Below are 67501 nucleotides of genomic sequence, written 5' to 3' on the forward strand. Positions count from 1 at the left end.
GGTTGTGTCAAATCCTCCAAAAAATATTGAATATTTTGAGGATCCAAAACGAATGTAACAACAACATAACAATCAAGTGATTAATAAGATAATAACATATAAATTACTATAACACACATGAATTGATAACCTTAAAAAATGTTACTACTAACCTGATGGTATAAAAATTATTCTCACTGACGATATATATAAATGTTACTCTTTGAGTACTAAGAACCAACTAGCAAATTCTCCCAAATATTTATAGGTCTAGTTGGGTTTTCATGGAAATCATCAGACACAAGAACCTTCCTTCACTTTTGGACAAATAGCTCCTAAAAAAAGGAAAACTTTTTTATCCTTTTTTCTAAAATATCGTACACTAAATTGAATAGCATATTCCACTAAAATCCCAGAAATTATTTTATTGCGGGTTTCACAAAATTCCAAAAATAAAAATAAAAAATACATAGATTTCAAATGCTTATATTATAAGGAAACAAAATGACAAAAACAGAGAGATAATTAATAACAACAATAAACATACTCAATGTAGTTTCAGAAGTGTGGTGTGAAAGTGTAGTGTATATGCATGCAGTCGTAACTCCTATTTAGTGAAGGTAGAGATGTTGTTTATGATAATTAACGACTTAAATAACAACAATAAATATTTCAATTATTGAAGTGAAGAAAATAATAGTAATATTAAATTGAAGAATAAAATAATCTCACAAATGAAACGTGGGAAGATAAAGTGTATACATACCTTTCTCGTAGTTTGTGGGTAGCTCACGAGAAAAAAAGTTTTTGAAACAGAATTGCAAGAAAAATACAAAAGCGAAAATAAGAAAGATACAAAATATCATATATTACTAAAAGTGGGAAGCTCCTAACCTCAAAGTTGGATTACCATTTTTCCCTTCCACTTGACCTCCAAGTTGGATTACTGTTTTGCCCTTCCACTTAATTAAAATGATTAAATGTTCAATCAAAATAATAATATTTTAATTACATAATAACATAATTTGAATTCCAAAAGTTGTACTTTAATTCTTTAGTTATGACATTACAAATTTCTTTTGTTTTCTACTTCTCTTTAGCTTCCATATGTTAAAAAACTGTTCATATTCATTTACCTTCTATAAAATCAATAGTTTTAGCCTTTGGTCCATTGTCAATTTATTTTATTGCTTTGTTCTTTAAAATGCTCAAAAATTGGTGTATGCACAACACTCTCTGGATAAAAGTATATTCTTTTTTATATTAGTTTCTTCAATTAACTTTCCTTTAAGTTGTGAAGACCTCTATTTTGCTTTTAATAATTTTTGTTCTTTTTTGCTCTTTGTTGTTCATTGCTTGCATCTTAAATCTTCAAATTTTGTTTTATATTAATTATGTGACTTATTTTACTTGGTCTTCTTTTGAAATTTTTGAATCTGCTCAATTTTTTCCTTTTTTATTTTAAGAAATTTATACTAATTAACAGAAAATGCACGTGCAATGCACGTGTTCGAGAACTGGTATTACTAAAAGTGGGAAGCACCTATTTTCAAAGTTAGATTATTTTCTTCTTATCCCCACCACCAACCCCACTCCACCATGATAATATTACAAATTAAAAAATATGAACATGTAAGTTCACTTTAAATTCGAGTGTCTCATATCTTAATTAAGAATAAGGATTAAAAAAAAGAATAAAATGAGGGAATGAACAAGACAATTGGATAATTGATAGATAGACAATCACACAGTCCGAGTATTGATTTTAGTTGGCTAACAGACTAAGGGAGAAAAAAGTTGAAAAATAACGATGACATTTATATAGAAAATAATTAACTCAATAGAAGATGATTTAATTAAGCAATTATGTAGATAAACTACAATATTCTTTTGTGTGTACCAAAAATTTAAAATAAAAGAATGAAAATAACCTTTTCTTCTTATCCCCACCACCAACCCCACTCCACCATGATAATATTACAAATTAAAAGAATATGAACATGTAAGTTCACTTAAAATTCGAGTGTCTCATATCTTAATTATAAGAATAAGGATTAAAAAAAAGAATAAAATGAGGGAATGAACAAGACAATTGGATAATTGATAGATAGACAATCACACAGTCTGAGTATTGATTTTAGTTGGATCCCCAGTTATAAGTTGATTTATGATAAATTAGAGATTCATTTAAAATAGACTAATAAAAAGATATCGTGAAACTAATAATTTTTTAGATATTATTTTCAAGCGTATAGGTAAAACTATGAATCTTATGTGATTTTTATTATTTATTTCAAAAGAGTTTAAATTTGGACAAATAAGATTAGGAAACATAATAGACAAATATTTAATGACTTTACTTTAGGGGAGTTGTTAAATATAAGGGAAAATATGAGCTAAAGGGTTAATGTCGAGGGTTATTTTGAGTCAAAGGTTGACATCAGAGGTATTTGGAGGCTGAAAGGTGGATGGAGGATAGTATTGTACCAATTCAACTAGTTGAAGGACATTTTAGGCCCTTCTCCGATTAAAATTATCTTCATTCTAAGATACTTCATTATTGTGATTATTTTTTTGGCAACAATGCTTAGTTTTATGCATTTCCTTTTTATTAGAAATTACTGTCACACCCCTATTTTCGCAAATAATAGGGTTTTTTCAAATTAAGTGACGATATTGAATATGAATTATTTTATTTGTTTCAGAGTCGCCAGAGATGTCACACCCCTTTTTGCACGACAGAAAGGGGTTTTCCAATTTAAGTGACAATATTGATTAGGGATATTTTATTTTTCAGAGTTGCCTCTTGGAATTGATTTACGGTGTTCCAAGTCACTTTTTCTGTTTTATCTCTAACCAAAAGGAAATGACTCTTTATTTGGTCTGCGAACTAGAAATTTGGGTAAGGAATTATGTTGATCGAGGGGAGGTATTAGGCATCCCTCGAATCCCATCGTTCTAGAATGATCGTTTTTATCAACTTATACTTGACTTAAATTATTTGTTGGACATATTATTACAAGCTGTGATTTGCTCACATTTATATTTTTTGTTGAACTTTTATTTGGTCTCAACCTAGATGCGTAACTGCATTCTTGGTCTTGACATTTAGAGGCATAACTGCCTTCTTCGCATCGCACCTAATGATGTTGTCTATAAATCTCTACTTTAAATTAATGAAAATTAATTATATTATTGGACAAAGTGCGTCACTGCATCTTTGAGTTTATTTTTTAATATCACAAAAAAGATGTGTAACTACATTCTTAATTGAAACAAATATTTTTAACGTGTCTAAAACTCATCTAGTATTAAAAACTCTTACTCTTATTTTGTGAATTAAAGACAACTAATCTTATTGTTCAATTATTATATTAATTAATGATATTTTAAATTAAATTAGTCCCCATATCCAAGGGTTCAACCAACCTAAAATGGAGTAAAATTAAATTAAATAATTAAAATAGACAATTGACATCAATATTAAGTTACAATAATGCCATAAAAAGAGTGGCTTAGGCACAACAATTTTTTTCTTATTTTTTTTTTCAAACACCAATCAGTTACATGTTAAATACAAAGGAAGAAACTAAAAAGGAGAGTAATGAAGCTGTAAAAAAACAATATGAAAGAGCTAAAAGAACAGCCTTCGAGTAGGTGTCCGTGAGGTTGTTGAAGGTGTGTTTGATGATCTCAGGGTAACAAGTGATGCCATGCTTTCTTTGATTCCAGAGCCCTTCTCAAATAGCTTAGCTCCTCGTGGGTCAGATAGAAGTGTCTTCTGAAACGACTGGGTGAAACCAGTTGCAATTATCGTCATTGTAGCGCTCATCAACAACAACACCAAATATGATGTTAGCAGAGGGATCAGTCAGACTGGTAACAACCTGGGACACCCTATTCACTTCTTGCAAAGTTATGTCTTTTCCTCCTGTAATGTTATATACTACCCCAGTTGCAGATTGAATTGGCACAACAAAATTGAATAACAACAAAAAATAAAATTCTTACATAATAATAAGATTTTATTCATCTCGTAGAGATTTGCACTAAGAAATAATATAAATATAACTCAAGATGACTTATTATGTAAGCAGTTTATTTAATCTCTCAAAATAAACTCAAGATGTCAATATTCATTTCAATCAAACTATGAATGAAACAAAACTATAAGAAAACTTATCATAAAATCACGTCAAATTCCATAAATAAATTAAACAGATAAGGTAAAGTTGAATACAACATAATCTTGACCGAAGCTCGATTAGAACACCCATAAATTTTTTGTAGGTATATTTATTGTGTTTATATAAAAATAGTAACGAGAAAGGACAAAAAAAATGTGAATGTGTTGGTGATTTTTTTATTTTTTAAATAAAATATAATGAGAGTGTAATTTTTGTTTCTCGTGTGTTGTTGCTGCTTGTTGTTCAGATTATTTTTTCTTGCGTTTTGTGTGCAGATGTGTGTAGGTGGTGAGAGATGTGAGGTTGTTAGTGGGGTTATGGGGTATGGGAAGGAAGTGGGGGTAGTGTAATGAGTGGAAAGTTTAGGTTATTTTCTTTTTTTTTTAAATAAAATAAATTATTGTTAACAAATAAAATATAATAATAATAATATTAATTACTTATTTTGAATTAATAAAAATATAGAAAAGTGAAATAGCTAATATAAAAATATAATTAAGAAACATTAACTTATTCATTAAATCTAAATTAAAAAACATATATTTTTTTGTAAATTTTCTTTTTCTTTGGAACATGACTCTATTTTTATTTTTATTTTTAAATTCTTTTACAATAAACCTAATAAAATAAGATAAACGTTAAAATATTTAATTTAGATTTATAAAATATTTAAGCTCTAAAAATGGAGTAAAAATTTAGGTTCGGTAAAAATTATGTGTCTACAATTACGTTTTCATTTGATTTGATATCAAAGAATTACCCTTGAAACGTTTCTTCTCATGAAATCTGCAAGAAGTGGTGTCGACATGAGATTTTTAATTTTAATAATGGAGAATGAAACTCGAATGTCAAATATGAAAATCAAAATCACCTTCATTATTAGATTACCCAAAAAATTGTTGATCTAGTTACATTATGATTTTGTAGAAGGTGAAGACGGTGTGAAATTAACCTCTAGCTTCGTTCATTTGCTAGAGGAGAAGAATAACAAATCATATCTCTTTGTAGGTTGACACCGTCCTAATTTTATTTTATTTTATTTTAACAAATAAGGGTCTCAAAGAATTTTTATTTTTTTGGAGAGTTCTTTCCGATGGGTAATAAAATTATGGAGGAAAACTTATGCTAAGAGTAGTTTAGAAGACAGAATAAATGTACAAATTGCTATATAGAAGGATGTCTCATGTGCATCAATAAAATATTTAACATTAAAGTTATAGACCAGACCATAAACATAAAAGAAAAAACATTAATGTCCCTAGAAAAAGGATTGATAGTTTAGAAGACAGAATAAACAAATTAGAAAAAGGAAAAGAAAAAGTAGAAGAAAAAGAAGAAATTGAGCTCTTAAATGAAAAAGAGGAATACAAATCGTTTGAAGGATTAATTTGTAATGAAGACAAAAAGATAAATTTTTTATTTTTTTTTATTTTTACTGTTCATCTCTTTACCTTACTCCTTTCATCTCTTTTCTTTACCCATTTTCTTAGCACCTGCTTCTTTAACCACACCCTGAGATTCACAGTCCTTTTGGTTTTCTGACCATGGCGGACTTTCAACATCCCTAGGTATTTACAGGTTAATCCATCGGGGTTACTAAGAGGGTAGAGAACTAACCATTTACTAAGAATAAATTAAAGAGTATATGAACATCATAATAACATATCATAATAATATGAACATTATATCATATATACACACATAATAACATACACATAATAACATAGTATATACATTTTAGGGAGAAAATTACTAGGATCTAGAAAACAGATAACTACTTACATGATAATGGTCGGAATGAGGTTTCCCTTTCGGGAGTCCCCGAGTGACTTTGCAGCTACTTGAAAATTAAAACACACACTTTGTACACGAACACTTACTCACTCTCTTTTTTTTTTTTTTTTTTTTTTTGAAAGGGAAGGGGAATATGTAAACTTGAAAGGGAAAGGGAATATGTAAACTATTACAAACTTCAAACTTCTTTACTATGCTCTTCTTACACTTTGCTCCATCTTTCTTCTTGCAACATGACTCTTATTTATAGTAGAAGTCCCTCCGGATTTGAAATTCGGATTTCAATTCTTTAAAGCTTTCTTCACCTGCCGGGTGCTCTTTGGGCCCCATCGTCACATGGCTTTGTGAAACCTTTTTTAAATTGAGTGTCCTTCTTTTGTCTTCTTGCGATAATGGAGTTGTCTTTATTAGTAGTGGATATGTAGTGGAGTAGTTGGTGGAGTCTTCTTTATTATAATGGCTCGTGATGTCACTGCTTACCTATTTGTTTGTCTTCTTGTGATGATGTCATTGCTTATGTATTTTCTATGTATCCAGGTTGTGTAGTGTTACGGAATCAAAACTCATCCCCGAATCATTGTCTTCATTTGGGTCGTAATGTTAATTAAATTGGTCTGATAGATTATTTTCGTCACTGCTACTCTCTATGTCTTCATGGTTTGAAATTGCTGGATCTGACTTTGGATTTTCTCGTATAATTTTTTCTTGTACCTCTTTAGTCTTTTCCGTGAGTATTTTGTAAAGAGAACTTTTTATTATTTTTTCTATCCTTTTATTATTATTATTTTTTTTTTCTTTTTTGGAGGAGGAATCCTTTTGTCCTTTTACTTGTTTCTGCCATTGTATTGAAACTTGCCGGCAGAATTCTTACACTTTTTGGTAAAGTGTCAACCATTAACGGATTTGATGAGTCTTTACCCGCTACCGTTTGAACGGGACTAGCTGTACCCTTAGCTGGTACAATAGCTTTTTCTACATTCGTCGGGGAATGTACACCCGTCTTATCCATTTTGTAGTGAGATGGAGAACTCTTATCTTGATCGGTATTTCCAAGTAAAAATCTTATCCTCTCTTGTAATGAGTGGATATGTTGTGTCATTTTTTCTTTTTCTGTTTCTAGTCTTTCGATCGTCTGATTTAGTCTTTTGAATCCTTCCGTCATTGAGGAACAATGATCGCAGAAAATAATTCTGTCCGTGTCTTTCTGAATATTGTATTGCAAGAATGGTCTTGAAATTTGTCTCAAAGCTGGGCTTATGAAATAGTTAGGCCCAAGTGTTCCTCTGGCATAGTCTAGTGCTTCATTCAAATTAGTGAATCCCTTAAAAAGTGGGGTTGGAAAGTCTTTAATTGAATCTACTACTTCTATCCATGTCTGAAATACTCCTTGTAATTTTCCTTGGACTACTACATAAAATCTGAATTTTTTGTCTTCATTTTTGTCCGTAAAGTAATGGCTTAATGAGTTTACTACTGACACGAAATAACTGTTGTCTCGAGGAATCTTGTTATATGTTATCCATAGGTTGTCTATTAAGCATCTTTGAGGTCTATCTATCTTCGTTTCTGGTTTCACCCTGAAACTTAGATTAGATGGAGGATAGAAAATTAAATTTTGTTTTCCAAAATATATTCTTTCCATGCTCGTATTTTGTCTTGTTTGTGGCTGAAATGAAGTATTTCCTAAGAGAGTCTGCAACAAGTCTTTGTCTTTCTGTCCACTTGAGCTTGAACTGGATGCTCTGTCTTTATCTGTACTCATGCTGAAAACAAATAGTTAGTTTTCATAAGTCTGCTTAGTTGATCTGCTAAAGAATTATCTTTTCCTTTTATATGTTCTAAAGATATATTGTATATTGACGTAGCGTCTAAGAAATTTAACCATCTTCTTTTACTACTATTTTTTCCCTCTATTTTTTGGTGGAATTTTACAATAGCCTCACAATCTGCTCTTACCAAAATTTCTTGTTTATTAATAATGTATAGTTTAAAACTATTTAATCCATATATAACTGCTAAAATTTCTGCATCTATGCTACTCATATTTCCTTTTTCTTTGTATTTTCCACTGTGATAAGCGCAAATTTTTTCGTCCTTTTTATCGCCATATTTATTGTTTTTTGTTTTCAAAACTGCCCCCCACCCTTCGAGGCTTCCATCTGTTTCTACTATTGGGTAATCCGTTTCTAGTGGGAGGGCTAAATCTGGTATATCTTTAACCATTTGTTTGAGTTTTTGCACTAGTTTTATGTCTTCTATATTAAAGGTCTTTTGTCCACGACTTCCTGTTTTAGAGTATAGGGGTCCTGCTACCTTTCCTAGATCTTTGATGAAACTTCGTGCATAATTCAGTATTCCTAGAAATTTTTGTAAGTCTTTAGTATTGTCTAATTTATCAGGCATATCTAGAACCTTTTTTGCTATATGGGGTTGTAATTTTATCTTTCCATTTCCAATTTCTACTCCTAAGAATTTTATAAGAGTCTTACATAATTCCATTTTCTTCTTACTAATTATAATTCCATTGTCTACGAATAGTTTGAATACCGTTTGTAAGTGTCCTAGATGTTCATTGGTATTATTACTAAAAACTAAAATATCGTCTACGTAAACTAAAATAAAGTTTTTATAGTCTCTAAATATATTATCCATCTTTCTTTGAAAGATTGGAGGGGCTGTTTTTAAACCGAAAGGCATTACCAACCATTCGAAATGTCCTTCTGGGCAGGTAAAAGTTGTCCACTCTATGCTATCTTCATGCATTTTGACTTGCCAATATCCGGACTTACAGTCAAACTTACTAAAAAATTTTCTTCCTTGTATTCGATTTATTAGTTCTGATTTGTCTGGCAATTTATATCCATCCATTCTAGTGTTGTCATTAAGTCTTTTATAGTTTATTACCATCCTAGCTTTTCCTCTTAGTATTTCATTGTGATTTCGTACCATAAATGCGGCTGACCTATGCTTTGAAGTTGACCTTCTTATTACCCCTAGATTTAATAATTCTTTTATTTGATCTTCAAATTCCCTCAGGTCTTCATTCGTGGATTCTATTGAAGCAGTTTTAACCGTATATTCTGGGTTAATAATATCAAGTCTGCAGGTTATATGATTGGCTTCCTAGTGCTTCAGGGGTCTTTCTCCAATTATTTCTAGTTTATCTAAGATAGAAATTACTTCGTCTAGGTCCTTCTGGTTTTTTATAACTCCTATATGTTGTAATCCTTTCTTAAAATTATAAAGTTCAGTATTTATTTCTATTAAATTATAGTTTTTTTCTATTTGTATATCAGATAAACTCAATTCTAATAATTCAATTTCTTTAATGTCTTCCCCTTCTGTGCTAACCTGTAATTTAGTACAATTACAGTCTTTCCCTTTATTACATTTTAATATATTCGTATTATCAGTATTCTTAACATACCTTGATTTTGTAGGAACTGGTTCTGTTGTTATGGAGGTTTGAGTCATATTTTTAGAAAATATTACTCCATCTCTAGTGAGAAGACAACTTCCGTTATTATGTAATAAGAAATCTAAGCCTAAAACAAAGTCTATCCTAATATTTAAATCTCTAACCCATATTTTTTCTAATTTATAAGTAGGTTTATAGAAGTCTGCACATGTGTTTAAAAAACTTATTTGAGCATTACTAACATAATGTTTGTATATATTTGAAGATCCGTCCATTTGCATGGCGCTTTGTGGTTCGGAAAATTCTTTTATTATATCTATAGGCAGGATATTTCTATTTATTATACTCTTTGTACATCCCGAGTCTACTAGAGCTAAAGTTTCTATTTCATAGTTTTGAATTCTTATTCTTGTTAATATTTTGATAGTATTGATCTTTTTGTCTTCATTACAAATTAATCCTTCAAACGATTTGTATTCCTCTTTTTCATTTAAGAGCTCAATTTCTTCTTTTTCTTCTACTTTTTCTTTTCCTTTTTCTAATTTGTTTATTCTGTCTTCTAAACTATCAATCCTTTTTTCTAGGGACATTAATGTTTTTTCTTTTATGTTTATGGCTGGTCTATAACTTTAATGTTAAATATTTTATTGATGCACATGAGTCATCCTTCTATATAGCAATTTGTACATTTAGCTCTTCTATCTTTACTGGGATATCCTGTACAATTAAAACATTTTTGGCTATCTAAACCTTTTCCTTTTGAAAATTGGTGATCGCAATGTATATTGACAAACGTAAAATCCTTGATGTCTAATTTTTCTAATCCTATCTCATTTATTAAAGTTTCTTCTTCTGAATCAGACGAGTCGTGTTGTCTTCCTTCTAAAGCATCTATACTTATTACTGAATATATACTTTCGTTGTCTGACATGTATTCATCTACATTTATCAGGGTTTCTTGGAAATCCTCTATGAGTTGGGAGTTTCTCGTTCTACTATTATTTCTTCCCGAACAAGTATTAGCAAGATGTTCTTCACTTCCGCATGTAAAACAAGATAGTCTATTTTTATAGATTCTATTATTATTATGTTTTCTTACATGTCTATCTTTATTTAGATAAGGCTTTTTTGCCGTAGATTTTCATAGATAATATTTTTTCCTTGGTCTGTAGTCTTGGTTATTTTGATATTTTCTTCTATATTTCTTATTTGGTGTACCTTGATCATAGCTTTGTGTTGTATATATATTTTTACAAAAACCAGACTCATTTTGCTTTAATTGTTTTTGTATTTGTATATTTGTACACTTTTCTTGTAATATTTCCATTACATGCTGTATTTTATGTCCGATAGACCAATTAACATTTGGATTTTGCATAACTCCTTCTCTTTTGCTCCATCTCTCCTCTATTTCTCTTCCTAATGCTCCAGGGAGTTTATTAAAAAGCTTTTTTCCTAAGCTTTGATCAAACGCATTGCCGCTTATAGCGCATAAATAAAAATAATCCTTTAAAAAGTTTTTGATATGGCTCCAATTTGTAATGCTAAGTTGTTCTAGTTTTATTAATGCATTCTTTTGTAATACTACTAATCCACTATTAGGGTCTTCTCCTGTTATTAGGCTGTGTATTTTATTAGTGAAATTATACGGATTTGGTCCCATATTTACTAGTTCTTGGAATTCTTGAGGGTAGGTTACTTTGTATGCTTCCCACATTCCTTTGATTGACTCTCCTAAAAAGGTTTCCATGTATCTATACATAGTTTCTGCATCTGTCTCACTATAATGATGTATGTAATCTGCTACTACTATTCCTTTCCATACATCTATAACTGAGTTCCACAACTGAGGATCATGAGCTGCTATATTTAGTATCTTACCTCTATCTCCTCCATCTTGAAGCTTGATAGGGGCTTCTATTGGCATTCTTATTCCTATTGGTCTAACCATCTCTGGTTCTGTTGCCGGGTCTTGCCTATATACCCGATGACGTGGTAAATTACCTATAGTATATTCTACTGGCGTTGTGGGGGTTGTCTTTTGAAATGGACTTGAACTAGAAGAACCGGTTTCCATGAATTCTTTTAGACTGCGTGTTGTCTCATCATCGCTTTCTTCTTGGGTGTTTTCTTTTTGTCTATACCCATAATTATCTATTCTAAATTTGCATTCTCTAAAATGTGTTTCTACTATAGAGATATCTATCTTTCTCATTTTACAACCTTTACACTTAAACAAAGTTGTTTTATTTTCTTGATGTAATTCTCTAGCCTTTGCTATTGATAAGTCTACTTCGTAGTCTTCTTCATTTATATTTTGGATATTCATACCTTCCATATTAATGGTGGATTCATTATCTTCTAAATCTTCTTCTATTTCTTTTTGATCTGTATATTTATAATCAGTGAATCTAATTGATGTCTCTCCTTTAGTATTAGTGTATGTGAGGTGGTCGTTTGGTCGTAATACTTCCTTTTTGCAGAATTTTTCTAAATTCCATTCTCTACCGGCATATTCTTCTGAATTTATTTTTAAAGGGTTCATTAACTTGATTCCTTTATTTCCCATTATACCTACTGCATCGTCTATCTTTATTTTAAACTTTGAACTGCTGTTGGTGGCTAATTTTCCTATAAAGCCAACACAAACTAAAAGATTATTTCCACAGTTCATTTCTTCATATCCTTTGGTCTGTATGCCTATTTTTATGTACTTACCAAATTCTTTTGAATTTATCATAAAATCTGGACTACAGTAAAATATTCCTCCATTGTTACTCATGTCTACTTCGGTTAATCCTATTATTGATCTTTTAGATTCTGACCATCTGTTATCATATAAAGTGATTAGTACTTTAGTACCTAAATTTTTTCTAGTTAATTCTTTAAGCCCTATTACCACCAATCCCATGTGCATGAGATTCATTCGTCTTTTCTGTATTTCTTGCATAGATTCTTTACTAATTAGATTTATACTTTCACTATCGTTTTCTGATACACTTAACTGTTCTTCTCTATAATGTCTGTATAGATGTGCTGTTGATGAGAAAAGTCCTGTATTGTAAAGAACTTGTGGATTTAACAATTTTAATTTATTTTGTTTAAAAATTTCTATGTCTCTATCTACATCTATTAATTCATCCAGCTAATGACTACTGCTAGGTCTAGATGAGTTATTCATTATTCGAGCTAGCATATTGTTTCCTAGTCGATCTTGAGAGAAACTGGTCCTTTGTCTTTCTTGGGAACTTCTATTCCTGTTTGAAAAAAGGTCCATGTTTTATCTTTCCTTTTAGGTCTATCCTCTTGAGGAGTTAATTCAACTCTCTTGAGCTGTTCTATCAAGTCTTGTATATCGTTTTCTTGCTTACCTTTTTTAGTAGGAGTTTTATTTTCCAATAAAATATCTAACTTTTTATTTATATCTGTTATTTGGTCTTCTAGGTTTTTATTTAATTCTAACAAAGCAAATATTATCAAATTGTTTTGCTTTACACTTATAGAATCTGTTTTGCCTGGTGGAATGTAATCTGATAAACCTTCAGGGTTAGCTTGAAATTGTGCTGTTTTTCTAAGGACTTCTTTGTAAAAGAGATTGTTCATGAAAGGGTTAAGTCTTTTAGCTTACCGAGGTCTTTCTTAATCTCTTTTGTCTCTTTATAAAGGTTTTCTAGTTGGCTATTTAGTATTTCTAGAGGATTGTTATCAGTTATTTTATTTACTACTATGGTTTGTACTTTGAAAATTATATCTAATTGCTGATTTTTAAGAAAGTCAAAATTCTGTTCTATTTTTTCTAATGATTTGTTTTGTTTATGTTGCAGGGTTTCTATGGTTTCTATTATCTTTAGAAATCTTTCGTCTTTGGACTGACTATGTTCTGCTAAATTTATTATTAAATCTGTAATCGTATTTAAGTGTTGATTCTCGCTATGTAAAATATGGTCCCCTTCTGCGAAATTACACTTAAGTAATGATCCAAATTTTAGTCTTCGATATTTCTTCTCTGAAACTATTTCTAAATCTAAGTATTCTAACCTCTTAACACTTCCTATTATGCTAAATATAAAGTTCTATTTTTGCAATCTTGTGTTTCTATTCTAATTTCTTTTATGTAGTGATCAACTCTTGCTCCTATAGTGGGTATTTGTAAATCTATCTGTCTTATTTCTTGATGTATAGAGGATATTTGATTTGATGTTAATAAATCTGAAAATAACCTTAGTTGTTCTGTATATAGTTGTCTTTGTTTTAACATAAAATCGTATATATCTATATAGTTCTGTCTTATTTTTAATAGATACCAATGATATTCCTGGTTAGTTATAATCTGTTTTTCGTATGGCCTAAATTTTTTCTTATATAATCTAGATGACATATACCTTAACTTAGTATGTGCTACGTTATTTATCCTAAGAGGAAATTTAAATTACTAATATGATTTCTTTGAACTTCTATACGTCTATTTGCGTGTTGGATATTACTATCTATACTATGTAGTTCCCACTTTAAAGCACTTAATAATTCTGGGTTGACTAAGGTTGGTCGGTTCGAAGAGTATAAACCTCCGTGGTTACAAAGTCTATCTGCTAGGTCTTTAGTTTCTAATATTTCTAGATATAAACTTAATGCCTCCTTAATTTTTAACCAATCTGTTTTAGTCTGTAATTCTCTATATAAGTACCAATAATATAACCTTAGTTGGTTAGCAAAAGGATGTCTTTTCATATATTATCCTAAATAGTGTTCCCAAAAATCTTCTCGCTCTGATACCAATATAATATACGTTTAAATTAATATAAGGTGTAAGTAAATAAGAGTAAGAATTTGGAAACTAGTGTTTGGCCATATAATCTGTCATTACCCAAGTTTTCAAGTTCTAGAAAAAACTAGAATTTGGACCAAATTCGGACCAAATTCTAAATAGTTGGGAACTTTTAGAAATTCAAAAATTACCCCAAACTTTATATTTTATAAAAAGACCCATTATTTATAGTTTTGAACTAAATTTCACTAGTTTGTTGTATAAAATTTATATCATTATAAACCTTTTTATCCGAACTTGCTCTGGAAAGTCACTTCCAATTACAAGTAATAATAATAGTTTTTCGTCTATAAATCAATGGTACTTCCTTTTTATTTTCTCTCTCTTTTTGCAAATTCATATTAATTATGTTCGTTATCATGACTTTTCACGGAACATTTTCATTACAAAAATATGATCCAAATTTACTGATAATTTTAATAATTTTTAAAATTGATAGTTATAAACCATATTTTTATAAAAGTCAAATATTACTCCCAAAAACTTTGCCCAAAAATATTTGAAAATTTGTGATGCTTCATTCTGCTATTACTTAATACTTTTTACCCATTAATATTTTACTTCGCCTTCATCAGATTTGTTCTGCTCTGGTTATCTATGTATGTATCTCCTTCATCTTTTAGGTTTACTGTCTCTCGGTGCTTTTCGTTTGATCTCGACTTGTGTTTCTTGTTTAATCTTGCTCGAATTTATTTCATTTCTGTGCAATTTGGCCTCTTCGGATTTATATCTGTTCGTTGTATGTTTGTTTGAACTGAATTTGGGGGATTTTTGGTTCGGAGATTTGTAATTTTGAGACCCTTATTTTTTTGGGGGCTAAAGCCGCTGCTTTAGTGGTTTTAGGGTTGAACCGCCCTTGGTAGTGTTGGATTTGAGATTCTTGGAACTCTATTTTGTCAATGCTGCATGCTTCCATGCTTTTGAATCTTTATTACATCTCTCCATTAGTCAGTTGTTCCCCTTCGGCTTAACAAACCATTCCCTTTATATGCAAAGATTCTTTCCATTAGTCAGTTGTTCGCCTTCGGGTTAACGGACCATTCCCTTTTATATGCAAATAAATGGTAATTTGTGTTCTTTACAGTGTTGTCAATGGCATGCTTAAGCCTTGAGGCGAGGGTCAAAACGTGTTGATCTCTTCACCTAGCTTAATGTATGTTTCAGTCTCGTCATCAGGGTTCTAAGGCATACTTTTCCTTGCCAATGAGCCTCTTCAGACACTAAACAATTAATATATCACTCTGTCGTAATTTTTTTTTCAATTTCTTTGTTCATATATTTGTCATTCATGCTTATAATTATTAGTCTTGGACTAAGCAGATAGATATTTGTATGTTTTCTCCCATTGTGTCTCTTTTCATTAAACCCCACGGTTTATTTGCGCTTAAAGCCCTAACGGACCTTAGAGCTTTTTTGCTGTTTTTGCTTTTGATAACATTGGTTCTTTAAATGCTTCCATTTTTGTTTCTAATGAAGTTGTATGGTGTATTTGGAAACCAAAAGTTGCCAGGGAACCCACCTGGCACTCGAGTAACTATATTCAATTCATTTAGTCATTGTTGTATGAAACCATTTTAAGAGCTGGAGAAGAATTTTGTGGAAAAATATTAGAGTATCTTATGTTTATGTAGGGGCGGATGCATTTTTACTGCAGCAGGTGTAAGCACATGGAATCCATATATATATATATTGCAAAAAATATGCCTGTCAAAAAAAATGCACTGTATAAAGTTTTTATAATTATATACCTATACAAAATCCACGCCAATTTTCACAAAGGAGTAGTGGTTGGACTAATATGCTGCACCTGGTAATTCAACTTCTAGGATTGACCTAAGTTTATATACGAGTTCTGGACACTTTTCTTGTCCATCTTCCTTAGATATCGAAGTTGACGAAAGGCCTCTATCCCAGAAAAATTAGCCTTCTACAATTAGTGTGATTCTTCATTCAACTGGATGAAATCAAGATACTAATGCCTCAAACTACATAAACTTCATTTTAGTTGCATTTTCTTGTTCTTTGTCACAATAGAAAGGTGTGAGATATTCCTACTAGTTATATAGCTGACTTTTGTCATGTGCCACTGTGCTAGTGTTTGTGTTTGATCCTTTTTACCTCACTAATGAGCTAAGATTTCATCATCTGAGTATTTTTTATGTTACCTTGGTGTTGGACTCTCTTCTTTCCTGTTCTATAAAACTTGTATTACACTCAGTAGCGCAATTGCCATACTATATGCAATTCATTTCCTTGCACTTCTATATGAGCCAAGATTATGACTAAGATTTCATCAGCTGAGTATTTTTTATGTGATCTTATCATTGGACTCACTTCTCTTCTGTTCTTCAAAACTTGTATTACTCTTAGTAGCATAATTGCCAATTTGTATGTGATTCATTTCCTTGCACTTTTATGTGAGCCTCCAAAGATGCATAGATTATGACCTATCTACTAAGTAACTAAGCAGATCCTATCCTACGACTCGTGTTTATGCCCTAGAATTCTTGTGTGATTTGGCAATTTTATCAGGAAAATGTGCAGTCACTTTTAGACAACAACAACAATTGTGTCTCAATTTGAAACAAGTTAGGTTCAATTATATGAATCTTCACTATACAATTGGGTAGATGATAGTGGGGACTAACAACAACAACAACATACCCAGTGTAATCTCACAAGTGGGGTTTGGGGAGGGTAGAGTGTACGCAAACCTTACCTCTACCTCATGGAGGTAGAGAGATTGTTTCCGAAAGACCCTCGGATCAAGTGCAACTAAAAATGGGCACTAAGTACACAATAATATCCCTATTAGACAACTAGGTTGACCTGAGTTTATATACGAGTTATTGACACTTTTCTTCTCCATCATCCTTAGATATTGAAGTTGACGAAAGGCCTATATCCCAAAAAATTAGCCTTCAACAATTAGCGTGACTTCTTCATTCAACTGGATGAAATGAAAATACTAATGCCTCAAATTACATAAACTTCATTATAGTTGCATTTTCTTGTCCTTTGTTACAATAGAAAGATGTGAGGTATTCCTACTAGTTATATAGCTGACTTTTGTCATGTGCCACCGTGTTAGTGTTTGTGTTTGATCCTTACACTAATGAGCTAAGATTTCATCATCTGAGTATTTTTTATGTTACCTTAGTGTTGGACTCACTTCTTTTCTGTTCTACAAAACTTGTATTACACTCAAGTAGCGTAATTGCCATACTGTGTGTGATTCATTTTCTTGCACTTCTATATTAGCCTCCAAGATTATGACTAAGATTTCATCAGCTGAGTATTTTTGATAATTACCTTATCATTGGACTCACTTTTCTTCTTTTCTTCACAATTTGTATTGCTCTCAGTAGCATAATTGCCACTCTGTATGTGATTCATTTCCTTGCACTTTTATGTGAGCCTCCAAAGATGCATAGATTATGACCCTATCTACTTAGTTACGAAGAAGATCCTGTTCTACGATTTGTGTTTACACCCTAGAATTCTTGTATGATTTGGTAATTTTATCAAGAAAATGTGCAGTCACTTTAAGACAACAACAACAATAGTGTCTCAATTTGAAACAAGTTAGGGTCAGTTATATGAATCTTCACTATGCAATAGGGTAGATGATAGTGGGGGCTAACAATATTAACATACTCAGTGTAATCCCATAAGTGGGGTTTGGTAGGGTAGAGTGTACGTAGACCTTACCTCTACCTGATGGAGGTAGAGAGACTGTTTCCGAAAGACCCTTGGCTCAAGTGCAACTAAAAATGGGCACTAAATACACAATAATATCCTGATTAGACAACTATAGTCTATCTGTTGTAGATTTTTAATTAAATTTAGTGAGCAACACCAATTATATTATTGTTCTTCTTAGTTTATTTAAAGAGACTTGTTAGCAGAAGACTATTTTTAACTATGGTGTTTATTTGTAGACTGTTTTGCAGGCTATAGTAATTTCTTCATGGGGACTGAGGATCCAAACAACTGTCCTGCATCTGATAATCTTGAAAGAGGAATTGAAAATAGTGAAGTTGGTGCAAATGGAGACACTTCCAAACCCACTAATTTTGTTGTCAGTGAAAGCAAGGAACCTCTACAGGAAAGTGATAGTGACATGGATTTGGAGAGTGACCCTGGCTCACAAGTTGGTGTTGACTTGACTGGAACACCATCACAAGTTGGTGTTGAGTTGACAGAAACAGTTGAGATAACAGAAGAAGTAACTACGCTCGACTCTGTAGTACATGCTGAGAATGGACTTCTAAGTTTGCCTGACGGAAACAATAGTAGTAATCAGACAAAGGATCAAGATCATGTCAGCACTCAGGAGATTGGTGGTGTCAAATGTATGTTGTTTGTTTGATATTTTCTGGTTTACTTTTGCTCAATGCGTATTTTATGTCTTGTAATTCCTTATAATAGATCTTGACTTGTAAGCAATGGAATCTTTATGCCTATAGTTCCGTTTTACTTCAGTGTCGAGTTTGCATCTTTTTATTAGTTTCTTTTACTCTTTGTCTCTATTGGTTGAGATAAATTTCTCCAAATATTGACTTTCTTTGGCAGGCTTATCTGGAGTTAAGAGACCTCGAGCAACTCTTGATGTTGAGCAACCGTCAGTGCATGTCGTTTATGATTCTTTAACAAGGTTTGACGAAAGTTCTCATGTTCTATTACATTCTTCCATTGCCACATTAAGATTATGTTTATTTGGAGTGACAAGGGGAAGTACATGAGGAGGGCTAAGGATCATTTCTCATGTTTGGTTCAAACTAAATGAGGATTAGAGGGGTATTTGTGCCCCTAGATGTCAACTTTTCCCACCTGTTTAAAATGGAATAAGAGGAAGTACATCTCATATAGTTCTGTTCCTATTATGAGAAGAGGTTAAATACATCACATAAGGGAGTAAATCAATCATCGTCTTCAGCACTTCTCTTTTCCCTTTGTTGAACCAAATGTAGAAGTCGTGATCCATTTATATTATTAAACATATATTGTTAGTAAAAATGTCATCTTTATATTTTGTGATCCTGACGGGTTCACTTATGTTTCCAGAGAGAGCAGAAACATGCTTGAGGGGCTGCTACAACAATGGTCAGAGTGGCATGCCAAACATTGTTCTTCAGCACATGTAAGCCTTTCATCTTCTTCTTCTTATTATTTTTGATAACAGTGGTGTCTGGTCTAGCTAGTACGTACCTCAACTATTCACCGGGTTCGTGCTATTTTCCACTAGTACATGGTACGCGCACCTCGATTTTTCCCTTTCTCCACTGAGATTTGATTCACCTTTGAAGAACAACCTGGTCTTTAAGGTTTGCACCACTTCATTGACTTCTAGCCACACTCTTGGGTGCTCATGTAGGTCTTTCATCTTTGATTGCCAATTGTAGAGCTGAAAGGGAAATGATACTTTGAAATTAAAAATTGGTCAAAAAAAATAAGGCAATTCCCTTGCAGTAAGAATTTGTATTAGTTAAATTTTGACCTGGTTGCAACTCATGTTCCAATCATTTTGTTGCAAGTGGAAATCATTTTAGTAGTTTTTTGAACTCAAAAAGCTGAGAGTAAGGCACCCTTCCAGCATATGAAAACTTTTTTTGCTGTCCATGAGGATATTCTTGCCACAATTTCTGTATTAGAGAGGCTGCCATAGTAGGATAGCGAGTTTCTTTGTGGCTAAGGGTTCCCCAGATATATGAAAGGAAGTTCTCCATGTTCAATTCCCGACACCTGTTCTATATTAGTCATCACTGCACTAGACACACCTCCAAAGTAGATGCAGCTTTTATTTTAGGTTAGCTTGGAGTCCTGAAGCTTGAGAAAACATAGTAAACTTGTCAAAGAGCAATGTAATAGTTCATCACCCTGACAAAAAGTAGTAAATCATCTGCTTAAGAGAGATGTGTTAGTTTTAACTTAGGACACATAGGATGGTATTTTGTATTGCCTGTCCTCAGCTAGAGTACTAAGGTTTCTGTTGAGATATTCCATGGCTATGACAAGCAGATAGGGAGACATAGGATCTCCTTGTCTCAGTCCCTTTTCTGCACTAAAATGCTCAATGGTTCGTGATGGTGATTGAATAACTGGCTGTCCTGACACAGTGCAATAATATTATCCAAGTAATGAATTTTTCTGGAGAACCTAGTCCCACCTTAATTTGTTCTGTGTAAACCCATTCCACTGATTCATAGGCTTTTTGAAGATCCACTTTAAGCATACATCTAGGTGAAATATGCTTTCTACTGTAATGTTTAACCAGTTCATGAGCCATGATTATGTATATCTGCTATTTTCCTCCCAGGAATGAACCCTGCCTGATTCTCACTTACAATATGAGGCATAATGTTTTCATCCTAGCAGTTAGCACCTTGGAAATAATCTTGTACAAAACCGTACAACTGACTATTGGCCTGTACTCTTTGATGCTACTAGGTTGTGCAATTAATTTCCTTGTACATACTATTATGAAGGAAGAAACCCTTAACAGAAGCGTACACATTAATCTTAATCACTTGCCAAGCTTTCTTGAGCAACAAAGCGCTGTACCCATCAATTCCTTGTGCTTTGTCATCCCCTATGGAGCATAGACCATCATATATTTCCTGATCAGTGATATTTGGGATTCAGTCTTACTGGTCCCAATTATTCCTTACTTCAGCCAAGGTGATAACGATCATAGAAGCATATTGTAGAAGTAATATAAGGTCAGGGACTAATGAGATAACTAAAAGAGCAATGATTTCTTGGAGTACACCATGTCTGCCACTGCTGGTGGATTACACTTGTTAGATTTATTTATTTTTTGAGATAAGGGTAATTGTGTATTCACAAAAGTCTCCTCATCAAATGACGATGAGCATAGGTCACTTACAATCTCATCAGAGCATAAACAAAATCTACCCCTAGGGAGATTACAAATTGCCTATGAAATCAACAACAAGTTCTATATCCCCCCTCATATCCTGTTTACACCAAAAGTATAAAAGACTAAGGCTATTCATCCTTATCTTCTCGATGTTGTTACTCTTGTCCTCAAAACATCTAGCATTCCTTTCTTTCCACAGTGTCCACCAAATGCAAGCTGGTATTAACTCCCACCAATCTTCAGTAGAATGTCTTCTTCCTATCTCCTTCCATCTGTCTACACTTGTTAGATATTAAGTTATGGAACAAAGCAGCAGTAGAAAAAATGTGCTGGGACTTGACTCACAAATAAGGAAGGCCCTGGATTAGATGGATTCGTGCAACATGTATCAAAGGGAGGCCACTTGAGCAGATTTCCATACCCCAGCTAGCCAGGTAGATGGTGAGGAAAATTCTGGCAACAAGAATAGTACAAGTGAAATTCATGAGTTCTCCTCCACTAACAAGAGAAAAATCAATCAAATTCACTCTATGGGTATACTGGCATGGTCATCTTAATAATGTTGATAGGTTATTAAGATGGGGAGCAAATCTTGATCCAAATTTTGTGATGTGTGACATTGAATTGGAAACTGAAGGAGCATTTATTCATTGAGTGTGCATTTGCCAGGGAGCTTTGGAAGAGATTAGTGTAGTGGCTGCAATGGGCATATAATGATACACTTGATAGCCTTCAAATGCAATAGAAGATAATCGCAAAGACTAAAGCCTCATTTGTTTTAATTAAAGATTAAGACATTTGAATTTGAGTCCACATTTGAATGATTAAGACGTTGTCTCTAGATTTGAACATTGGATCATTAATATGTTTGTTTTTCAACATTTGAATGTGCATAATTTATTTATTTGTAAGCATAGTAAATATACAATTCAAATAAAGTAACTACATATTAGAAAAATATAAATTTAATAAAACAAAAACATTTTTTGATTAAACAAATGAAACATTTATAAAGTGATAGTGGAGATGGTTTGTAGTGGTAACAACTGATATTTGTAGCTAGGAATGGTGTTGGTGATAGTTGTGACCAGCATGATGGTGGCGGTTGGTGTTGAGACTAGCGTGATAGTGGCAGTTGGTGTTGTGCCTAGCGTGATGGTGGCGGTTGGTAGTGGTGGTGGTAGTTGTGATGACAAAGTTGATTGATGTTAGTAGTTGACAATGTTGATGATGGTGGTTGAAGAATGTGTGATGTGTTGGTGGTAGTTGGCGGTAGTGCTAATTGTGATGGTGGAGGTGGTGATGACCATGGCGACAGTGGTGGTGGTGATATAATTATAATAGTAGATGTGGTAGGTGGTAGTGACTGACAATAGTGGTTGACAATGGTGGTGGTGGCGATGTTGGGTATAATTAAAACGATGGAGGTGGTAGGTGTGGTAGGACTGACATTAATGGTTGACAATTGTGGTGGTTGTGATGACAAAGCTGGTTAGTGATGGTGACTGCTGATTGTTGATAGAGTGGAGGTAAAAGTTATCCACGCAAAATACCTCATAATGATACTAAGGCCTCATTTGCTTGCATATAATGAAGGTCTTAATCTTTAATCATTCAGATCTCAGTCATTACAACCTATGTACTCTTTGTGAGAAATATACAAAGTTACTAGTTCCAAAAATAATTAAATCTCAAGTGATTTAAATTGCTGAATATTCCTAAATCTTATGTTCCTCCTTTGTAGTCTACGACAATTTGAATCCTACCTTAAGTATTCAATATTAAAAAGAAGAAGATAAATCTGGCAGTATTTTTGTTTTTTCAAAAAAAGTATATAGCTTTTTTCGTACTTATTCCCACCTTGTTGATTATAAATAATACAAACAAAACTATAGATTACAAATTGAAATATTCAAATAAATACTACCTTAGATAAGTTCATATGCTTTAATCTATAACAGAATTATCATCTCTTTCTTTCTTTTTTGGTCCGAAGAGATCATCTAATTAAGTAATAAGACCAATTCCATTAATTTTCTTCTTGTTAAGTTAACATTTGGGAACTAATTAATTATATTAGAATTGTTAGATTAAAAAAAATATTCGGAATGGCCACCACATTTTTCAAGAGATCATCTCATTAAGTAATAAGATCAATTCCATTAATTTTCTTCTTGTTAAGTTAGCATTTGGGAACTAATTAATTATATTAGAATTGTTAGATAAAAAAAAATATTCGGAATGGCCACCACATTTTTCTATTTGGAATTTCCATATATAAAATAATTTAGTTAATTTAATTAAATAAAGAATTGATATGAATTAAAAAAAAATTGACTTTACAGTTTTAAATATTAGAGCTTTTAATATTAGTTCAAATAAGGAAAGACTTGAGAATCAAAATTTTAGTCAATTTTAAAGTCTTAAATATTAGGATTTCTTTTATTTTACAAATAAGTAAAGATTTAATAACTATAACTTTGATTAATTTCAAAGTCCTAAATCAGTGGCGGATCCAAGAATTTTGCTCTGGGGGTTCAAAGTTTAAAGAAGAAGCTCAGGTGGTAAAGTAAGTGCACGGTGAGCGTAGTAACCCCTGACATGCTCTTTGTACAAGCAACCATAGGTATTTCATTGGTTGATAAAAGTAAACACCAAACTAATCAAAGATACTGAAAGCAAAGCTACGTTGATAAAAAAAGTTGTATTACATAAGTTAATTCCTAAAGGATGAAAAAGGAAGCTAGACGGGAAAGAAAATATTTACCTTAACTCACTAAATTTAGCTTACCTTATCATACCGCATTAAGCATTTCTTCCTACTTTTACCCTGCTCCATTGAACATTCTTAATAATTCTTGTGTTTGTATACTTTTATTTTGTAATGTTGTACTTTATTTTGCACTTCTTAAAAAATTTAAATTAGTATCCATTCAAACACATGTTACTAGGAAAATCGTCAAGATTCTCTAAAAGTGTGTAAGTATAGAGTTACTAAATTCAGTGATGTGCTGGATGAGACAGATGTGGAAGTGAGACTTGACGCACAGGTCATTCCTAAGAAGGAAAGTTTTAAGTATCTTGGGGCTGTAATCCAAGGGAGTGGTGACATCGACGATGATGTCACACATCGCATTGGGGTTGCTTGGATGAAATGGAGGCTTGCCTCTGGAATACTGTGTGATAAGAAAATTCCACCGAAACTTAAAGGTAAGTTCTACAGAGTGGTAGTTAGACCGACCTTGTTGTATGGAGCGGAGTGTTGGCCAGTCAAGAATGCACATGTCCAAAAAATGCATGTTGCGGAGATGAGGATGTTGAGATGGATGTGTGGGCACACTAGGAGCGACAAGATTAGGAATGAGGTTATCCGGGAGAAGGTGGGAGTGGCCTCTGTGGTGGACAAGCTGAGGGAAGCGAGACTGAGATGGTTTGGACATGTGAAGAGACGGAGCGCAGATGCCCCAGTGAGGAGGTGCGAGGAAATGGTGGTAGAGGGTACGCGGAGGGGTAGAGGTAGGCCCAAGAAGTATTGGGAAGAGGTGATTAGACAAGACTTGGCTAGGCTTCACATTACCGAGGACATGACTCTAGATAGGAAGGAGTGGAGGTTGCGTATTAAGGTGGAAGGTTAGTAGGGTTAGCGTGTTGCCGTCCCTCGCGAGGGTATGGGTTGTTAGCGTTTGGAGTAGTCCTAGCCGTATTGCTGTTTACTGCGTTTCACTCCTCACATTACTTTCTTGATGTTATTGTATCATTTGTTGATTATACACTATCTTTTGGATTGGTTGTTATGTTTTATATATAGCTCTCCTGTCACTTAGATTTGATGTTCTTGAGCTGAGGGTCTCCCGGAAGCAGCCTCTCTACCTCCACGAGGTAGTGGTAAGGTCTGCGTACACTCTACCCTCCCCAGACCCCACCTAGTGGGATTTCACTGGTATGTTGTATATCAAAAGATAAATAAATGGCATTGTCATTTTTTTTAGTTCATGTAGTTCAATTTACAAGGTTAGTCATCATTTGTAAAAAAACAAATGACGAATAAATCAAATAAGTTTAGTTTCCATCTCTCTAAAATATACTTGAAAAGACCTTTCGGGGTGGCCCAGTGGTTTAGGCTTGAGACTTCCATGTTGGAGGTCTCAAGTTCGAAATCCCTTGCTAGCGAAAGCAAGGGGTTTGCCTCTTGGGTCAAGCTCGTCGCACCGAGCTTGCCTAGTGTGGTTATCTCTCCTATGTGGTTTGTGACCTATTGCATAGAAGCGGGGGTTTCACCCTATGCGCACTCAAAGAGTAGCGGCTGCGGGTTTCCCTTGTCATAATAAAAAAGAATTGAAAAAATAGAAAAGAAATTCCATGAATTCTGTTAAATTGATATTGTTAAAAGGATATTGACGATTTTTTAGTTTCTTCATTCAAATATTTTTTTTTCCATCTCAATTTCAAGTTTAATATAATTCATCATTTTTAAAGAGTTTATTCAAGTTAGTACATGAAATTACGTTGAAATAAAATGAATAATAAATTTAATCAAAGACAAATTAGAAAAAAGAAATGGCATAAAAGAGAAAAAATGAGAAGAAGATCCAAGCCCAAAAGTTGAGCCCAATTTCATAGCATTAAAAAGGGTAAAAATAAAAAGGACTTGCTGCGCATGGGATTGAATCCATGGCGTAAGGGCAATTCTTGAACCCCTTATCCACTAAGCTAAGCTTCTCACTTGTTTGCAGAGGGTTCATTTTAATATATATACTCATTAAATCAGAATTTGGCCTTATATCTATAGTGTAATTTTCAAAGAAGGGGGCACCACCTAGATCCGCCCCTGTCCTAAATATTAGGATAATAATTACATGACAATTATTTGAGAAAAATAGTAATGACAATTTTGTCTATTGAAGAATTTTAATGATGGACTAAAGTTAAATCAACATTTCTAAGGACCTTCGTGCTTTTAATATAATCTAGATGAGTCTGAATGGTTTCAAGATTCTACTACAGATCTGATTCATTTAGATCTTTTCACATCCATTAAGATGCTTTATTAAAAAATAAACAAATGGACTTAATGGGATGAATCTTAATCATTAAGATTCAGGCCTAAAAAACAAATGCACTTAATGGGCGGAATCTGAATGATTAAGATTCAAACCTCCATTAAGTGCAAATAAATGAGGCCTGAGTGCTTAAATCTGAATGTAAGCAAATGCACTCAAATACCGAAGATCTGAACCATTAAGATCCAGATGTCCATTAAGCGCAAATAAATGAGGCCTAAAGGTAGATCAAGTGATCAACCAAGGCTCAAGTTCTTAAACTAGTTTTCATAGGCACCATTCAAGCTATTTGGTCTGAAAGACGCATGAGTCTTTGAGTGGAGGAAAAGAGAACCAACAAGTTTAGCAAGAGAAATTGCATGTGTTTTGTAATGTTTTAGCATCACTAAAGCTTAGGAATATGCTTCACCAATGCTATTTTTTGATGTTATAGCTTAGTTGATAGATTATGGAGGTTGTGTGATTGACATTATGAGTTCGCAAGACTGTGTCTGTAGCCTTGTTATGTACTTATTGGCCAATTGGTGATTAATACGACAATTAGTTACCAAAAAATATATCTTGACCTGGTTGGATTAAGGCTGGATGTCTTTGATTCTTTTCCATTGAATAAAAACTAATAAGTAATTACCTGGTGGGGGGCAGATAGCCAAAGTTAAGAGAATGTCATCCACTGTCCAGATTTTGCACCAAGGTGGAAATTAGTTTGGCATGTTTAACACGTAAGTTAAAATGGTCAAACATTGATGTTTGCTATTCTGGCATCTCTCTTTACTATTCCTAATACTGTTTACTATATTATGTTACTGGAACATCTGACGATGAGTTTAACCTTTTGTGTAGTGCTTATTGAGGTTTTTCTAGTAATCTTCAGTGTCTCTGTAGGTTTCATCCTGAGAATGCTGAGTCTTGTTTCTTTGATTTCAGGATTCAAGAGAACTGTTAGAATCTGGTGAAGAGACGTACTTCCCTGCTCTTCATGTTGGTTTGGAGAAACCTTCTGCAGTGGTATATTTCTATCTCTGCCGCATGCACAAATTTGAATTCTCTGTTGAGCTATTGTTACCATTTTATTTGAGGATGTTTTTAGTTAAAAAAGTAAACAAAAGACATTTGCCTCCACTAATTTGCACACTATTTTTTGCTTAACGCGTAAAAGTTGACTCTTATTTCGCCAGCCATCATTGGTTGGTTCCTAGAATAGACAAATCAGACTGATTTGATTTTGCTAATTGCATCTTCATTGTTAGTGAGTGGATAATTAGGGAAGAACCAGTTTATAAACCTTCCCCATCCCCCCCAAAAAAGAAAAGAGAAAGGACCTCGCTTTGGCGCTGAGGCTAAGGGCAAAACAGTCTGAGCACTTCCCATTGCTTAAATATGTATTTATCAATGCTGGGCTTGTGTCTTAAGATTCTATGCGGTATTAAGTGTACAGATCATGTACAGTGTTATCACCATCCATTAGTGAGAATCATCTTCATAAAATCGTGGGCATGTTCAAACACTCAAATCTTATAATAATGTTGAATGTCCAATGTTGACTGAAGAGGGGAAAATGTCCCTGCAAGGCAGATTTGAGGAGAATGATGTTCTAAATTGCCTAAAGCTATGTGCAGCCGATAAGGCTCCTGGTCCAGATGGGTACCAATGGGTTTCTTCACCAAGTGCTGGGATGTACTGAAGAAAGACATCATGGACACATTTCAAAACTTTTATGAGCAAGAAGTCTTCGAGAAGAGTTTCAACGCAACTTTCATTGCACTCATTCCAAAGAAAAAAGGAGCCAATGAGTTATGGGATTACAGACCAATTAGCCTCATATGGAGCATTTACAAAATACTCTCAAAAGTTCTCACAGAAAGGTTGAAAGCTGTGATAGATAGACTGGTAGACTCACAGCAAATGGCTTTTATAAAAGGGAGACAAATTATGGATGCAGTGTTGATTGCTAATGAAATTGTAGATTCCAGGATTAAGCAGAAGAAACCTGGCATTCTATGCAAGCTGGACATAGAAAAAGCATATGATCATGTGAATTGGAAGTACCTTCTTTAGATTTTAGAGATGATGGGATTTGGACAAAAATGGTTGAACTGGATTAGCTTCTGCATTTCTACAGTTAGCTTCTCTGTTCTGATTAATGGGTCCCCTGCAGGTTTTTTTCAAACTCAAAGAGGACTCAGGCAGGGTGATCCATTGTCCCCTTTCTTGTTCTTAATTACTATGGAGGGGCTGAATAATATGCTCAAGACAGCAATATGAGAGGATGGGTAAAAGGTTTTGATGTGGCTAGAGAAAATACAGAAAGCTTGGAAGTGACACATCTTCAGTATGCAGATGATACACTGATTTTTTGTGGAGCTGAGGAAGACCAACTGAAATACTTAAGGGTGATCCTGGTGCTGTTTGAAGGGGTATCCGGGTTGCACATTAACTGGATAAAAAGTTCTATGTATACTATCAATGAGGTCAACAACATAGACTTGTTAGCTTCAATCCTAGGGGGTGAAGTAGGTACTCTACCTACAACATATTTGGGTATGCCATTGGGAGCAAAATCCAAGTCCTTAGAAATTTGGAATGGTGTGATAGAGAAGTGTGAGAAGAAGCTGGCCAGATGGAAAACTCAGTACTTGTCAAGAGGGGAAAGACTGACCCTCATTAACTCAGTCCTGGATGCTCTCCCAACTTACATGCTGTCTCTATTTCCCATCCCACCAGGGATCACTAAAAGACTAGACAGCATAAGAAGGAAGTTCTTGTGGCAAGGAAACAAAGAGAATAGAGGCTTTCATCTAGTTAAATGGAATGCAGTGACAACTGGAAAGAAGAATGGTGGTCTGAGAATAAAGAATATGGAGCTACATGGCAAAGCACTCTTAATGAAGTGGTTGTGGAAATACTCAAATGAAAACCAAACACTTTGGAGAAGAGTGATAGGTGCCAAATATGAGAATGAAGATAGTTGGATGACTAAGATTGTGACCACACCTTATGGGACCAGTTTATAGAGATCTATAAGAGCCTTATGGGAGGAAGTTAAACCCAAATTCAAGATGAAAGTGGGGAATGGGAACAAGATCAAATTCTGGAAGGATGAATGGCATGAGAAAGGTAACCTGGAAACTCTTTTCCCTGATATTTACAATCTGGCAATGTTCCAACAAAGAACTATTGCAGAACTATGGACACCACAAGGGTGGAATTTCATCTTCAGGAGAGAACCAAATGACTGGGAAGTGATGAGGTTGGCAGAATTCCTCAACATGGTTGGACACTTTACTGGACTTCAGGCATATGAGGATATGCTTTGGTGGAAAGGCAACAATAGAGGAGAGTTCAAAGTGCATTCAGCTTACAGGCTGATGGATCAATCAAGCCAGCAGAGTCCCATCTGGCCTTGGAAACAAATATGGAAGTGTAGAATCCCACACAAAGTCTCATGCTTTATTTGGCTGCTAGCTAAGGAAGCTGTCCTGACTTAGGATAATGTAATGAAAAGGGGGATAACCTTATGCTCTAGGTGTTTCCTATGTGGGGAAACCTTAGAAACCGTAAACCATCTATTTCTACACTGCAAATACACTCAGCAGCTTTGGAGGATTTTTTTGAGCCTTAAAGGCATATCCTGGACTATGCCTACTGAGGCCTTGTACAGCTGGGAGGAGGCAGGTGCCCTTGCAAAAGACAGAACTAGATGGAGAATTATCCCTGCTTCAATATGGTGGGAAATCTGGAAAGAAAGGAATTCCAGATGTTTTGAAGGCATAGAAAATAGTGTGCAGGATGTTAAACTAAACTGCATTTTGTTGTTATGTTTTTGGTGTAATCAATTATACTCAAATGACACTGCCTCTATAGTTGATGTTTTAGACTCAATATAGAAATAGAGTAGGAGTGTCTAGAGTGCATTTGTATATAAGGTTTGAGTACAACCCATGTACTTTTGTGATATAATACAACGTTACCATTTTCAAAAAAAAATTAATGCTCTTAATAGTTGCTTTCAAGTTATGGTGTAAATTCATGGTTGTCTGTAAGTGAAACAAATTTGCTGTAGGTATTGTTAATTATGCAATACTATTGAATTCTTATCCGACCTCTGATGGTGGCAGGTGAGCATTTCTGTTATTGAATCCAGTGTGGTATATCTACCATACTGGCTCAAATTGAGAAGAGTAGTATTGTAATTTGACTATCTTGGCTGCGTAGCATTGACTTTTTTGTTAATAGGCTGAAAAGTACTATTTTCTGTTAGACATATTGGGTGGACAAACAAGCAAGTAACAACAAGAGCGAGTTTATTCCATTGGATGGCAACTCTATTCCTCTTTATGATCGTGGATATTCATTTGCTTTGACTGCAACAGATAGTTCAACCAATGTGGAAAGGTAAGTTACCGTTTCAGTCTTCGTAGGGAGCAAGTTCATTCCTAGAACACGTGTCCTATATTATTTCAGTTGTTAGTTTGGAGTACCATATGGGTGAGTGACACTGCAGCCAGGGTGCTCATGTTGTTTAAAGGTTTATACACACAAATTGTTGACTGTAACTGGTAAAATTCAAATATTTTCCTTTTTTTTTAAAAAGGTAAATGATATTATTAACAATGGGAATGAAAACTTCCATATACAAGAGGTAAACCCAAAAAGTAGAGATTTTACTTAAAAAAACGATTCTCTACAAAAGACTCCCCCAATCATCTATACAAGAAGGAATCCAATTATCTATACAAGAAGGAATTTCAAGGGTGAACCAAAAAGAAATCAAAGATAAAAGGCTATTTCTTAAATGTGCAAACTCAGTTTTTGTCCCCTCAAAGCTCTTTAGGCTGATGTGATACACAAATGTAGATGTAGTTTTTCTTAAAGAACTCTTATCCAGTTGGTCTCTACCTGTTCAACCTTATAATTGCCCTTCCTCTTTTTCTTTTCCTTCCATCTCTTAATTGCCTCTTCCTCTTTTTCTTTTCCTTCCATCTCTGCTCCTCCCTGCTGTGATAGTCTTGAAGTGTACCTCTCGTCCTCTTGTGAGCCAGATGTATTTTCCTCGTCCTGTCATCTTGTTTAAACTCCTACATGATGACATCTACTGGGTGCCGTTTGATTACCCCTCAATGTAGAGTGGCATGTGTTGCAGGCTCCTGCATAAGATTCGTAGAAGTCAATATCTATAGTAGCATGTGTCAATGTTAGAATGCTTCCCAGTGTAGTGTCATGTTATTCTTTTCATGTTTAGATAGTTATATGATATTATGTAATGTTAGGCTTTTCACTTGAAAACAATATTTTGACCTGCATTGAAGCACTTCATTTGGATTGTGTTATTGGCAGTAGTTTTCCTCGACAGTGTAGAGATTATGCCCATAAATATCCTTGCTCGCAAATTTGATGGCACAGTTGTGTCCTTTGATGATCTGTGTTCTCTGCTTATATTCTTAATTGTCAAGGAAAACTGGAAAAGGCAATACAAATGAAGGAAGCATGTAGGGTACTGTGAGGAGATCCTTGACCTGATATTTGATGTTTACTTGGTGACAAGAATTTTGTTTGTTTGATTTTTCAGGCATAATATCTTATTATGTCTTTTGTATTGCAGAGGAATGGAAATGGTTGATAGTTCCCGATGTTTCAATTGTGGTTCCTATGGCCACGCGTTGAAAGAATGCCCTAAGCCTCGTGATAATGCAGCTGTTAATAGTGCCCGTAAACAACATAAGTCCAGAAGGAATCAAAGTGCCAGTTCTCGCAATCCAACTCGATATTATCAAGATTCTCCGAGGGGAAAGTATGATGGTTTAAGACCAGGTGCCCTGGATTCGGAAACCCGAAAACTTTTGGGCCTTGGGGTGAGATTATGTTCTGGATTAGCTTTCTCATGTGATCAATGATTTTACGTGTTCTGAACTGTTTTTAGTTTTTGATCCAAATGCAATTCATTCTAGTTTTGAAAGTGGTAAGACACTGGTAGCATGGTTTCTTGATTTTTATCATCAATACTTTTCTTTTCATTTTTCAGGAGCTTGATCCACCTCCCTGGATTAATAGAATGAGGCAAATGGGATATCCACCAGGATATTTGGGTAAATAATCATATCGCGCATGCCTGTTTATATTTTGTTAGTATTCCAGTTATATTCTTAGCTTTTTGTCAAGGTGTAGTATCTGACCTCTGGTTAAACATGAGCCTTTTAACTAAATGAGTAGGTTAGGCCCAAACTAGTGAGCACCCAGCTCTCTCTCTTCCCGTTGTATTCATCTTTTTCCTCCAGTTTTTTGGACATACCAACTTTCTTTGGTTTTGCTTCCAGAGAGCAGAATGCTATTTTCAATTTTTTCAATAGCTATTGTTTATTCTACTCATAGTTTTGCAATTTACATGACATTTTTTAGAAGAAGACGAGGATCAACCCTCTGGAATCACAATATTTGCTGATGAGAAAAATAAGGAAGAAACAGAGGAAGGGGAAATTCTTGATAAAAGCTTTCCAAACCCGCCTAGGAAGATGAGTGTTGATTTTCCAGGTGTAAATGCCCCAATACCTGAACATGCCAATGAAAGACGTTGGGAAGCTGCGCCTTCGAGTTCGCGCTATTCGAGAAGTTATTCACACAACCGTTATAACCATGCACAAGACTATGTCAACAGAGGGCATTATCATGAACAGCGTCGGTCTAGGGATTTTGAAGACGACGGACCTCCTGGTTGTGATCCTGGAACTAGCCCCTCGTTGTCAAGCTATTCTTACAGATATGGGGCTTATGACTCACGATATTCATCTCATAGCCCAAGGGACAGTGCTTCAATGCCAAGAAGCCCTAGTCTTGGAAGATCCTTGTCACAGAGAGAGAGGAGAAGCCCAATCATCAAAGATGGTTCCTATCACCACAGTTTCTATGGTTCCCCTAGATAAACTCTCTCTAGACAATCTGATTGAATGAAGGATCTATACTCTGATTCAGCATTGTCTTTGCCATCATTCCATCAAGTTTAATGGCATGTTTAAAGATCCTATTATCTCCGTATTCCTCTGCAAGTTATTGAAATATTGTACATGAGCTAGATCTGGAATGAGATTTAGTGGATATGTTTAGTTCTTATAGGAGTTGCTATACTGGAACTCCTGATCTGTTGATGTTATGTAAAATAGCAGGTGTATGATTTTCTTTCAAGTCTGTTGATACAGTTGTACGCCTTTTGGCATTGCAACGTGCTTGGTCAACTACTATGTAGCTGTAACTTACTTCTTTTGAGGCTTACAACTTAGATGATGATAATCATTCCAGGCCTATATAGGAGTAGACATACATGATACACAACTGCAGGATGGTGGTACTATAGCTTCCAAAAGTTTGTGTAGTTTTAGATGATGCTTCATTAGTGCAGATTTGTTGTGTTATTCATGTCACTGCAAGTGAAACGCGCCTAGTTCTTGACCAAGACTTTATTTATTGCTCAATCAATGGTTAGAGTTGTCAGCAAAATGATGAGAGTTTCATGGGGTTCTTTTTTCATCTTTGTTGTCGTAACAAGGGATTGCCCTTGTGCAGTCTTAGATTCAGTTCATTTTGGAATACGAGGTAATCAAACTAGGGGTGGGCGTTTAGTTCTTCAGTTTGGTTTTTATCAAACTTCAATTCGATTTTGGTAAGTTGGAAAGTGTAGCCCTGATGCTGCTTGGAGCAGCTATTTACGGGCGGGGCTCTTAAAGGCTTCCTTGACGCGGGAAGGGGTAGCAATACACCCTATACCTACAAGAACTATATATTATAAACATTATAAGACAAATACATAATGCTTCCTTGCTTTTGTTGACATACCATAATATGGCCCTTTAAATTATTACCATTGGTGCCACCATACAGAGCCATTATACCACCTGTCAAACACTTTGCTTTTCCGAACCAAATGTCATTGTCAATTGGAACCTTCTCAAAATTTTATGTATGTCATTGTCAATTGGAACCCTCAATTTTGAACGATAATTAAACTTTCCTATATTACATTCCATAAATCTACAATTACTACTCTATCCGTTTAAAAAAGAAGAAGACATTCTTTTTTAGTTTGTTTTAAAAGAATGATCCCTTTCTTCTTTTGGTAACACTTTAATTTTAGTTTTACATGTGGCATGTTTAAGATCACAAAATTAAAGGACATTTTTGTACATTTGACATAACTGTAATTTAGGATCACAAGATTGAAAAGTCTTCTTTATTTTTTTAAACTTCATGTTGAGTCAAACTAATTGATTGTTTTTTAAATGGAGAGAGTAATATAATAAGTAAATTACGAGTGATAACAGATCAAATTAATTTCTTTCTTGAATTAGGGATGAGATTGAGGAGTTCTTGAGAGTTTAAGGTCGATTGTTAGAGTTGTTTTGAGTTAGATTCTTGTGTACATATACTGGGTATCTGAATCTAAAGAGAATTTGAGAAAAAGAACCGAGTTTAGGCGAATTGGGGTTAGAAAACGAAGAAGGAAAAAGTCGGGTGAATCTGGGTATAAGGTCCGCGACCTTGTTCCTCAGGATTGGGAAATTCTTCTCCACGTCGCGGAGCGGTCACGGATCGTTCTGCCTCAAAATTTATTTCGCGACCAAATATTTAAATGCATCTCCGCGTCGCAGACTTGCTTCCAAACAGTGATTTCTTGATCGTTTCTCATGTTTAACTATCTAAAAACACTCCTAAACATCATGAGATCTTTCATATCACAAATCACAATCCTTGAATCCATAAATTCAAATTCAAGGAAAGTTAAGAGGCAAGTCAAGAAAAGTTCATAGTCTTCCAAAAGTCTTAACTTTTTTTTAAGACCTGAGTTTTGAGTTGAGTAAAGAGTAAAGATTTGAAGTTCATTTCTTCAAAAGAGTATATCGGGACTATGTATTTCCAAAGAGTAAAATGTTTTCACATTTAAACAAGGAAACTGAGATTTCCAAAAGAGCTTTTGAGCTAGTTTTCTGTAAAGAGTAAATGCTTTCATAATTAAGCAACAGAGGAAACTTTGATTTCCAAGAGAGCCTTTGAGCTAAGTTTTGAGCAATTATCTCAAACCACAGAAATAAGTTATGTTTTAAAACATAAGAGCTAGTACTATATTTTGGAAGTAGTATTGAGCACCGATATTGGGGAGAGTTCAGACAACTCCCAGCCCCCATAAACCATGTAGCCATCATGGGTAGAAAAATGGTCATACTTTTTAGATGATTCCTTAGTGCTTTTTAGCATAGACTAGTGGATCCACTTAGTAGTCAGGTTCTATACCCTCGGCAAGGTATAGGACGTCCCTGGCAGCGTGAGGGAAAATGTTGTTTCATCACAATAGCTCTTAAGTGATGGTTGTCGATTAGAGAAACTACCACAGAAGTATTTTGTATTCTTAATACACAGAAGTAAATTGTATATTTATATACATTCCAGAGTTTATATTGTATCTTTGCATACACACAGAGTTACTATTGTATTTCTAAATACACAGAATTGTCATCTATGTTTTAAAAGATTTTCTTTATATTGCATTATGTTACCGCTTTATATTGAAATGAGTTCAGTTCAGTTCAGTTGAGACCAGGTTTGTTCTTTCAGTTCCCTTTTCAAGCTTATGTCTTGTTTTAGTATTCCCCTCACATGCTCGTACATTCAATGTACTAATGTCATTTGGCTTCCATCATTGTTACAATGCAGATACAAGTAACCAGGATCAGCATCCAACGCATCGTTTATTCTAGTTGAGCTTCAGAGTTTGTTGGTGAGCCTCCTTGCTTTCGAAGGATCCCCTTTTATTGCTTTTCAGTATTTTAATTCATTAGGATGTCGTGGGTCTTGTCCCAACATCCCTCCCAATTTTAGAGGCTTCATAGACAGACAATTAGTTAGATCATTTGTCACTATTTTGTTATTGGCTTATGTTTTAAGACTTGAGTTGCCATCTTGGCTAGTTGAATGTTCTTTTAAGACATTCTAAGTTTATTTCATGAGTTCATCATTTGAGACTATTCTCTTGTGTTTAAGTATCCCGCTGAGTAGTAAGTCAGGCCAAGAGTTCACTTAGGGCCAACAATGGTTCTTAAGTGCCAACTCTGCCCAGGTTGTAGGCTCGGGGAGTGACAAACTTGGTATCAGAGCACAAAGTTCAAGAGTCCTAGGGAGTCTATGAAATCGTGTCTGTAGAGTCCTAGTTATCAGTGTAAAGTGCGCCATATCTATAATTAGGAGGCTGCAACATTTTAGGAACTATCTCTCTTCTTTCATACTCATTTTGTGCGATAGAGTTCATCTCTATACAATTTCTTTCTAACTTGTGCTTGCGCGTAACCGATTGTGAGTTGGGCTATGGTCGAGAGTGCCTTCATGGGGAGTTTATTTCCCTGTGATCTAAGAGAAGCAAAGATAAGAGAATTCCTCACTCTTAAGAAGGATTCTTTGACCGTTCATCAGTACAGTTTGAAGTTCACACAACTGTCCCGCTATGCTCCGGAGATGGTTGCTGACATGAGGAGAAGGATGAATTTATTCATTGCTGGGTTGTCTCGTCTGTCAAACAAGGAAGGAAAGGCAGCTAGGGGGTGCACATAGGTCGGTTTGGTTTGGTTTTTTATTAAAAAAAATCTAAACTAATTATGTCGGTTTATTAAATCTAAAAACCAAATCAAACCACGCAAAGTCGGTTTTTTCGATTTCGGTTTTAGTAGTTTTTTCGGTTTTTTACAATTTTATGGTGTTTGAAAAAGAGATCAAACATATTTTCACTTACCTTGTGATAAGCTAAACTTAAAAAATGTTAAATGAATAGAATTTTCGTAAAAAGGGTAAAATTCACATGAGTACAAAATTATTATTTTTGAAATAACAATGTTCATTATGTTAAACTAATAAGATTAAAGGATACAATCAAACTGAATACAAAATGAAATATTTATAAAGTAAATTGTTAACTTCGAATTTGAAAACCTATAACAATATAATTGTAACTTCGGATCTTAATACAAAATAAAATATCTACAAATTTTACAAGCCCAAATTTGAAATAAAATATATAAACATTGAAAACTATAAACTAACTAAAAATATTAACAAAGTAGATTATAAATAATATTTTTCATCTATAAATAAAATAAAACTATATATATATACTATTTACAAAATTTTACAATCCCAAATTTGAAATAAAATATATAAACATTGAAAACTATAAACTAAGTAAAAATATATTATTAACAAAGTAGATTATAAATAAAAAAATTTATCTATAAATAAAATAAAATTATATATATATATATATATATATATATATATATTATGTCGGTTCGGTTTGGATTCGATTTGACTTTTTTTCTTTTAATACCAAACCAAACCAAGAGTGGTCGGTTTTTTTTTTCCAGTTTGATTTGGTTCGTCAGTTCGGTTTGACTTTACAATTTAACCTGTACACCCCTAAAGGCAGCTATGTTGATAAGGGATATGGACATAGCAATGCTAATGATCGATGTACAACATGTTAAGGAGGACAAGTTGAGGGATAGAGAAGAGTTTAAGAATAAAAGGGCTAAGACATCAAGGAATGAGTCCGGGCAGCAAAAGGGTAATGCGAACTGGTCTTCCTTCCAACAGAAACAAAAGGGACCTGCTCCATCATCAGCTAGTGCACCTACACCAAAGAACAATTATGAGTACAATAGTCAGAATTTCAGAGCTAAACCTGCATATTCTCAAGGTAGTATGGCACAAGGGGGTAGTAAGCCTCCTGCATGTGCTAAGTATGGTAGGAACCACTCAGAGATGTGTCGTGATGACTCCACTGGTTGCTTCAAGTGTGGCTAGAACAATTATTTTATGAGAGAATGTCCTAAGAACATGCAGGGTAACGGTAATGGGGGTAATAGAGCCCGGTCTTCTTCAGTTGCTCTACCAGACAGAGCTGCATCTAGAGGAGTTACTTCAGGGGAAGGCGGAGGAGGAAACCATCTTTATGCTATCATTAGTCGCCAAGAGCAAGAGGATTTGTCAGATGCTGTCACTGGTATTAATCCAAGTCTTTAACTTTGATGTTTGTGCTTTACTAGATCCAGGAGCGAGTTTATCCTTTGTAACTTCTTATGTTGCAATGAATTTTGATATTCTTCCTGAAAAACTTAGTGAGCCCCTAAGTGTTTCTACACCTGTTGGTGAGTCTATTTTAGCAGAAAGAGTCTATCGTGATTGTACCATTTCCGTCAATCACAAGAGCACCATGTCTATTTTAGTTGAGTTAGACATGGTAAATTTTGATGTCATTCTTGGTATGGACTGGCTTCATGCCTTTTATGCCTCAGTTGATTGTAGAACTCGAGTTGTCAAGTTCCAACTTCCTAATGAGCCAGTTATAGAGTGGAAGAGTAGTTCAGCAATGCCTAAGGGTCATTTTATTTCGTACCTTAAGGCAAGGAAGTTATTTTCCAAGGGGTATGTCTATAACTTAGTCCGAGTTAATGACTCTAGTGCTGAGATACCTCATATTCAGTCAGTTTTAGTAGTAAAAGAGTTTCCAAAAGTCTTCCCAGATGATCTTCCTGGAGTCCCTCCTAAGTGAGAAATAGATTTCGGTATAGATATTCTTCCTGATACTCGTCCTATATCTATTCCGCCATATAGAATGGCACCAACAGAGTTAAAAGAGCAGTTGAAAGATCTCCTAAATAAAGGTTTCATTCGACCAAGTGTCTCGCCTTGGGGTGCTCCGGTCTTGTTTGTGAGGAAGAAGGATGGTTCTCTTAGAATGTGTATAGATTACCGTCAGTTGAACAAGGTTACTATCAAGAATAAGTATCATCTTCCGAGGATTGATGATCTCTTTGATCAACTTCAGGGTGCAACTTGTTTCTCTAAGATAGACCTTAGATCTGGCTACCATCAGTTAAGAGTAAGGGAATGTGATATTCCAAAGACATCTTTCAGGTTGTTATGGTCATTATGAGTTTCTGGTCATGTCGTTCAGTTTAACTAATGCGCCTGCAGCGTTCATGGACCCTATGAATAGAGTATTCAAGCCTTATTTAGATATGTTTGTTATCACGTTCATTGATGACATACTAATCTATTCGAGAAATGAGAAAGATCATACTAGCTATCTCAGAATAGTCCTCCAAACTCTAAAGGATAGAGAGTTGTATGCGAAGTTCTCTAAGTGTGAGTTTTGGCTTGAGTCTGTGGCATTCTTAGGCCACATTGTTTCCGATGATGGAATTAGAGTTGATACCTAGAAGATAAAAGCAGTGCAGAATTAGCCTAGACCCATATCTCCAACTGATATTATGAGTTTCTTGGGGTTGGATGGATATTATAGAAGGTTCATAGAGGGGTTCTCATCTATTTCGTCCCCTTTGACCAAGTTGACTCAGAAAATAGTGAAGTTTCAATGGTCTGAAGTTTGTGAGAAAAGCTTTCAGGAATTGAAAAAGAGGTTGATTACTGCCCCAGTATTGACCTTACCAGAAGGTATGCAAGGCTTTGTTGTATATTGTAATGCGTCTAGAGTTGGTTTGGCTTTTGTGTTAATGCAGAATAGCAAAGTTATAGCTTATGCCTCCAGACAGTTGAAAGTTCACGAGAAGAACTACCCAACCCATGACTTAGAGTTGGCTGCCGTAGTATTTGCTTTAAAAATATGGCATCATTATTTGTATGGTGTTCATGTAGATGTATTCACTAATCACAAGAGTCTTCAGTATGTGTTTAGTCAGAAAAAGCTTAATCTCAGACAGAGAAAGTGGTTAGAGTTACTCAAAGATTATGACATGAGTATCTTTATCACCCAGGTACGGCTAATGTTGTTGTTGATGCCTTGAGTAGATTATCTATGGGTAGTACCGCCCATTGTGAGGAAGATAAGAAGGAGTTAGCAAAAGATGTGCATAGACTTGCTAGGGCTTTGAGAGAAGAGAAAAGAGGAGGAAAGGAGAAGAAAAGTTCAAGATTCGTCAAGTTCTTGCGAGTTTGGTTGTAGATTTCGCCAAGGATTCAATCCTATGAGGTATGTGAGTTCACATAGCATTGGGTTCGTTCACCCACGCGCCAAACATGTTTATTTCAGTATGATTTTCGTCCTAAAAGATTGAGACTTTGATGTTCTTGAGTTGTGTTCTTGAATTGCTTTCTTTCTTGAATTAGGGATGAGATTGAGGAGTTCTTGAGAGTTTAAGGTCGATTGTTAGAGTTGTTTCGAGTTAGATTCTTGTGTACATATACTGGGTATCTGAATCTAAAGAGAATTTGAGAAAAAGAACCGAGTTTAGGCGAATTGGGGTTAGAAAACGAAGAAGGAAAAAGTCGGGTGAATCTGGGTATAAGGTCCGCGACCTTGTTCCTCAGGATTGGGAAATTCTTCTCCATGTCGTGGAGCAGTCACAGACCATTCTACCTCAAAATTTATTTCGCGACCAAATATTTAAATGCATCTCCGCGTCGCAGACTTTCTTCCAGACAGTGATTTCTTCTTGATCGTTTCTCATGTTTAACTATCTAAAAACACTCCTAAACATCATGAGATCTTTCATATCACAAATCACAATCCTTGAATCCATAAATTCAAATTCAAGGAAAGTTAAGAGGCAAGTCAAGAGAAGGTCATAGAGTCTTCTAAAAGTCTTTTATAATTGTTTTAACTTTGTTTTAAGACCTGAGTTTTGAGTTGAGTAAAGAGTAAAGATTTGAAGTTCATTTCTTCAAAAGAGTATATTGGGACTATGTATTTCCAAAGAGTAAAATGTTTTCACATTTAAACAAGAAATAAAATTGGGATTTCAAAAAGAGCCTTGGAGCTAGTTTTCAGTAAAGAGTAAATGCTTTCATAATTAAGCAAGAGAGGAAACTTTGGTTTCCAAGAGAGCCTTTGAGCTAAGTTTTGAGCAATTATCTCAAACCACATAAAGAAGTTATGTTTTTAAACATAAGAGCTAGTATTATATTTTAAGAGTAGTATTAAGCACCGATATGGGGGAGAGTTCAGACAACTCCAGTTCCCATAAACCATGTAGCCATCATGGGTAGAAAAAGGGTCATACTTTTTAGATGATTCCTTAGTGCTTTATAGCATAGACTAGTGGATCCATTTAGTAGTCAGGTTCTATACCCTCGGCAAGGTATAGGACGGCCCTGGTAGCGTGAAGCAAAACATTGTATCATCACAATAGCTATTAAGTGATGGTTGTCGGTTAAAGAAACTCCCACAGAAGTATTTTGTATTATTATATACACATAAGTATATTGTATATTTATATACATTCCAGAGTTTATATTGTATCTTTGCATACACACAGAGTTACTATTGTATTTATAAATACACAGAGTTGCCATCTATGTTTTAAAAGCTTTTCTTTATATTGCATTTATATTACTGCTTTATATTGAAATGAGTTCAGTTGAGTTGAGACCATGTTTGTTCTTTCAGTTCCTTTTTCAAGCTTATGTCTTGTTTTAGTAGTCCCCTCGCATGCTCAGACATTCAATGTACTAATGTCATTTGGCTTGCATCGTTGTTATGATGTAGATACAGGTAACCAGGATCAGTATTTAGCACATCGTTGATTCTAGTTGAGCTTCAGAGTTTGTTGGTGAGCCTCATTGCTTTTGGAGGATCCCCTTTTATTGCTTCTCAGTATTTTAGTTCATTAGGATGTCGTGGTTGTTGTTCCAATATCCCTCCCAGTCTTAGAGGCTTCATAGACAGACAACTAGTTAGATCATTTGTCACTATTTTGTTATTGGCTTATGTTTTGAGACTTGAGGTGCCATCTTGGCTAGTTGCATGTTCTTTTAAGACATTCTAAGTTTATTTCATGAGTTCATCATTTGAGAATATTTTCTTGTGTTTAAGTCTTTTGCTTAGTAGTAAGCCAGGCCAAGGGTTCGCTTAGGGCCATCAATAGTTCTCGAATGTCAGTCCCGCCCAGGGTGTAGGCTCGGGGCGTGACAATTGAATTCTCATAAATTGAGTGTAACTCTTGAGAGAGTTTAAGGCTAAGGTCATAGTTGCTAGGAAATGTTGAAGAGATTGCTTGTTTGAGGATCATTCCTCTTGATGGTTATCTAGAAAAAGGTTCGTGCTTGAGAATTCATTTCTCTTATGTGGATCTTATAGATTAGGTGCGAGTTTTGATTCTTAATTTTAGGTTTTAGCTTTAATATAGCTATTGTTGCCAATTAGTTCCTTTAATTGTGTCTATTATTCTTAGATTTTAGGGTTTCTTTCTATTTCTACACTTCGATATTGTATCAAATGGGGTATATTCTTTCTTTTCAAAAAATTTATATGTTGTAAATATATTATTAATATGGATGTCCATAACGTCAAGGTGACACTACATAAAAAATGATCATTAGCGCCAATTAATTAACGGCAATAGCTTAATTGCCGTTAAATATGTATTTATAGCGACAATTAGCACTCTTTGTATATGTCCTAGAGTCTTTAGCGATATTGGTTCTAATGACATTTAACTAATGCCGGTAAAGACTTTATCTCTCTTTATTAATGTCTATATTTATTGCCGCTAAAAGTTATTTTTGTTGTAGTGTGTTAATACCAACCATTATGTGTTGTAATAGTCATACCTCTGCTACCTCCCCATTATCTTCCACACCTCCATATTCTTCTCCTCATTCGCAAGATTTAATGTCATGTTTATGACCCTATAAATATAAGTATTAAGAATCACATTATACATGACTTGAAACACTTTAAAAAATAAGAAAAACTCTTCTCTTTTATCTATTTTATTTCTTATTACTTTCTTGTTTCACAATGTTATTCTTGTTCTTTATTTTATCACCACAGAGGCAAACAAATTAAGGCAAAATTAATTCAACAATTGAATTGTGGAGATGATGAGTTTCTCTTCTTTGTTGTTGATTAATTTATAAAATTTCAATTCTTATAATTTGAATACAACATGTTATATGTTTCTTTTATTTTTATTTTTAGGAAAAAGGGACAAATATACATATGAACTATCGAAAATGATATACATATACCCTTCATTATACTATTGAGACTCCAGAGTCCCTATCATCCAAAAAGTGAAGCACTTGTATCCTTCACCCTAATGAACAGACACGTGTCCTAATCTTTTGCATTTACCCAATATTTTACTTAAAACTAAAAAAAAAAACCACCCCTTTACTATTTTTAACCCACCCGACGCACTATCAAAATAAAATAGTTATTCATCTTTTTTGTTATGTAATATAATTGATTCCTTGTTGATTAAAAAAAAAGAACTTCCATCTTCAAGAAAAAAGTCGGTTCATCTTCCAAAATGTTTTATACAACATTGCATCAACCAAGAGAAAATGATCAAAATAGTCCTTAATGTATGGACTTAGATTGATTTGGTCCCTCATATATGCAGCTTATGGAAAAGGTCCTTTATCTATGTTAAAAACTTATCAATTTAGTCTTTCACCCTAAAGTCCTAATTACACAAAAATATTCTGTCAAATTTAACAGAGATGTGCAACTCACGTGACATACAAAAATCTTAAACAAAACATGTGTCTTCTTGGATCGGTTCCAAAGGATGAGAACTCCCGCCTTTCCAACAAAAATCATTTTCTTGTAAATCAATGGACACAAGTCTTTCCATTGTTAGTGTCTGGGTAGGTTTCGACGAAGGTGAAGAAGACGGATACTGACACACTCATCAAATTTGTTGTTTATCAAACACACAGGAGTAGAACAACAAAAACTATAAATTGGCAGATTGGAGAAACTGGAATCATGCACCAAATGCATTCCGATAAGATGACGAGAATCAAATTTGACATTTTAAAGTTATTGAGTAGAATTGCCGCACTCAAAGAAAATATGGAAACATATGAAGCTGCTGGCAATCAATGAACCGAAAAAATGATTGACTGGAAGAAACTATGAAAATAATAGCTACTTACTATTGACGATAACCTTCGAATTTGAACTGCAAATCCTAGACTATGTATACTTCCTGATTGAACTGCAAACCTTAGTCGAAAATTCTCTCGCCTATTGATAGTACTAGAAATACAAAAGAACTGAAAATGCAGAGCTGCCCCGGAATGAAGAATACTGATGTCCAGCTTTCTGGACTGGTAAGATCCAACAATTTGTGTCCATTGATTTACAAGAAAATGATTTTTGTTGGAAAGGCGGGAGTTCTCATTCTTTGGAACTGATCCAAGAAGACACAGGTTTTGTTTAAGATTTTTGTATGTCACGTGAGTTGCACATCTCTGTTAAATTTGACATAATTTTTTTATGTAGTTAGGATTTTAGGTTGAAAAACTAAATTGATAAGTTTTTAACATAGATAACAGTCCTTTTTCATAAGCTGCATATATGAGGGACCAAATCAATCTAAGTCCATACATTAAGGACTATTTTGATCATTTTCTCCATCAACCAATAACACAAATTGATTTGAAGAATATTTTTAATCTTGGACAAATTAAAATCTATTTCAAGATTATTTTCAACCCTAGACAAAGATAATTAAAATCAAAAGTTTTCCAACAACAACAAATCGATTGTGCAATGGGCTATGCTTCAAAATCTTTTTCAATACATCAAAATCTATTTGAAGAATATTTTCAAACCCTTTCAACATCAATCTATTTTACCTCAAAATTTTCAATTTCATTGTAAACCCATTTTGAAGCTTGGAATTTTATCCGTCAATGGTGGTAGAATTTTCAACCCCTTTCAACAATAACAAATTAATTTGAGTTCAAAAATTATCATCGATTGTAGACCCTTGAAGTTTTATTCATCAATGGTGAGAGTATTTTCAGTCCCTTTTACCAACAAAGCAATTTGAGTTTGAATTTTTCGATTCAATTGCATATCCACTTTGAAGCTTGCAGGTTTGTCTGTCAATGGTGGTAGTATTATCAACTCCTTTCAACAACAAAAAATCAATTTGAACAAAGAATTGAAATGAGTCTCTTATTTTCATTGAAAGTGTATCCTATTGTGTTTTTGTTTTGGTAAAATTTGGAGAAGGATTGAAAATAAAAATGAATTGAAGAAGAACGCAAAATTTGGGGTGTTTTGGTTTGGGTATATTATTAGGGTGTTAGTGAGTGGATGAGTTATAATATTTGGGTGAGTTTTTTATTGATCCGGGTGGGTCTTTGATTTAGGGTTGAATTTAAGTAAAATATCGAGTAGATGCACAAGATTAGGACACGTGTCCATCTGTTACTGTGAAGGATACAAGTGCTCCACATTTTAGATGGCAAGGACTCTAGTGTCTCAATAGTATAACGAAGGGTATGTGTGTTCTATTCTAGGTATTTTGATGATCCTCACAAATGTAGGGGCCCAGTCCCTAGTAGAGTGCTCTCGTCCAGGTTTAAAATGTTGTATAATTATAAAGTTGTCTTGTCAGGTGGTTGGTGGAAATGTCAGCGTACTTCACCAATAGAAATGGACGAAGTTGTTTGTTCAGTGGTCAATAACTCTTGTTGGTGATTGATATATTCAAAGAACAAAACAACAATTCATCATTCATTCAAAGAGAAAGAGTGAGTCTTTTCAAGAAAAACAAAGCATCAAGAAACACACATTGCAAGGGACCTGATAGGCTGAAGATAAGTGAAGTGATGTTATTTTGAATGCTGGTATTGAGCTAGTGTTATATGATTTGTTTCACACTCATAAAGAAATGTTTCAAAACCTTTGTGTGTATTCATTGTAAGAATACCGTTAGAGTTAATTGTGTGTTTACGTTTGAAATCTATATTAATTAGAGTTAGTTAATATAGTGGGCAATGGATGCATTGCTTTGGCTCAGTAAGTAATAGAGTTATTACTTAATGTGAGATTAAGAGTTCAGTCACATTGTTGTATCTGAAGTTTGTATTCACTTTTGCTTGTAATTAGTGAAAGCAATTGAAAATGATGTGTGACAGGTCGTGATTTTACTCCCTTGAACAAGGAGGTTTCCACGTAAAACTCTTTGTTCCCATTGTCGATTGTTTTTATCTCTTATTGCATTTTTACTGTACGCTTGACCTGGTACTATAACATACTGGTGGACACATACATCTTAACGAATACCATTTTCGATAGTACAGGGATATATTTTTCATTTTCCCCTTATTTTTAAGATGGGTTATTTAAATCTAGGGAAAAAGGATAACTATACCCTCGAACTATCGTAAATGATATCTAAATGCCCTATGTTATATCTTTAGGACACTAATGCCCTTATCGTCTAATTTTTGGAATGTATATACCCTTTGAACTAATTGAGGGACATGTGACACGATTTTAACGGTCTATCCAAAAAAATTTTAATTTTTACCCACAATTAAAAAATCGATCCGAATAATTTAAAACTCACCCAACTAATTTATGACCCACATGCAAATAGATCTCATTTTCCTTTCTTCTCTAGTTCCAACAACCAAAGACTCCACGAACTAGTTACATCACACCGCGGCGACTCTATCTTCTTCGGCGAAGCTCCACAATAAAACCACCTCTAACTACTACCAAATCCAGCCTCCCTTGCTTCGGCGAAACCAGCGTGGCCGCAACCTTTCGGCCATCACAAAACCTGACCACCATGCACCCATCTCTCCCTCACCGTTGCGCCAGCAATTCCGGCGACCTACCTTTAGCTCTCTTTACAGAGCTTCAACAATGATGGCGAAGAAGACACTTCGTAACTCAGAGCTAATCCGCGGTGTGAGAAAGTTTTCACGTTCCAAAATGTATCATAAAAAGGGTTTATGAGCAATCAAGAAGAAAAACGACAAAAAGTTTCCTTAACACCAAAAAAATCAATCATAATTCCATCAATCGAGAAACCCCCAGAGTTCTACCCATACATTCAAAGAGTTGTTGTATGTGTCCTTTGTTCTATTTGAAAAGAGTTTAGTGAATCTTACTAAATATTTTGTTGATGAGAATCATTTTAAATTTGGGTAGAATTATGAGATTTAACTTTTTTTTTTTTAAAAAAAAAAAAACTCTAACCGATTCTCTATTAGGAAGGAAAAGATTCGAGAAGATAATCTGTTGGGAGTTTTGGGTTATAATTCTTTGTGGGTCTTAAGTTATTTGGGTAGGTTTTTAATTATCGGTGAATTTTTTAATTATGGATAAAAATTAAATAAATTTTTGGGTAGTTCGTTAAGATCGTGATACGCGTCCCTCAGTTAGTTCAAGGGATATATACCCCCAAAAATTAGACAGTAAGGACATCAATATCCTAAAAGTATAACAAAAGGTATTCAAATACCATTACGATAATTTGGGGATATATTTATCCTTTTTCCCTTAAGGGTGTGTTTGGTATGAATGTTTTCCAATTTTCTCATGTTTGATTGAGTTAAATATTTTGGAAAATGTTTTCCAAATCAACTCATTTTCCTCAAATTTAAGGAAAATGACTTCCCTTCAAAACTTAAGAAAAACATTTTCCAAAATTTTCTTCCAACTTCAAATTACAATTATTTTTTTGTTGAAAAAATCAATTTATTTTGTCCCTACCCTCAAACCAGCCCACCAACCACCATCACCCCCCCCCCCAAAAATAATAATTTTAAAGCTTGTTTTTAAATTCAATTTTTATACCCCAACCTCACCTCTACCCCTACCCCCACCCCCTCCCAAAAAAATATTAAAAATTGTTTTTAAAAGATATTTCTAATTTCAATTTTTTATTTTTTTTACCCTCCACCCACTACCCTCCCCCCTCCCCATCAGCCTCCCTATCAACCCCCTATCAGCCCCCCAACCCCCTTCAAAAAGAAAAAAAAATTTAAGTTTGTTTTTTAAAAAATATTTTCAACTTCAATTTTTTATTTTTTCATCCCGATCCTCGATCACCCACCTCCCTCCCCAGCCATCCCCCCCCCCCCCCCCCCCCGCCCAAAAAAAAAAATTGAGTTTGTTTTTAAAAAATATTTTCAACTTCAAAATTTTATTTTCTCACCCCTACACTCTACCCCCACCCCAACCCACCCACCCCCTACTCGCCACCCCTACCCCCGAAAAAAATAAATTTAAGTTTGTTTTTAAAAAATATTTTCAACTTCAAAATTTCATTTTTTCACCCTACCCTCGACCCCCTCCCCCACCCACCCCACCCCCTACCAGCCCCCCCCCCCCCACCACCCCAAAAATAATTTTAAGTTTGTTTTTCAAAAATATTTTCAATTTCAAAATTTCATTTTTTTTCACTTCTACCCAGCCCCCTACACCCCCTCCTACCAGCATCCCCCCACCCAAAAGAAAATAATTTAAGTTTGTTTTTAAAAAATATTTTCAACTTCAAAATTTCAATTTTTCACCCCTACCCTCGATCCCCCGCTCACCCACCCCCTACCATCCCCCACTCCCAAAAAAATTTAAGTTTGTTTTTAAAAAATATTTTCAATTTCAAAAATTATTTTCTATTCTAGTAAAAATAAAAGATATTTCTCAAAAATATTTTTCATTCATAAATCAAACACAAAAAAAATTTCGAAAAATATTTTTTACTCACCAACCAAATATGATAAAATAAGTCAAAAATCAACTTGTTTTCCAGGAAAACATTTTTCATGGAAAACATTTTCCTTCATACCAAACACACCCTAAATTTAAGAAAAGTCGAGCTACAAGAGAAGTTCCTGCCGCTACCATAGTAGCAAATAGGAGCCAAAATAAAAGTAGGCACTTGCACAACGGCCAAAGTGGATAGATTTTGCAATTGCACTAGTAAATATCACTACAGTAAAAAAGACATTTAACGATTATAAATATACACATTAACAAAAAATGTCAGCCTTTATCAACATTAATTAATTGTCACTTGATCCAATAGTGTCGGCAAAATGAGCTCATATTTTGGTAACCCGCCCAACCCGCTCATATTTTAATGGGTTGGGTGAGTGACTTTTTACATGGGTAAAATATGGGTTGGTACCCATATTCAACCCATAAAAATATGGGTAAAATATGGATTAGCCAAATGGGTTAAACTTCTAACTTTTATTCACTCAAAATTCACGATATCACTAAAAATATTGTAACTTCTCTTCCTTTTTATGTTCATTATTTTTCTCTATAATTGAAAAAGGTGAAGTCTTTGGTCCTCCAAAAATATATATTTTAAATGTACATTTCTTTTGTTAATTATAATTATATTTTTTATTTATTTAATTTTATATTGAATAATAAATAATAGTGTAAAATAAGCAAAGCATGTATTAGTATTGACATTGCTTTAAGTGCATTAAACATGTTTTAGTTCTAAAATGCAACTATTCATTTACTTTGAAATTAAAAATATTCTCCCCTTGTTATTACATAATTTATTTTATATTGAAAAGTTAGGATTTTTTTTTCTTTTATGATACGATAAAATTAAATGAAGCATTTTCAACATTTTTCATCTAAAAAAAGACTAAAATATTTTCTCCACGTTGAATTCTTAAGTAGAGTACTATTTACTCATGAAAATATAGGTAAATATGAGTAAACTAGTATTTTTACCCAACCCATTTGTTATCCAATCCATTTTTACCCATATCAAATATGGGCGGATTGAATTATTACCCATTTTTTATTGACCCATTTTCAACCCGCCCAAATTTGACCCAACACGCCCATTTGCCACCACTAGGATCCAATATTTGCTTTTAGGCTTTAAAGACAATTAGAAAGAAGGTTAATAGTAGATATCACATAAGGTAACAAATAAAGATGTCATCACGAATCAACTTATTTTAAGTGCAAAATAAAATAGAACACCAAACGACTAAATTATTGTAACATTGTTTCAATGACATTTAAGTAAAGGGAAATCTAGTGTTACAACTTCACTAGTTAAATCGTGCTACCAAGATTATGGACACTAAGATTGTTAAACAAAATGAAAGCACCTGGCAACCCTAATCACAATCATTAAAAAAACTACGACCTCAGACTTGTGTTTTCATTTCAAGAAGAATACACACCACCACTACACAAACTCTAAAAGCATGAAACTGCTCTAAAAGTGTACCAAAATAAATGGAATACTTGTCAACATGCCTAGAAAACTACCCTCAGACATGCATGCAACCGATGTGCACTGTCATTTCGGCCTTTCACTATGTGGTGATGAAACTCCAAATCTTCTTCCCTATTGAGACTTCACCAGGGTGCAGAACCTCTTCCTCCTCGTTGCCCTCGTCTACTTCATCGTTCTCATCAGCATCCTCATCTCGTTCTCCATCTTCTTGCACAGTGGTGTCACCTTCTTGTTCCTCGTCGTAGACATTGTAAGCTGAGGGTCCTTCTGGTGTTCCATTCATTTCTTCACTTAAACCAGTATCATCTACCAATTCATTAGCTATATCAGCAGTGCATCCCTGATCATCTGCTGCTTCCATCAACTGCCAGAGAAGCAATAACAAACTTTAGAAGAGATCATTTGATTTAGAGACAAGTAATGTTGCAATTGCAATACAAAGATTACTAATGAAAATACCAAAAATTATATGGATCATTTCTTGTTGGATGTGTTTGGGTATGATAAAACTACAAATTAATGTTTCAATGTATAGTTTAAAATGTGTGAGACCTTTTAAATAAAATAAGTCTGTTTTTCACTAGCCGTTTTAGTGTTTTTAATTCATATATTACTAATACTTGCATTCTTGTTCTACATTCTATACCGCATACAATAATACATATATATTTGCATAATTTATGAGGGTATTATTTACGAGGAAAAACAAAAATAGCAAGCAAATGTCATATAAAATAATGCTTGGATTTTATGTGGAGATTATATCTCCTCACCACACCATCCAAACGACCCCTTAATGAAACAGTTGTCTGTCACCAGAAAAATGTATTCGAATGTTTCATTTGAGTAAAAGATCCAGTTTATTACTATCAAAGTATATCAAAATAGGGAGTATACTTACAGGGCTATCGGCTACAGCGGGAAGAGCAGCATCACAGTTTCTGAGTTCTCCATCACTGATGGCTGCAGGAGTTTCTGGCACGGCTTTGGAGTCCCCATTTTCTTCCTGAGATTTTGAGACCAGCTCTGGCAAGGATCCATTAGCTGTTGCTACAGCAGCACTGATGGCAAGCATGTAAAGTTAAAACACCATTAGCTTTCAAAACAACACCTGTTCCTAGCACATAGAATGTGAGAAACGTGGGGAAGGAGCACCCAAGTAAAGAGAAGCAACTAGAAAGTTGGTCATCTCCTTCCAATGTTGGAGTTCCATGAGACCTAAAATCTTATATCAGAATCAATTGAACACCAGACCACTCAATTGACTCTCAAGCACGAGGATGCTAGTGACAAATCTGGTTCCTATAGTCCCTTTGGGTAGATTGAATTAGACAACTTTGTAACGAGAAGGAAACTAGGAATACCACTCTGACATTCAGGTAATTAAAGGACTAACCATGCAAGTAACTTCACTAAATTTAATCAAGCCAAGCCTATAGAAATAAATAGGTCATGAAAGGAGTGCATTCGAATTGAACCACCTCTTCCTTCCCGTAAAACAAACATACTTAGAGCCATAGTAAACTGAACCAAGCTGTCTGCTGGCTGGAGTACAAGATTAGCTTCTTTTTTTATTATATATATATATATATACACACACACATACATATATATAAATTTGTATTCCTCAGCATATGATGCTGGCAACTTCCAAAAGAGAGACAATTATAGAAAAGAAAATAGCTTACAAAGAACCTAATAAATCTACAATTTGATCTAAAATCCTCTATATATTGCTGGTTACACCAACAAAACAAAGACACAATACCAAAAAACCTAGAACTTGTACTGAAGAGGAAAATATTCAGGCAAAGAGAATTCTCAGGGTATTGATGGTGTGACACTAACTTAATCCCAATGTTCATCACATGAAGGTTGTCAATCTAGAAGGACAAGGTTGAGGACGGAATTGTGATATGAGTAATTTCGAATTCCACAACTCCTTTAGGAAAAGTTCATCCGAGCTTGAACATTCAACTACCATTCATAATCCTTAAGAACTCATCATTTCATTTCTAAATGTCCACAAGTGACCTTATCCAAGAGACTTGAGGATGTCAGAAATCACTGATGTACCATTTTATTTTATTTTGATTTTGCACCGGGTGTCCGAGTCTCTTTGAGCCCCGACTAATCCCGGGGGTGCACAGGCCCTCGGCAAGGAGTTTCCCGCAAGTGCACCACGGTTAATTCAGGTTTTACCCAGTCCGATGGCCCTCAGAAATTGTTTGCACCTAGTGGGTTTCGAACTTGAGACCTTGAAAGGGAGCAAACCCCAAGGCTCAAGTCAATTGCCAGCAGGCCAACCCCTGAGGGTTATGTACCATTTTACCCACAGCCATGAAGTTAACTTTGCTAGATACATTGAGGGACAAGCTTAAACCTTTCAATTCTCCCCATTTATACTCTGCTTTTACCTATTGGACACGGCAGCGAAGGAGGGAGGGCTGGAGAAGGTGAGCTTCATTTTTTTCCTCCAGCAAAAGCCTTCTAAATGTTTGCATAAAAATTAATTTTTGAACAACACATTATTTTTTGGAGGGATCTCATTCATCGTTTTGTTCATTTTATCTATGCACTACAATGAAATTCAGAAACTAAAAAGCATAAAAGGGATGTACCTTCTGGGACGGCGGAGATTGTATCTTTTTTCACCAGGAGCCTGCACAGACGGGGCAGCCTTTTGTCTCCTCTTCCTCCTGCTGGTAGCTGTCACACTATCTGACTGTCCATCACTATGACTTCCATCAAACTCACTTGCTGTTCCATGGATGCGAGTACGCTTTCTGGTCTTACTTCGCGCTTCACCAAAGAGACTAGATTCTTCTTTCTGGCTCTCATTCACATTAATTGAAGTCTCCAAACCTCCATTGACGTGCGTATTCTCAGACTCCTTGAGATTTTCTCCAAGGATAATTTTTGCACTTGTAGCTTTTGAATTAGGGTGACCTGTCTTACTGTTTTTACCACGCCCTTTCCTGACAGGTCTGCGCTGGCTATTTATGTTCGAATGCTGAGAGTCTTCAGGAACATCTTGGCCAACTTCCACCTCTCTAACACTGTTATCTGTTTGAAGTTTTTGGTCATCAAATGTGCCATTGATAGAGACAGCCAGATCTACTTGATCTTTTTTCGACATAGTATCAGGTAATTCACCTACAAATTTCTCTTCCAGAGAAGATCCGCCAATGAAATCTTCAGATGCAGGATGCTCAATTTTATTACCTGGTGAAAACTTCAGAAGCTTTGTTGTACATTTGCGAAGCCAGGACATGGTTCCAGCAGAAGCCATAGATCCTGAATTAAGAGCACCAGGGGACAACTCATTGTTAGCCCTTCCAGGTGTGTCCTGGAAACCATCAGTTAAATATTCCTGTGCAACATTTCGCAGGGAAGGGGCCTCAAAATCCACCACATCATTTAGAGTTTGAAGTTCAGAAAGCTCAAATATACGAATCCCCTCTCCACATGAGCTGCAATTCTCCTGCTTCTTGACAAAAGCAAGAAACCTCTCCCTTTCTTTTGCAAAAGCTTCCCTTTGATCCTTCAACTTCCTGCTTAAGCCATCGAGCACATCAATGTCCTTTTTCATCTCTGACTGTTGTTCCGCCAGATGCATCTTGTTTGATGAAATTTCCTGTTTTTCTTTCTCCAGCTTAACTCTTTCTGACTTCATCACTTCCATTTCCTTATGGGCTACTTCCCTTAAATAGTTAGCATTGCTGAGTTTCCTCTGCTTCTCTTCCTCAAAGTGTTTCTTCTGCTCATGCAGCGCAAATTCCATTTCCTCCCGCTTCCGCTGCATTTCACTCTCAAGATCTCGTTTTTGTTTTTCGAAATCATGAAGCATTCGGATCTTCTCACTTTGAGTTTTCTCAGATAATACTGATCTCTCATGATCCATTGTAGCTGCAAATGTCTCTTGTGCTGCTTTAAGGGCTTCCAACTCTCTCTGAACATAATTTTCTGTTTCCAGTTTCTCCTTCTTCAACCTTTCCTCTTCAGTGCGCTGCAGTTTCTCAAATTTCTTTTTCGAATCATTAACTTCCTGCAACTCCTTCTTGATCGCAGATCTTTTCTCATCCAGCTCTTCCCATTCTCTCTCAAATCTCTCTTTTTCCTGCTTTAAATCTTCAGCTTCCTTCAAAAGAGTGTCTCGTAAATCTCTGCACTTGTCGATCTCCTGCTTCAGTTCTGATTGAAGGCGAGCATGTTCCATTTTCTCATCTTCAGTTATTTTTAGCTGCTCAATTCCCTCGTTAATCTTAAGCTGTTGTTTTTCAAGTTCAGCTCTTCTGTTCTCAAGTTCAACCCTTAAAGCCAGTAAATGATCCTTCTCAGTAAATATCTGCTTCTTTTCAGTTTCCAATTCTTTCTCATCAATTTTCAGAGACTTCTCTCTTTCCTTTAATGCTTTCAGCTTCAATTCAAGATCCTTTTCCTTCTCTTTCATTTTGTCACTTTTCTTTTCAAGTGCCTGTTCGCGTTTTTTGAGTTTTTCTTCAACGTGACTAACTTCCGCCTCCTTCTTCTCCAGTTCAATCACCTTGTTTTTCAGTTCCTCATCTAGTGATGCATGCCTCTGCCTCATCTCTAATTCAAACTCCTCCTCCTTAGATTTCAGGATAGCTCTATGTTCATCCATTAGCTTTTGAATTTCCTCCTGTTCATTATTTATCACAAACACAGTAAAAATATGATAGTTAAATACTTAAAACTTTTATTTTCCAAGTTTCCATCTTCCTCAGAAACAAAAGACTTTAAAGGGAAAAATTACTGAAGAGAAATTGAATAAAAAAGGAAGGGACTGTCCTCATAAATATCAATCAAGAATTCAGAATAACAAATCAGTAATAAAATGCAGGTACTTACTCTTTCTTTTGCATTTAGCTTTTCCTGTAGTTCATCTAATTCTTCCTTTTTTATCTCCAGGCTCTTTCTCACATCCTCAAGTTCCTGTATAAAATGGAAGATTCATAAACATAAAGATAGATCAATATACACGTTAGCTACTCCATTGGAGAATTCAAAGGACACTTGCCTTCTCTGTAGAAGCAAGGTTGGCTAGTCGGCTGCTCATGTCAACTTCTTTCTTCCTCAAAACGGAGTTAGCTGTGTCAATCTTCCTCTGCTCATCTTCCAGGTCACTCTGCTTTTGCCTCAGAATGCTGTCATTCTCATTTGCTCGCTGCTCTCTTTGGTTAAGCAATGTTCGGGCATCAGCCAGCCTCTCCTCTCCTTCCTTTAGTTTTCTTTCCCATTCTCGCAACTCTTCTCTGTGTTTAGATACAGCACTCTCATGAGCTTCACGCCTGACATAACAATGGGAAAAACTGTTACTGTGAAACCTAAAAAGAACAAGTAGCGTAGAGAAATGAGAAAAATAATAACGTTCAAAGGAACATACTCGGTATTGAAAGAGGACCGTTCTCTTCTAAGTGCATTTTCTTGAGCCTCAATATCACGTAGTTTCCTCTCAATATATGAACTTTTTCTACTCACCTCAGCGGTCTTGGCATCAGCTGCACGCAATTTCAGTTCTACATGTAATGAATTCTCTTCAACACTAGTAGCCAATGCCTTTGCCTCGTCTAATTTCGAATCAGCTACATACTTGGTCTCTGCATACTGAGAGCGCATCTCACGCAATTCCTTCTCTAACTGCACCAGCCAACAATTTGAAATTTACCAGACACATCACTAGCGGGGGATCCAGGATGTTCAATATTCATTTAGGAGAATCGAGCACGTTCACCACATAATAAACATGGAGAGATCAACAAAATTACCTCGCAAGTGCCTTCTATAATTCGGATTTTGTTCAGAGTTTTAGAAGTTCTGGGCCCTCTTTGATCATTAAATAACTAAAAATAAATTGTATCACCCCAGAAGCCAAGGTAAATGTTTATATGACAGGTTTGTGCTACATGGAAATATTTCAGATAAACACATGTAGCTCTAGCACAAATGCTGAATTTGTCTGCCCATTAGTTACATAGTTTACCATACTTTTTTTTATGACACATAGTTTACCATACTGTATGGTTACAAATGACACGTATCATTATTACTAATTCTTGGCAACATAAACTGGTGATGTTCTAAAGCACAAAAGATGGAATGTATAGGAGAGCAGCATACTGCATGGTCAAAATTCACACATATCATTACTCATTGTTTTTATTTGTTTTGTCTGATTGTTATAATCATGTTAGCTTGCTCATCACACGTTTTTCGAAAGAACAGTCTTATCCTAAAACACACGGTTGGCTAATAAAGTAGAAGAAATGTACCTCACGCACACATTGGTTCTCAACACCCAATGCCTTCCTCAAATTCTCCTCTCGTTTCTCCACTTCAGATAGAGCAATTAAGTGGGCAGTATGTTCTCTTCTGTAGGCCTCATTTGCTTCACTTAAGGCTTGCTTAATTTCTTCAAGCTTAGCAGACCACTCCTTTTTCTCAATCAAGAGAAGGCCCATATTGTATTGATAGTCAACAAGCTACAGAAAAAACACAGCAGTCATACAAAAAGATACTTGTTTAATTAGTTGAAACTAATACACCAATGACACAACATATATATACTGAGAAACATTAACATATACTTCAAAGAAAGAAGCAGTAACGTCTTGCACTATATACCTTTATATTTGGTCATGACAAGGGCAATCCCCTCCCCTTCTATCGATGGGTGGACTAGGGAAATTAAGTTAGGTTGAAACATATCTTGTAAATACAACTTACAGGAATTTTCTATATGCAAAAGCATGGATAATACCAGATATAGAAAGAAAATCTCAAGGCTAGTTAATAGATTGATGAACTCATAGACAACATGGAATGTAACTGTTAATTAGACTGAGATGTCAAAACAGTACAATCAGTGTAAGAGGTAACTGAAATGTCAAAACAGTACAATCAGTCAATCAGTAAAAGAGAAATGAAGATTATATTATACCAAAACTTGGATTTCATAACATCAGATCCACTTGCAAGATACGAGTTCAAAATTGTCATCAAATTTAGCAAGATTCTTGAATATTAAAATTTAAAAAAGAAACATTTTTTATATCGAAGAAAATCCCTTGTGTGAGCTTCTAGCCAACTCGAGTTGGCACACACGTTCAAAACTCTGGGGAATATGGGCCCTTAAATACCAGGTTTTTCACAGTAGAGTTCCAACCCATGGCATAGGGCCAATATCATGTCTTTTTTGTCCTTACCAACGAACCAAAGACCCGAAACATAAAAAGGAAAAAGAATTGCCTCTGCAAGGCAAAGTTCAGTTCCAACTTGCTCTGTCAACCAAAAACAGTATTAGAATAAATCATTCTATTTTAATTGGACTTAACTTGGGAGCATGGAAAAATAGTATGACATTCTAGAGTTCAACAAAATTTAGCAAGCTGTTTTGGTAATTCAGGAACTAGTAGAAAATTTTCTGAACTCAGGAAGAATTCGTGATTCAGAGACCAAAGCTTTCTCCTAGTGGCAACAGTTAGTTTCTGAACTCGGAAAATCACAGTAGAGAAACCAATATGTTGTCCTTGTGGCAATATAGATTGTCGTTTCATCATACAAATTTGGCATCTTTCTGGAAGTCAACTCTCTCTCCCGTCCACAGGAAACATGAGTTAGAAAATGTGCTTGTGTTAGGATTATCGTCCCACATACTTTAGATGGACAAATGCTCTCAGATAGCTAAATGAATAAACTCTGAGCTTCAATTAAAATGTTTGTGGCTCAACATGTCAAAAGTTCTATGTCCAACATCTTTCTGGAAGTCAACTCTCTCTCCCGTCCACAGGAAACATGAGTTAGAAAATGTGCTTGTGTTAGGATTATCGTCCCACATACTTTAGATGGACAAATGCTCTCAGATAGCTTAATGAATAAACTCTGAGCTTCAATTAAAATGTTTGTGGCTCAACATGTCAAAAGTTCTATGTCCAACCAAGTGTGGGTCTAGCAATCTATTTCATTACTAATCTTAGTTTGGTACCAAGTAACATTATGATCACTGTTTGACAATGTATACGTATAAGTTACCCAATATCTCAACCCCAAGGAAACCATTGTAGCACCAAGAGAAGAGAACCTTGGAAATCAGTATGAAAATAAGTACTCTTTGACCGCCTCTTCAACCGTTTCCTTGGTGGTTTTGACTGGCACCGAGTTTAAAAAAGAAAGATAATACTTTTTAAAATAAGCTGAATATACATAACATACCAAAAGTACCCTTACATCTTTTCGTCTTTAAAATGGCATGTCATTGCAATATGAGAACGTCATTAAAGCTAAAATGAGAATGTTACAGATAAATTGTTTTCAAATATAAAGCTAGATCTTTTTTTAACAGACCAAAAAGAACAGAGTGTCAAGAGTAGTATTACGCTAATAATAATGGTGTTGGCAGTGTTTTCAAAGGCTCATTTAAGGCACGCTTAAGCCCTGAAATTCAGAAAAGCTCAGGGAGAGATCTTCACCTGGCTTAAGCTGCACTTCCGTGTAGGCAAGGCACTAAAGCATGCCCCTCATTGCCCATGAGTTCTATCTTGAATCAAGCAATACTAAACAATAGATAAAATCAGTAAAGAGATATATTAATTGTCAAAGAGAACACTATGAATGAATTTGTTACTATTGCTTGCATTACAAATATATTTTCATTTTTATTTTCTTCATAGTGCTTATACATAAACCCCACACTGAACTGGTCTCAGGTTCAATTCCCAGCAAAGACAAAAACACTAGGTGATTCTTACTATATGTCTTAGCTTTGGTGGACAAAGTTACCTTGGATCTTTTGCTGGTGGGAGGTGGCAGGTATCCCGTGGAACTAGTCGAGGTGCGCGACAACTAGCCCAGACACCACGGTCATCAAAAGTTATAAAATAAACTCCACACTGAACTGTGTGTTGCAGTTAATGCCCGAATAGACTTAGAATGCTTTTAAAAGATTTTCGCCTTTGACACTAGGCGTTGCGCAACCCACATGTGCACACCTCGATCTTGATTAATCCATCAGGTAACTTCTATCTACCACCAACACAGATAATAAGTAACTCTGCTGATCGACCAACACTTCACAGATATGAATGGTCCATCCCAACTTCATTGACAATTAGGTCACACAACTGGACCTATGATTGTCATCTAAAAACTAACCCTTACTAGGTGAGGGAAAATCTTTGAATTTAATGCATAATTAGAGTCATCCCATGTAATGAAAGGACAGTGAATGGACACTGCATAATAACTTCTAGCTTTACTAATCATTATAAAACACATCCTATAGTGTCCGGATCAAAAATCAAAGGATTTCTGAGTTCAGAGTAGAAAAACTAGTTCCTCGTTTCCCATGAATTAAAGGGGCTTTCCCTTTAATTAAACAACCACAGTGCTACCCTGCCTGAGGACCTCACAACTACTGAGGGTTGTAACAGGTAATTTGAACTTGGGATTCTCCTTTTCAATGTATTATTTGAAAAGAAATACTGCTACTTAAGAAGCATATAAATACAAACAGAATAAGCACAGCCTACTTTCCAACCAAGCATATAAATACAAACAAAACCCAATTTTTTACAAGATCCATGTACAAAATACAAAATAAGCTCTTCATAACTTCATAAAACCAAGCAAATTACAACTGTTTCTTCCTACACCTATTTCTTCCAACAAAGTTTAAAACAAAGAAAACTAAAAAGTACCCAATTTTTTACAAGATCCATGTACAAAATACAAAATAAGCTTTTCATAACTTCATAAAACCAAGCAAATTACAACTGTTTCTTCCTACACCTATTTCTTCCAACAAAGTTTAAAACCAAGAAAACTAAAAAGTACCAAATAGCAAAACAGTCATATTCCATAAAAAAAAAAAAAACACACACAAGTGGGGTTAGTAAAGTTAACCTCATTTTCAAGCTTCGACACCTTATCAAGTAGCACTACTTTGTCCACAGTATCATAATCTTGAATTGATGACAAACCCTTTTGTCCAGAACCCATAAAAACAACATCTTTTCCCTTAGAAACTGTCTTATTAGCCAGATCGGTTCTGGGTGTCAAAGTCCAGCCGGAGAAAACCTTTCTCGGCGGTGTAGACATTGCCAAAAAACCCCAATAATGACCTTTCTAAGAATCTCAAAAATTACAAATCAAAGATTTCAACTTTCGATTAAAAAAAAAAAAACTTTAGTGGGTTTCACGATAGCAAGAAAAAAAAAGTATAATATTGAAAAAAATCGGAATTTTTGAAAACCCTTCACCGGAGTTCTTGAACCACCCACCCTACCTACGCTCTTTATCGCAAGCCCACTTTGTTTAATTTTGATTTATTTACTGTTTGAAGTCCAGCAGCCATTCTTTTTATGTGAAGTTACAATTTTGTCCTTCTTCTTTCTATAATTATATCCGTTAGGTTAGGGTGTTTTCGGAATTTGGTGAGCCGCCTTTGGATGTAAAGTGACTTTTGTTTTAGCTATTGTCGAAAATGCCCTTGTAAAGGTACTTAAAGGGAGGGTAGAAGGTGTAAATAAGGAAGGATCTAAGGGTATTTATGGGGATAGGGGAATATGCTGCTTTGTAATGCCACGGTGTTAACAGGTTGGTTCTAGGAAGCTTTGGGAAGAGATGGAATGGGGGTTTTTCTAAGCCATGTATTTTTGCCTGTCTACATACACTTTACATTATCCATTTCTAACTAAAAATAAAATAATAATAATAATAATAATAATAAATCTGTTTTGTATCAACCGATAAAATTAGATACAAGAAAAAAATTACTTTTTTTTTTATTAGTTTGATCTATTTTGACTTGGCATGAAGTTTTTTTAAATTTTTTTTGAATATTATGATATTAAATACAGATATGTCAAATATATTAAAATGTCTTTTAATCTCGTGGTCTAAAGCATGTCATATGAAAAATTAAAATTATAGAGTTATTAGAAGAAAAGTAGGTCAAACAAATTGAAACAGAAGAAGTATTAAATATAATAATTGACGTTAAAAATATATGTTAGCTCTATGTAAATGATAAAGAATTTTATATGAGAAGGTTGGAAAGGTATATTAAAAAATCTAACCTCTTTCTTTAATATTTTTAATTTCTTTATTTATTTATTTTGTTTGTTATAATTTAAGATTTATAAAGTGAAATATTTATTTTAAAATTTTAAATGTTAAGATGTTTAATAATTCAAATAAGAAAAGATTTAACAAGCCGAATTTTAGAAATTTATATCTATTACAAATAAGTAAAAAATTAGTATCTACAACTTTAATAATATCAAAGTCCCAAAATTTATTTATTTTTAAATAAAGAAGAGATTTACAAATGTGTGTTAGTGGGTTAGTCCAAAATGCTCAACCATTAACTCAATCAACTAAGCTAACCAAATAAAATTGATTAACAGAAAGTGAAAAACATGAATGAATTAGGAAAGTGAAGAGACAAGGGGTTCTAGAATAGTCAACTCCGGCGAGCTTGATTCCCGGCGAACGTCTTGAAAGTGTGCTCTTCGCTATAGTCTCACAAAGGAGATGGATTAGAAGTGGAGGTATGCGGCTTACCAAAGATTGGGTCACAATTGAAACACCTGCAAATCGCCGCAACAACTTCATTCTTCTATAAGCCAAGTTGGGAACTATATAAAGCACGTTATCTTCTCTCCTGACCCATAAGAATCCGATTTGCATTTGTTGTTGTTTCTTTGTTGATTGGTAGAATAGTTGTTGCAACAAAGTACCACAACTCGATGTGATATTAAAATCAAACCCAACTCTAAATTCTTTTACGGAAAGCTAATTGATAAAAGCACTATACCTTTCCCTATTAATTAGTCTTGATAGGATGAGCTCCAAAGAAATACCACACATCAAAAATAATTTTTAAGGTCTAGCACAAATACCAAAATCAGATACACTTTCGTAGTTGTTTCAAAATGTAAGGTCACTCATCAAATTGACCAAACTTCCTTAAACCAAATGACATAGGTTATCACAAATTGCACCTAAATCCAGTAGAAAAAACATCACTCAATGTTTATGTCTTAGTCTATAACCTTTGTACACCTTAAACTTTCACCAGGTGGCACAATAGATAGACTATATAAATTCATTTTCGACATTACATTAGAGTTGAAGAATTTTTTTCTAGATTTCTTAATAGTGCAATCAAAATGATATAAGTCACTGACCCTAACTTATCTGTTGTGAAGTTGAGTGAGCCTAAAATTAGGCATACTCCACTTATCCATGTTAATGATTTGCTTTGCAGGATTAGGAAACTCCTGAAAGTTATCTACTATATAAGTACATGCAAAATTAACAACTAAGTAGCAAAAAAATCTGTCAGGGTATTGCCTTCCCTCAGAGTGTGGTTCAATCGAATAGGAACATCTTTTTTCATCCTGTTGATTGCTTCAACCTCCTTAACCACACTCCATGGCACTTCTCAATTTCCATCAATAAAATTTTTTATAGATAGAGAATATGTCTCTACTATTAGGGGCATTAAATTCCTTTTGATGCAAAATTGAATCCCCTCTCTTATAGCAATTGCTTCAGCAACAATATTGGTTGTAACTGATAACTTTCTCCCTTTAATCCCTACAATGTCACCTACATTGTTTCTCACACTAAATTAGTTGAGCTAGGTCTAGGGTTGCACTTGGATGCACTATCAATATTTCATTTGTACCATCCAGGAAGAGGATGTACCCATCTCACAATCTTGTAATCGTAACTGGGATGACATCCTTTCAAAACTTCAACAATATAAGGCCAGGTCTTAGATAAATTATGAAAAAAAAAGATATTTGGTAATAATAAACTTTTGAATAGTATCACTTGTATCCATAATAATTTTTTCAAAAGCATATAAACCACCATGAAGAATGATATTTCTGCATTTCCATAAGAACCAAACAAATATTTTAGGATAATATCAAATGATAGTTATATATATTATAGATTCTTTGAATGAAGGGCAAAAAGTTCAAACAATATTTTGTTATTGTTAACTATTGTCATATCTTAATACATCTTCTAAAGCACTAAATTATTAATAGTTTAGCAAATAATTAATTTATTTTATTCATTAAGTAAATGTTATGGCGCAAAAAAAAAAAAGGATTGAGCTTCAATAGTCTCAAACCTCTCCTATATACTTCTTTCCCTATACATTACCTATTTCTAGGTAGGGTAGAAATTCAATCTATGTAATTGTGCTCTCGATTTGCTACACATATTGACGTTAAATTAAATGTTAGCTCTAGGTTAAAAAGCTATATTTTTTTAAAAAAATCAACATCTTTCTTTAAAATTTTCAATTCTCTTATTTATTTATTTATTCATTTTGCCATAATTTAAGTAAGATTTAGATAAGGTGAAAATATTGATTTTGAAGTTTTAAATATTATGATGTTTATAATTCAAATAAGGAAAGATTTAGAAATCTTTACCAAAGAGTAATAATAACCTTAACTAATATCAAAGTCCTAAATATTAGGATAAAAATAAATCAATTATTTGAGGAAAATAGTAAATGACAGTTTTGTATATTGTAGAGTTTTTAAATTAAGGATTAAAGTTCAAGCAACATTTCTAAGGATATTCGTGCTTTTAAAGTAATATAGATATAAATATTTTATTTTTACTTGTTTATTTTAAAAAATCAAAAGATAATTATTAACTATTGTCATTTCTTAATATGTTTCTTAAAGTATTAATTTTGTTATATTTAAAAGGTGATATGGTAAAATTATTATTCAATTTATTTAAAAATATGTCAAGTCAATAAGTACTAAATAAATAAAAATGAATGAAAAGAGTAATAATTATATTTGTCACTTATGGACTTTATACATCTTTTATTACTAATAAACAATTCCTAAACATAAATTTCATTTGGTATTTATGTAATTGTAGAAAAATCTTATATTATTTATCTCATTGTTAACGGAGTAAAATTCTTTAATTGGTTCAAAATATTGTTTGTTACCTCTAAAAAGATTGATAAATAGGTTTGTTATAAGAAGGTACATAGTTAATTTTAGTTGGATCTAAAATTTTAAAATTGGGATTGTTAAAAAGTCTAATTCACGGCTATTAAAAGATGTAGTGCAGTGGATTGAGTTATTTCTTCCTTTATTAAAGGTTTCGGGTTTGAGATCTAGATATGAAAAAATCATTCGTATGGAGTGAGTCTCACCGAATGGAGCCCTATGAAGCGCAAATCATGAATAATTGAACACTAATGTAGATATCAGACATCGAATGAGAAATTAAAAAAAAAAAAAAAAGAGATTCTAATCCAAAGAAGAGTTAATGTTTGTAATGAAGTGAGTTCAAGTTGTTTTTTTTGAGAGATGTAATTTTTCTTCACTAAAATTAATGTCATTATAATTATAAATATGTACACAAGGTGGATAAGAAATGCAGAATCTTTAATATGTGAAGTTGCACCCATGGAAATGAAATTTGTTTTCCTAATTAATTCAAGTCAGGTAGCTTATGAAAAAAATTATATTAAGCATATTTTTAATGTACCAAAAAGAAATTGTAGAACCTTTAGCTATGTGCGAAAAATTATATTTTATTTTTTCAAGAAAAAGGAGAAAGAAACGCACTATTCCTAAAAATTAAATACAAAAATCATACATTGTTATAAAATAAAAGTAGAATACTAAATCAAATGGAAAACGTAGAAAGAGGAAAAGGAAAACAGAAAGTATTGAGAAGAAGAAAGAAAGAGAAAAAGTAACCAAGGAAGAGAGAGAGTTGTAGTTTTTTTTTTCACTTTCTGTGTGTTTCCATTATTATTTTCAAAACCTTTTTATAGGCATTAAGGAGTATTAATATTACTTAGAGAAGATAACTTTCTACAGTAAGGTGGATCCATGGACATCCACCTATTTTACGACACTCTCCCTTGAATGTTACAAAGAATGAAAGAAAATATACATAATTATTGTAATACACATTGTTTGCCGCCTCATTATAAGTTTCTTGAAGAAAGTTACTTGTAAGTTGATTGTAGGAACCTACTTACAAAGCTACTTGTAAGTTACTTATAAGAACCTGCTTGCGGAGCTGTTTGTAAGTTGCTTATAGGAATCTGTTTGTAATCTGCTTATAAGTATCTGCTTGCATAGGAACCTGATTGTTAAGTTGCCTTCTTGATTTTAAACTTATCCAGAAAATTGTATAATGAGAAAAAACTCTTGATTAAGGGAAAAAGAGTGCAACGCTTATTTACTCCCCCTAATTAAAACATCACTAAATTCTTGTAAAGATTGTCTGACAATCTTATACTTAGCCTTTCAAATGTTGATATTGATTGTGTCTTTGTGACCAAATCACATTCATGAAGATGTTGCATCGTTGAGCCTATCATAATATATTATTTCTTGTCTATTGAATATGTTGAGTTCAGCCAAAGATAATCACTTAATTTGTGACCTCGCAGTGTAGACAAATTGCTCATTCAACTTGTTTGTAGCAATAGTCAAGTGATAGAGATTTTCATGATAATAAAATTGAATGTCTTGTAGAATAATATGTTATGACAGTGTTTTCACATGAAAACAAATAGCTTTCTTGAGATTATACTTCATATAAATAAAATGATTTCTTGCAGTTTCATAACCAATAAACCTTGACATGATTGGTTAGATAAATAGATTTATAAATCAATATTTCATTCTCTTTGATATCTCTATCGATAGGAGTAATGTTATATTTACAGGTACATTAATAAAATTATTATACCATGGATAGTATCGCAGGATACATAAGTGTACCAATTTCATTATGACATGGTACTTTCTAACCATTGTAATGAAATCAAAATTGATTTTTATGTTAAACAATCGCATAACATTTTCGATAAAGAAGTATAAATAGTGATACGATAAAGATTTCGATAAAATAAAAGACAATTTTTTGAAAATTAATGTCAAATGGGGGAATTTGGGTAATCGAATTACGACAACTAAGAATGGGGGTAAATAAATAGAGAGGGTTTCTTGGGAGTGTGATAAATTGAATGCCAATTTCGCAAAATGGATGGTTATTATAGACTAAAACTCGTTGAATCTCAGTGGGTAGGCTAGACTTTGGGTGCAATATTCATTTCTCAATAAACTATTATGAATCAAGCGAGTTCTTTCTAACCTCGACAAGCACAACACAGATTAACAGTCCAATACCTTAATCAATCTATTTTTTCAAGCGAGATTTGTAAGATTGCATTCAGACCCACTTTCTCAAGCTAAATCCGTAACAACACAATCACTACAATCATCAATTAATAATTTAACTCTAACACTTCTTTCTCAAGCAAGCTTAGAATACTAAACTAGAATTGCATTTGCAACTACAATTCCTCACTTAAAACACAAACTATTAATTAATTAAACCCACTTCAAAGTAACATAAAATCTATAAATAACAACACCCATTAGCTAATTAATGTATTAAACTATATAATCACACCCCCAAGAATGGGAATTTTAGCCAAACATAATAAAGAACAAGAAATTGTTACCAACGAAGTTTTCCATCATGTTGGGCAACAATCCACAAGTCTCCAAATGCTTAAAATTTAGCTAAAAATCAAACAAATCATAAATCTCTACTCAAAAGTGTAAAAACAATGCTTTAGAATGTTCAAGATAAAAAAAAAAACCAGAACTGGACAATGTGGGAACTCCTTTTCTTCTTTTTAAAATTGCATTATACATTTCTAGAATTTCAGCATCCGAGTCACTCTGTGAAGTAAGTCGGGCTCGCCGACACGATCAACGATGCTCCGAGTGCTCGCTTTCTCGCCTTTTGATTTGTATTTTCACCAATTTCTCTATAACTTTTGGCGAGATAGGTTAGGCTCGCCGACCTAGTCGGCGACGCATTTCAAATGCCAAAAAAAAAATGAAAAAGAATATTTACCATTCAATTCAAATTGAAAATCAAAGAATATTAACAATATTTACAATCACTATTTAATAATATTAGTATTAGAATTGTGATAAATCAAAATTCTACTCCTCTTCTCATCTCCTTGGCATGGCGTTGCACCACCTCTGTCTGGAACATTTGGTGAGCTAAATTGGCATCGCCGAACACTTTAGTGAATCACCGAAATACTTATCCGATTGCTAAGTTGGTTTTGTCCATGGGCTGGCCTGTTAGAACTTTAGGCAAGCTAAAGGTCCACTGGGCGACTCGCCAAGGGGCTTTGGCGAGTACCAATTTTGCTTTCCTTAAACTTTTTCAGCTTTTTCGCTCCTTTTTGCCTCGTAGTGTCCTTGCC

At 34.3% G+C, this 67501-nt stretch overlaps 2 protein-coding genes across 3 annotated transcripts; one reads left to right on the plus strand and one right to left on the minus strand.

Moving 5' to 3' along the window:
- Positions 1-18147: 18147 nt before the first annotated feature.
- Positions 18148-33154, plus strand: LOC125810227 (uncharacterized). Of its 2 annotated transcripts, none has more exons than XM_049489730.1 (8): positions 18148-18558; positions 18776-18860; positions 19271-19346; positions 27074-27154; positions 30408-30541; positions 31749-31998; positions 32169-32232; positions 32543-33154. In XM_049489730.1, exons 1-8 carry the CDS (start codon positions 18174-18176, stop codon positions 33061-33063), a joined length of 1596 nt encoding a protein of 531 aa, XP_049345687.1. In that variant the 5' UTR covers positions 18148-18173; the 3' UTR covers positions 33064-33154. The 2 variants fall into 2 exon arrangements, with proteins under 2 accessions (XP_049345687.1, XP_049345688.1); XM_049489731.1 differs by having other exon boundaries at positions 18779-18860.
- A 16745-nt stretch (positions 33155-49899) lies between these two features.
- LOC125810247 (nuclear matrix constituent protein 1-like) lies at positions 49900-60479 on the minus strand. The gene is made up of 8 exons (XM_049489755.1): positions 60097-60479; positions 56469-56678; positions 55583-55836; positions 55217-55487; positions 55048-55131; positions 52797-54838; positions 51077-51236; positions 49900-50539 (listed from the first exon to the last, which is right to left on the minus strand). Exons 1-8 carry the CDS (start codon positions 60289-60291, stop codon positions 50255-50257), a joined length of 3501 nt encoding a protein of 1166 aa, XP_049345712.1. The 5' UTR covers positions 60292-60479; the 3' UTR covers positions 49900-50254.
- Positions 60480-67501: the final 7022 nt, after the last annotated feature.

The sequence above is a fragment of the Solanum verrucosum genome, unplaced genomic scaffold (assembly GCF_900185275.1).
Source record: "Solanum verrucosum unplaced genomic scaffold, falcon-dt-bn FXZP01000038.1, whole genome shotgun sequence".
Taxonomy (NCBI): Eukaryota; Viridiplantae; Streptophyta; class Magnoliopsida; order Solanales; family Solanaceae; genus Solanum; species Solanum verrucosum.

Excerpts from the sequence above, each read along its gene's own strand:
- LOC125810227 (XM_049489730.1), top strand. The coding sequence starts at position 18,174 with ATGGGGACTGAGGATCCAAACAACTGTCCTGCATCTGATAATCTTGAA. Across the intron at positions 19,347-27,073 it reads AACATTGTTCTTCAGCACAT|GATTCAAGAGAACTGTTAGA; the intron begins GTAAGCCTTTCA and ends CTTTGATTTCAG. Across the intron at positions 32,233-32,542 it reads ATATCCACCAGGATATTTGG|AAGAAGACGAGGATCAACCC; the intron begins GTAAATAATCAT and ends GACATTTTTTAG.
- LOC125810247 (XM_049489755.1), bottom strand. The coding sequence starts at position 60,291 with ATGTCTACACCGCCGAGAAAGGTTTTCTCCGGCTGGACTTTGACACCC. Across the intron at positions 55,488-55,582 it reads CGGTCCTCTTTCAATACCGA|GCGTGAAGCTCATGAGAGTG; the intron begins GTATGTTCCTTT and ends TTGTTATGTCAG. Across the intron at positions 54,839-55,047 it reads AGCTAAATGCAAAAGAAAGA|GAGGAAATTCAAAAGCTAAT; the intron begins GTAAGTACCTGC and ends AATAATGAACAG.